This window comes from Dermacentor silvarum, chromosome 1 (assembly GCF_013339745.2).
Source record: "Dermacentor silvarum isolate Dsil-2018 chromosome 1, BIME_Dsil_1.4, whole genome shotgun sequence".
NCBI classification, from domain to species: domain Eukaryota; kingdom Metazoa; phylum Arthropoda; class Arachnida; order Ixodida; family Ixodidae; genus Dermacentor; species Dermacentor silvarum.
In genome coordinates, this window is record NC_051154.1 from 343,948,250 (window position 1) to 344,009,427 (window position 61,178).

The 61,178-nt window shown below is 48.7% G+C and overlaps 2 protein-coding genes across 2 annotated transcripts in view; both read right to left on the bottom strand.

Annotated features, from left to right (window-relative positions):
- Positions 1 to 20,897, bottom strand: part of LOC125943334 (uncharacterized) — a 32,243-nt gene extending 11,346 nt beyond the window's left edge. Inside the window, exons 1-5 of the mRNA XM_049662512.1 lie at positions 20,545 to 20,897; positions 19,546 to 19,744; positions 15,386 to 15,649; positions 9,016 to 9,261; positions 3,821 to 4,146 (exon numbers count right to left, since the gene is read on the bottom strand). Coding sequence (XP_049518469.1) covers positions 3,821 to 4,146; positions 9,016 to 9,261; positions 15,386 to 15,649; positions 19,546 to 19,744; positions 20,545 to 20,825 — 1,316 coding nt within the window. The 5' untranslated portion in view covers positions 20,826 to 20,897. The remainder of the gene's footprint in view (positions 1 to 3,820; positions 4,147 to 9,015; positions 9,262 to 15,385; positions 15,650 to 19,545; positions 19,745 to 20,544) is intronic.
- A 6,746-nt stretch (positions 20,898 to 27,643) lies between these two features.
- Positions 27,644 to 60,642, bottom strand: LOC125939640 (uncharacterized). The gene is made up of 13 exons (XM_037708799.2): positions 60,460 to 60,642; positions 55,618 to 55,754; positions 54,575 to 54,695; positions 51,092 to 51,256; positions 50,120 to 50,266; positions 43,229 to 43,350; positions 42,377 to 42,673; positions 40,662 to 40,774; positions 36,474 to 36,711; positions 35,573 to 35,914; positions 32,031 to 32,278; positions 31,043 to 31,344; positions 27,644 to 27,867 (listed from the first exon to the last, which is right to left on the bottom strand). The coding sequence occupies exons 1-12, from the start codon at positions 60,569 to 60,571 to the stop codon at positions 31,083 to 31,085; spliced, it is 2,304 nt and encodes a 767-aa protein (XP_037564727.2). The 5' UTR covers positions 60,572 to 60,642; the 3' UTR covers positions 27,644 to 27,867; positions 31,043 to 31,082.
- Positions 60,643 to 61,178: the final 536 nt, after the last annotated feature.

Below are 61,178 nucleotides of genomic sequence, written 5' to 3' on the forward strand. Positions count from 1 at the left end.
TAGTTGACTGGCTGAGGTTGAGAAATGAGGCAAGAAGAACCTCTGAAGCACGCGAGCGTCTTGAGCGTTGCATCCATCTCAATATCTTCCAACGAATTGCAGTATCAGGATGCAACTGCACACTGCCGCGCTGGGACAGCACCTTGCGTACTAAAAATTCACTGGAAGTGGTGCTTCGTGTGTCTGTCGACATGTGTGTCGTCGTTTTCGCACTTTTTACCCGAAGATGCAGAACCAACATGCCCAAATTTGCATCCTAACGTCAAAGTAATAGACCGGCAGTATGTAGACGTACAACGTACATTTCCAACGTACACTCCCATGTATGTCAACGAAGAACCTGCGATTTTTTCCTAGCTTTTCGCTATAAAGGTTGTCCCCACCACACTAACTTCCTATTTGCCGTTACCACGACACATCAGAGCCTCTCGATGTTCGTTGCAAGCTTTTCGAAACAAATCGCACATAAGTCGACGTCCGATAAAAATGTGCCGTTGTTGAATGCAGTTAAACCAAGTTTGTCAAGCGAGAGCGCGGTTTTGCTTGCTTTGGGAAAGGATACAGACGGTGCTCGGTGCCGTCAGAAACTACCGCATCTACAATTGCACCACAAGACAATACACAGACGCTACTTGGCGCGGCAGCAGCAGCGAGCGAATTGACCTTCATGCAGCGTCTCGCTTCAATGTGAACTAAGCATCGAAAGCATAGCGCATACGAAGCTACTAGCACTGGGCGCACTTTGTACACATCGCAGATCGCTTTGAAGATGAGGTCCGCGCCACCGCGCACTTTGTCCACAACGCAGATCGCTTTTAAGATATGGGCGCCCACGCGGCGTACGCAGCAACCGCCGGTATAGTGGCAGGCGAAGTCCCAGTTTGACCTTGGCTGAGCTTGAAGGTCAGATTCACGGAGCCAGTCGTTTTCAGGGTTTGTACCTGGAGTAGTGGAGCTATCGTTCTAACATCTGAAGCATCGGGCGTGCGTTCTCACTCGCAAAGACCATGCTCTGGAAGCTAAAGCTTGCGGTGCATCTAGGCACAAACCTCCTCGTACACAAAAATAAGTTTGTTTTGACGGTACTGTCGTCTCGCGAGTGCACGATCGCTAGCGAATCACGAACCATTTGTACGAGTGAATAAAATTGTGGTTTCGACCCCTTATCACATGACGGTAGCTCTAACTACCTATACGTACAGCAGAGCTTTAATGTGATGTTGTTATAAAATATATTTTAGGGATGAGTGCCTTAAATTGACAAACAACTATGACATTCCAGGAAAAGAATATTGTAATGAAGAAGAACGTCTGGACATGCGTTCGAGCACGATGATAGTACTACAAACTCTACAGTGAACAATATCAATATTTCTATTTAAACCACATAGCATCAGGGGACATAAAAAGTTGTCGCAGTTTCACCCGAAAGGCGAAGCACCGATTGCGATAGCAAATTAGTAGAGAGCTATACGGAGTAAGGATAGTAGTTTTATCAGCTGTATAAACTTGGACATGCAGCAGAACCACCAACGCGCAGAACTGTTGTCGACGCCGTCGGCGTTTGGCCCGCGTTCGCACCGAACGCGCGCGGCGTTTTTATATAAATACGTATTTGGTGCCGCAGCTAAACGTCGCCTCCCCTCCCTCCCTCCCGTCCCCCCACAGCCTTTCGCGCGACGGAAAAAGTTGCGTTTGCTCTCTATATATGGAAAGGAGGAACGAGACGCTTAATTCTGCAGCCCTTCAGGGAGCACGGCGCAGAACGCGCGTTTGCTCTCCGACGTGTGTTCGCTCCCCGTGAAAGCGCGCGTCCCTCCCGCCCTTTCACTCGCACATACAGCGTCCGGAGCGCGGCGACGATTTCATCGCCGTTGACGTCATACGGAACCTCACGGCGACGGCGACGGCAGAAATCTGCTTTGAAGTGTCCATATAATTGCTATCACAATAAAATTATCCGGGAATCGAGACTAAGGCTCTTATATTAACCTTTCTTATACTAACATTCCATTATTGCCTTTACCTCACGCCACCTTAGTGGAATTCGAGAATATCGGTGCTCGCAGAAGGCATGTCTACAAAGTTGGAATCATGCGATCAGTTTCGACATATGGCTAGCTCCCCGTAATCAGCGACACAGTACATCCGTGTTCAGCTGTGTCCCTTAGTGCGACGTTTTGTGGGCAAGCGAATGGTGGAGCACGAATGCATTTTCTTGAAAGTCTGGGGGGTGAATATGTGGAATGGCCGTTCGTTTCAGGATTCATACTATGTGGGCACACCTCGAGCGCGGACTGACTTTACTAACGAAGTTATTAACTATTACCACATGTTCGTTGATATTATTTAGTGAACCCTTTATGTATTGGAATTTAGGGGGGGGGGGGGGAGATCTTGAATGCGATTCTTGTACATTTCCTTGCTACCGCCATTGGAAGGAATTTTCGCTGCCAGATATAAAAAATATTGAGTGGGGTCGAACATTAGAAATTGCTCAAAGGAATCAATAGACCCCATGGGAGATTCATATTTCAGGATTTCATATTCAAAACGTTCGAATATTCCTCTATGGAGTAATACGGAAAAGCTGTTGCGCCTACGGGAAGAACTCTGCCGGGCCGCCTCAAATATCTGTTCATAAAATATTTTAAGTGGAAACACTGAACTAACAGAGAAAGGGAAATGTTTCTAATGTAATGCGGTTTCGTTTGCGCTCCAGTTACGATCGTATCAAACTGCTACAGGGACGATTTTGGGAAATGTAACTGAAACGCCAAAGTATTTCGCAGCACATTTTAAGGACGGATATATGGAAAGAGATGCTAATCTTGGCATTTCTGCAAAGCAAAAAAATGACTTCACTATCGCTCCGCTTCAATTTCGCTGCTACAGCAAGTGCCTTAAAATGAAGAAATAAAAAGGCAATAATTGAATGTTTTTTTTTTGCGATTAGCTGACAGGACTGCAATTTCTTATGTAGGTATAACGACCTTTTCGAGAAATCCACTTTGACCATTCAGCGATCTTTTTTTTTTTTAGTCATTCAAAATGTTAAACAGTCAACTCCGACTGATATCTACATCTAACGTAATGCGAATGTACGTAGGTGTTGTTGGAGTAAACTTATGGCGGTGCATAGTCTAACGAATAGTTACTAAATAATTACTATATAGATTAGAGTATAGCTAAAATAACACGTCATTATTTTTGTGCAAATATACTTTCCATGGCCAGAAATAATGGCTGAACAATTTGTTCATCTACGTACTGCTTCGTAGACGTTCGTTGTTGTGATACCCAGTGGGCCCAAGTTTGCGTCAAAGAGCTTCATTGAAGAGCGGCATATACTCAATGGTGCATACCCAGCCGGCGCAGTGGCACATTGGCTCAAATATTTAAATCAAATCAAATCAATTTTATTCTCCAGTTTACATGCTGGATGGTCATTTTGTGTTAAACGCTACATACGTAGCTTGACGTGACCCAAAAGACCAGACAAGGCAGTAGTACAGCAAACGGTGTGTGCACGTGTACAATAATTCACATTCCTCATGAGCGGAATAGCTACGAACGAAAAGACGGAAACATCATTTCCATCACGGCAAGTTACCAGCATTTGAAAAAAAAAAAAGTTCTCAGACAACGAATATTATACGCATATAGCAATACTAGCTATGCTATCCTCGGGATACGGCCCACGAAAACGGCCAGGTGCAGAGAACTGGGTCGTCAAGCATGGTTTGAAACCCTACACGGACGATAATTGACGGGCCAGATGAAAACACGGCAGTAGCCCCCATGGGCTCGTGTCTCTCACCCGCGGCACTCGACGAAGATGGCCTTGTCGAAGCACCTCTCGGCGGGCAGCTCGCTTCGCAGGCAGTTGTGGCGGCAGCTGTCCATCGACGCGAAGCGGTTGGGGCTGCTGTTGCAGAGCGGCGTCGCGTCGACGCCGCGGCCCCGGACTCCGCGCTGAGCTGCCGCCCAAGCAGCCACTTCCTGTTGCGCGTCCTGCGCGGCGGCAGTGGTGACCGCGACGCAGTCGCCCGTCTCCCGGTCGTAGAAGGCCTCGCGCCGCAGCCGCGGGCAGTAGGTGTAGCGGACTGCGCCACAACGGCCACTCTTCTGCAATGGCGGACGTGACTGCAGCGGAGGGAGAGTCATTTGTCACGACTACGGTCGAGAGGAACATTGGCTTCGTACTGTCGCGCTCAGTATAAGCTATATACAACGCAAATACGCGCGGCAAATCGGTTGCGGCTCGTACTGAGCGCGATAGTACGACACTTGTGTAAGGTTGCTCGCGCAGACAGATTGGCTCCGAAAAGAGCAGCGAACGCCAAAGTTGGCGCTAAAGGTCAAAGCCCCATTGACCTCCGGGCGAGTGAACAATTCACCTTAATGTACCTACGTAGCACGACAGAAGCCAGGCGAGGCTGCAGCAGGCTTAGGTCCAATGTAGGCGATGTAACCTCCTATAATTCTGAGTTCATGTGCTGGATGTTGACAATGAATACTGTTGCGAAACGTCGCTGACGGCAGAATCAGTTGTAGGTCACGCCCAGCGCCAGTGGGAAACTTCAGTTCATTTATACCCGCGGGCTTGCACAATGAATTTGGATCTCGCGGCTTTCGTATAGAGCCGTGGTAAACTGCATCATTCAGATGGAGTGCACAGTAACCCTTTCACCTTTTGTTTATTATGCTTCCTTCATTGTACTGACGATTAGCGACGTCGAAATTCTGGGTCGTGCCTATACGAAATCGGACAGCGCGAACGTCATCTCGGAATCGAAGCTCATTCGCTTTTTACTCTCCAAGGTGCCGCCTCTGCCGCAAGCAGCTGAAGATACTCTTATTTTTGTGATTTTCTGTTTGATTGGGTAATAAAGTAGAAGCTGGCGGCAATTTGTTTGCGTATTTTGCTGCAGAGGCCCCTAATATTGGCGGTGAAGGATTTGTTTTTGCTACAGCAAAATATGAAGTACACATACATTGCATCAATTTGAAGCTAGTGCATTAAAGTGTCTAATCCTACAAGCCCCATTAGCGACAGAACACAGCGAGACCATGTTTAGTGTTATTGGGGCTGCTCATAAGTTTGGTTGTGCGATTTAGGGCTGCATCGGAAATGCCCAGTATTTGCACTAAACATCGAGCCCGCGACCTAACCGCGATGGTGGCGTATATAGTGTGTTGAGCTTCTAGTCCAGAGGTGAAGATGATGATGATGAAATTTGCCACAAAATACGCCAACAATGGTGAACTTAAAATTAAAACCGTGATTCCTTTTTAAAATACGTCTTTTTCTCATCGATTACTAAACTTTATTGGTCATCGTCATTGAGTTAAGCTGCGCTGCGCGGTGAAAGGGTCAGTGATGACGCTACGTAACGCGTGAAACGGCAACCTGGAGTCAGGCGTGATTTAAAATGAATGTAACCATTCTCGGCCCTTCCTGTTACTCTCTTGACAACCTTATGTCATAAAAGAGAAAGTAGACAATTCATTGCGCGATTGATTGAGTGATTGATTGATTGATTGTAACGTCTCATAGAAATACAGTATATGAGTGACGTGCCGTAGTGGAGGGCTCCAGCTTAATTATCTTTCTGATTACATGTCCTGCTATAGCCCTATATTGGGCTGCAGTATATGTAAATAAATAAATAACTAGCTCGCAATTTTAACGGACATCAAAATTTTATTGTACGATCACTTTCTTGCATTCCCCAGCCAACGGAACACGGCCAGCGCTGCAGGGAATCGAGCCCACCGCGATGGTGGCTTAGTGTGTTGCGCATCTAAGCCCGAGGTGATGATGATGATGATTTAACGGTATCCCCTTTGAAACGCGGCGGTTACAAATAGTCACCTAAGCTGCTTGACTAAATGAGGTATGCTATACAAGTTTTTTATCTAGCATTTCTGTATACATTTCATCAACCTTTTTTTTTTTTTTTCTCGAAATCTACTTTGTACCGCTACCTATGACTGTGAGATCAAATCAGGTGTTACCAATATCTTCCCTGCTTTTTCTTCACCAATATTCTAAACATCTCTTGCTTATCTCAACTGCTGACCGGTTGATGCTTCCGTCCACTTTAAACCCAAGCGCTTCTGGAAAGTGTACCTTACCGACGGTTCTCACTGGGTGAATCCCATCGCATTCCATTAGGATGTGCTGAGTGGTCTCCGGATCTTTGCTGCAGCATACACATGCCTTATCTAGTTCCGAATATTTGCTCCGGTATGTTTTGGTGCTTAGGCAAGCGGCTCGAGCGTCAAATAGCAAGGCACTGCCGTTTGTGTTATCGTACAGATTTCCCCTTCTAATTTCTTTCTTCTCATTCTTGTAAATATCCATTGTCCTTTTTGTTTACATATTTTGCATCCAATTCCCGGTCTCTATTTCCCTCACTTTCTTTCTGGTGACTCCTGGTTGTCTATTTACAGTTTCGATTATCCTGTACTTGGTTGCCAACTTCCTTGACCTCTTCCTCCATTCTGTGTCCACGCTTTTCATGTGCAGATACTTGTGCACTTTAGCCGCCCATTTATTTTCATCCATGTTCCTGAGCCTTTCTTCAAAACTAATTTTGCTCTGCGCTTCTCTGACTTCAAAAGAGGCCCAAGCCATGTCACCCTGCACTGCCTCATTTGTGGTTTTACTGTGGGCTCCCAAAGCCAACTGGCCTACTGATCTTTGGTTAACTTCCAACCCTGACAAGGTATCCGATTTTAAGCATAGAATGGCATTTGTGAACGTTAGCGCTGGCACCGTTACTCCTTTCCAGATTCCACGGACCACCGCATACTTATTGTGCCCCCACAGTGCTCTGTGTTTCATTATTGCTGCATTCCGCTTCCCCTTTACTTTCAGATTATCTTGGTGGGTGCTTGAGTAGTTCCTTCCTTCGTTTATGTGTACGCCGAGGTACTTAAATTGCTCGACTCTGGGTAAACACGGGGAATGCGGGAGATGCAAATTCAAGACGATGAAGAAAACGATAACAAGTTGAGAGCAGGAGCCAACGTTTCGACAAGTGAACTTGTCCAAACGTTGGCTCCTGCTCTCACCTTGCTCTCGTTTTGCTCATCGTCTTGACTCTGGGTATGACTTGGTGTTGAATTGACAACACGTAATTACTCGTCTCTTCGTTAAAGATCATAATCCCTGATTTATCTGTGCTAAACGCAAGGCCTAGATTTGTCGCTGCGTTGCCACATATATTCGCAAATGCCTGCAAATCTCTTGTATTGTCCGCTAGTAGCACTATGTCGTCCGCATACATCTGTCCAGGGACCTTCTGTTGCACCATTTGTCCCTTACGCATGTAGGATAAACCAAACCCTAATTCGCTGTTTTCGAGTCGTCTTTATATGCCCTTAACATAAAGCGTGAACAACAATGGAGACAGAAGACATCCTTGCTTCAGTCCTTGGTGAATTCCCACCACTTCATTACGTTTTCGACCTTCCCACACAACTTCTACTCGGTTGTCTATATATGCATCTACCTCAGCAGCTCCACGAAATAGTCATCTATGCCTTCGTGTTTAAGAATATCCCATAACAAGTCCCTGTCTACGTTGTCATAGGCTCCTTTAGTATCTAGAAATGTTATCGATCTGAGCTACTGAAATCTCTGTGCACTGAGTTAGTACAAGCATATCCTCTAAGCGTCTGCTTAGCCTGAACCCACTCTGTAGTTCCCCCAATACATCGTTTTTCTCCACCCACTTCGACAGTTGTAATTTTATGGCTTACATTGCCATTGTATATATCACCGACGTTACTGTAACTGGCCTGTACGAGCTCGTCTTATCCTTATCTCCTTTGCCTCTGTAGATGAGGTTCATCGTGCTTTCGCGCCATCCAACCGAAATTTACGTCGTTCTAATCACTTGCTCTATTGCATTAGTCAGCAGTACGTGCCTTGCTTTTTGGACGGAAGTTTTTGATTAGCTGTACTGGGATTTCATCGGGTCCCACAGCGGTGTCATTGGGGACATTTTCTGCGGCCTTTTCCCAATAAAAGCTTTCTATGCTAAATTTTGATCTCTCAGGCTTCTCTGGCGGGATGAAATCCCGCTCGCGGCGGCCGCCTTTCGATGGGGGGAAAAACGCCCGTGTAGCGTCCATTGGATGTGCGTCAAAGAACCCCAGGTGGTCAAAATTAATCCCGAGCCTCCCACGTGCCTCATAATCATATCTTGCCTTTAACACGTCAAAGCCTAGAAATTAATTTTAATTTTTCTATCCGCAAACTCAGATTCCGCCATTGAACTCTAAGCCAGTGACGACCCGCAGTGGGTGCTCGTCAGCTTCGACGCGATCAAGACGTATGTAAATACTGTATGAACTGAGAGGAATGGTTTCGTCAATATATAATCTCACAAGGACTGAAACTTTGGCCAGTTTGTACGTGCGCGTGACTGCCTTATTAGCGCAAGGAAGACGACGCCACAAGCGAAAGCGACAGCAGGACAAGCGCTAACTTCACGCTAAACCGCTTGCCAAAAAAAAAAAATGCAGCATCACCTTTATACTGTGTATGCCTTTGTTGCAGGCTCAACAAGCTGTGGCGTGTTCTTTGCTTTCACGTTATGGATGTTTTGTTTTCTGAGGGCACGGTGGTGCGATAGATAATGTTTAACTGTTTGGTATTATCAGGGCGCACGAGTCATGATTTGTCTTTCTTTAAAAAAAAATGTGTATGTTTTGTGTGTTTCGTCGGTTAAATAAAAGTGCTTGCTCTTCGTCAGGAATGAATTTGTGTGAAATGAGCGCTTGTTCTGTTCCGTTTTTTTTTTTTTTTCTTGTGTAATCGTCTTCCTTGCCCTATTAAGGCAGTAAGGCATAGATGTCATCTCCCATCACGCGCTTCGCACCTCCGTGCTTTGAAGGCTTTGAACGCCGAGAGAGAGAGAGCGAGACCTTGCATTCACGTTCACTCGACGTGCCACGCGATTCGTGCAAGTCCTTCTCAGTGGCGGCAGGCTGACTCACCGCAGTGCTGAACTGGCGACGGGGCGTGCCAGTGGGCTGCCGGTGTGCCGAGTGCACCTTTCGGCGCAGCAGCTCGCCGCTACCCTTGATCGCGGCGCCACGGCTACGGCGCCAGGACTCGAGGGCTCGCCGCTCTGTGGTCGAGGAGGCCCGGGTGGGCCGCTGCCGGCGTCGCCGTCTCTGCACGGGGGCTGCCCTCGTCGAACGCGTCCTCACCGTCGTCGAGGCAGTCGCCTCGGTGTAAGGCTGCGCGGCGCCAGAGCGACAGCGAACAATCGTGTGTTGTCTAGCACCAACAAAAAGATTTACTGTCAGAAGCATCGCAAAAGCTCTCTGAAGCTCTACAAATTGTTTCATGTTCCTATGCAGGACATGTAGAACATACTCTGACCTATACACCAACCTGGCCCAGACGCAAGTACTTCAATACAAAATAAAGACGTTCGCACCACTATGCTATCTCCCAGGCATAGCGGAAAGTGGGGGAGCATGAGATTCTCCTCCTGCGCTCTTTCGGCACTTGATCCTTTTGCGGGAGCCCGGGAGTTGCTTCTATTAAGTCGTTATTGCATGTGCATATCTTCTGGATCAACGTCGAAGGCGACCATACGGGCCATAAAGACAACAGAACGTATAGCTTAAAGTATTGCGGCAATCTAGCGTTCGGCGCAATGGGCCTTGTTGCGAAATTTTGGGGCGTTTATACTATATAGAAAATGCCAACAAGCAGCCATAGCGAATGATGAGGAATCACTATCGCAAAGTGGTGGCCGTGGACGTTTCGAAATTATATGCCTGTAAGCATCTAGTAATTAACGGCACGCACTCGGCCTAACGGCAGTCAGCGATTCTGTATAACAAGGTTAGGTGTCAACTACGTTGATGTTTTTTAGCCAAAGGTCGTAACAATACATTTGGGTACAGGGCTAAGTGAGAACAGCTTCCAGCCACTAAAAGACAAGATAGCCGAATTGCTTCGTCCGCTATAGGCTGAATTCAATGATTCAGCCATTCTGCCTAAGGTTTCAAATGAAATATGACATTTTCAAAATTCCCAAAATTAAAAGTGCATATCGATAGAATGGTGAGTTGGTGGCCTTCGCGCCCCCAAATGCTCTGCAGACCTCCAACACTGCCTTTTATATTTATGAACACGGCAGCAGCAGCCTCTCTCGCAAAATCATTCAGCGCCGTCTCGTATTGCTTTCACGTATGCAGGCCTCCAAGAGCAGTGATGATGTGACATAAGACATAACATACGTTGTTCAGCAATCGATGTGTAAATACTTGTTCCTCGTGACACCCTTATGTATTGTTTCACACAACAATATTTGTCATCTTTGTGCGCCTTTTCTTCCTTTAATGCGCTGTGCCATGTACAGTCCTTTCAGGAGCGTTGCAATGTATAGTTTAATCGTTCCATTTCTCTCCTAATAGGCAAGTAGCGGGAAGAACACGTTGAAGAAACAAAACGCACGTAAAAATGACTATTGCTAAGAGGGAAGAATAAGAAGAACCGAACGGCTGAAGTTTTCGTCAGTCACTACCATATATATATATATATATATATATATATATAATTAAATAAGTTGAATTGAAACTCATAAATAACTGAGAAAAGGAAATAAGTAGACGAAAAGATCTACTTGCCACAGATGAGAGCCGAACCCACAGCCACGTTACGCGTTCGGTGCACTACCAGTTACGGCCATCCTGCCGTCCACTGTTTTGGGTATTCTTGCAGGTGTACAAGATTAGCTGTAGGCTTCATTGTCTGTTTTCTTTATACAATTGCTGTGTGACTGAATACGTCTGAGATCTCATCAGCAGTAACTGCTTGGGCCAATTCATGCCTCGCTGGCGCATCTATATCGCACTCGTGTACTGATGTTATTCATTTTACTGTGTACTCGCTTGAGCAGGCGCACCTCTGGCCCTGAAAATGTTTCGCTGCTGGGCAACCTTGGCCTCAAGCGCTGTACGACTGCTGGCGCACCATGTGTGTTTCTCATCTGACGACCAGCTACGGACAACTATTGTTGCGTCCCGAATCGGCAGTGCGCATTCTTTGGTTGTTTCCCCTGAAGGAGCCCCCTCCATCAGTGTCGCCCAGACGGCGACAGTGCCCAACCGCCACCTTCCGTGGTAGCGGTGACCAGCGCAAAGACCACTCTCCTGGCCCTGACAAGATGACCGTCACAGAGAGCAAGAAACCAACTCGACTACTTTCATGGAAACAGCGTGAACCCCAGGTTACCAGAGTGTCTCGTCCTTGCTTCGAAGGTTGGATATCAGAGGCGGACTTCTGTGAACAGAACGACTCCTCTGATTGGCCGCACCAAAGTCATCGAATTCCCTTGTGTAGGGAACTGGGGAATAGTAGTAGTAGTAAGTGGCTTTTAAAATATGAAAAGAAGATAAAAGTGCAGTACCGTAACTGTCTCTCGCTGGGAGGTCACCTCAACAGTACTGCACGGGGTGGGGGTAATGGGAATAAAAGAGGAAAGGGTTAGGGCGGTAAGGCCGTAAGAAGCCGAAGCTAACGGGGCTGAAGGCCGCGCGTAAGAGACGGCGGCGGAAAGGAACAGAGGTTCGATTATTGGATCCGCGGCCGTGGAATGATGGGGTTAGCCGTGTGGGCAGCGTGGTTCGGTGGCAATGTGACGGCCGCCACAGTTGATGCACTTGGGCGCCTTGCAGTCTGCAGTGCTGTGAGTGTCGCCGCAGCGAAGGCAGCGAGACTGTTCTGTGCAGGTGGCTGGAACGTGGCCGTACTTCCCGCAGTTAGTGCACTGGAGGGGGACGTCGTGGACGCACAGGTCGAGATTGCTTGAAGAGAGCAACCTTGGGGGTGGCGAACTGTCTGCGAACTTCAACACGAGATTGCGGCCGGTGCATGTGCAGGCGATAATGGGAGCTGAGCTTGCTATGTTCTGTACGACTGTGTCGCAATCAAAGGCGGGGTCGACGCCAATGACGACACCAGTGCACACACTTTTGGGTGCGGACTTGGCTTTAACATCAACGCCGCAGATTGAGGAGACAGCAAGGAGTTGCGTGGGATCAGCGTCTGGGAGGCAATCCACAGCGACTGCGTTGCCGCGCACGTTGGTGCGGACGCGCATGGCACCAGGCACTTTAGAAAGCTGGGCTGCATCCTTCGAGGCAGACATAAAATTTGCCGTTCTCGTTTTGGGCCTGTACAGTATTGTTTCAGGCAGGTTAGAAGCAGCGACGTTTTGTGGTCGTGGCTGAGAGGGCTCAAGTGGCTGATGACGGCGGAGCCGTTGTTTACGAGCTCGAGAGGTGGTCTGGGCGTAAGCGGACTGGGAGGAGGAATCCTCAGTGAGAGGGCGAATGGGCCCAACTGAGCAGCTGGGCTTGAGAGCTTGCCTGCTAGCAGACGACGCGGCGTTGGCATGGTCAGGAGGGGGGCAGTCAGCCGTGAGCGCACGCTGAGTGACGCGCGTGCACAAAGGCATTGTTTTCCTCGGTGTTCACAAGGGAGGCGGCGTAGTCAGTAGCAGACGACGCGGCGTTGTGATGACTGAGGCACGGAGGGGCGGAGTTTGGCGTGGGCGCGCACGGTGAGTGGCACGCATGCGCAGAGGCGTTTGCCGCCGCGATGTTTGCGGATGGGATGGCGTGGGCGGTAGCAGACGACGCGGCACAGAGTTGGCGTGGGGAGGGAGCAGGGGAAGCCCTCGCGAGCGTCGAGAGTGAGTCAGCCGCTGTCGCGGAGACAGCGCATTCTTCCGAATGGGCGAGTGATGCGGCGTGACCAGTAGCACACCATGCAAGTGGCGGCGTGGTGGCGAGGGGGAGAAGTAGGGCAGTCTGACAGTCGGGCTGAGAGTGAGCCGTGCTCGTGGGCGGTGGCGTCACTCTCCTCACAGGAGGCCGCTCCGGTTGTGTACCCTGGGAAGGGGGGGGGTGTTGGCGCTCTCGGCGTGGGTTTCAGGAAATTGCGACGACGCCATGTCGGAACCGTGGCTGGATGAGGTGGAGGTATCGTTGCTATCACTGAGGGATGACGACGCGCAGCTGTCAGCAGTAGGTGACAGCTGAGTGCTGGTATATCCATAGTGGAATGAGCCAGAAGAAATACTGGCGCTGCTTGGGGAGGATTCTGAGGTGGACTCGTGACTCTCGCCGCTGCATTCCTCGTTTCCGTCACAGTCAGTGGGCACAATGGGCACGACTTGTGGAGAGACTTGTTCGAGAGTGGCAGGGGTAGAGGGCTGAGTTGTGGCAGCGAGTTGACCCGCAGCATGGGGCGAAACTAGATGTGAGCTCACCACTGGGGGTTCTTCCTCGGTGACAGGGGGTGCATTGTCATCAGCAGGAGAGGGTTGCATTGAGGAACGTTGCCTTGCCGAAGACTGCTCCTTTGAAGTGGGTCGGAGGGGTCTTTTGGGAGGTGCACAGACACGGTCAGAGGTCGTGATTTGGTCTTTGATGCCTCTCTTAACGTTCCGAGAGGAGACGTGGGCTTGACGCGAACGAAGAATTCTTTCAGTCTCTTTCAAAAGTGCTTCGAGGTTGCGGGAGCGGTCGAGCCCGCTTGCGCAAGAGTCCGAGGATGCGCGCTCCTGGTTGGCATCCATGCTGGTAAGCACGGTAGAGGTGCGAGCTACATAGTAATGTAGTAAGAGTAAAGAGAAGCTAAGGTACCATTCCCTTGGGAGCCCTAAAAAGGGCCGCGCTAGCGAGCGCGGTCGTGGGAGTAGGAGAAGGGCGGGCGCGAGAGAGCAGAGAGCGACATGCTCCAGTTAGCGCACGAAGGAAAAAGTCGGGGAACTGGGGAAGACGGCTGCTTTATAAGCGGCCACCTTGGGTGTAGTGACGTGTGTCCTGACGTGTTCTGATGTGTGCTGAGATATGTAGTGAGTCAGGCAGTCAAAATGCTTCTACATGGAGTGGGCTAGCTTCCATATCTGGAGCCGCTGTAAATGTTGTTACGCCAACAAAAAAGCGTTTATTGATAAGCAAAGTAGAGTGAGTCGCGACGGCTTTGATCAGCTGAGTGCCGATCGAGATTCTGCTAGCTAGCCGCACGCAAGTAATGCTAGCGCATTACTTAAGCATTTAATACCTCACAGCACGAAACTACGGGGTTCAGTGCCTTATTTCTTCTATATGCTCGTCCGCCTCGTTACACGCTAGACACTATTTTCCCGTTTTCAAGCCATGCACGATTATCTTTGTATATCCGAGACCGTCTCTCTTGCTGAAGAGGCCCGATGACTTGCGTCTTTACGCACTCTTGTTTCCCGAAGACCGCTCGAAGGAACGCTACGACCGCCGACACCGACACGGGATATATGACCCCGTTGACTTAGTGTGGCTGTGGAAACCAACAAGAAAACGTGGTTTATGTGAAAAAGTTGTGGCCCACTATGTTGGACCCTATGTTATTACTGATCGCATCAGTGAATTGACCTACCGCATAGCACGCCTCACATCAAATGGCCAACGGTCAGCAAAGACTGAACTTTCGCATGTCGCCCGTTTAAAGCCCTTTAACTCGAGACAACCTGTTTGATTTGCCCGGCGGGCTTCGTGTGCGCGGAGGGCAATGTGACGCTGCGTTTTGGATTTACGCCTCAACAATATGTGGGGCATCCAAGAGGGGTGGAGGAAGAAGACGAAGTGGCGGGTCCGGCGAAGTTCTAGATGTTGCGGTTCTGTGGTACGAGCACACTCCACCGCTCTATTACGCCAACAAAAGGCGTTTATTGATAAGCCAAGTAGAGCGAGTCGCGACGGCCTTGATCGGCTGAGTGCCGATCGAGATTCAGCTAGCGAGCCGCACGTCGTCTTCTTCCTCCACCCCTCTTGGATGGCCCACATCCTGTTGAGGCGTAAACCCAGAACGCACGTAAGAGTGTCACAATATTGTAAAATAAACCCTTTTCTCTCGCTCCTACTCCCGGACGTACTCATCCCTGTAGCTGGAAGGATCCCCAGCTTAAACGCTACCATGAGTCCCAACACGCCACAGTTTCGGAGGCTGTGTAAACGCTTGGCCTTGTGCAATTTTTGGGATTTGCGCAGCCCTCAAATTTATCACTTCTTGGCCTCCCACCGTCGCAAGTAAACGGAACCGTGCGTATACATTTATTCAACTGTCGAATATGTCCGTTGCTGTTTTGCATTCTCTCGGGCAGCCGGTATCTTTGTGTTGCTAACATTTTGCACATGCAAACATGCAAAGCCAGACCCATTATAGTCAAGATCGGAAGGCGACCTGACACTGATTTAGGTTATTTATGCCATCACAAACATGCACTGATATGAGCAGGCAGCATACTTAGGGCTGATTTCCTTTTTCTTTTGCGGTAAGCTGTAAAGCTAGTTAAACATTCACCTCGCTGGTAATGTCTGCCGGTTCACTGCTTGCTTCCGCCTCGAACGACGACGACACCGGTGTCGACGGGAACGAGTGGTAGCGACTCCAGCCCTTGGTCGATGGTTTCGTTGGGGCGACGGCAACAGTCAGTGTCGTCGTTCTTGCCTTGGCAGCAGTGCCAAATGGGGTGGCCGGCGCATCCAAAGCTCTCACTGCCTTCCGCTCCGAGGAAGCCACGGGTGTGGTCGTCACGCTGGCTTGATAGGAAAGCCAGCGGTCCACCTGGGTTGCGCAAAAAATGAAAGAACGAACAAATGAACCACCTCTCTCCTATCGTTAACAAAGTTGACTGTGTACGTGATGTTCCCTTTTGTTTGATGGATACACAATTTGAGAGAGTCAGCGAGGTCATACATTTAGCCATATTCCAAATCCCCTGGCAATACGGCAACTGTTTTCATCCCGCAAAATGCGGCGCATCATGTGCTAGTTCCCGCAGTGGATAGTCATATTCGTAAAGCTAATGCGGCAGTGTGGCTGGGTTTAATCTTCCCGCTGAAAAATTACGAGCCACAATTTCCCCGGCTCCTTCAAACATGCCTTAATGCGTGCTTGACGCAAATTTAAAGCAGGTAGCGTTCGCCAAAAGTTATGAGAGCGTGATCTTTAGAAAATTGCAATAAACCCGACGAGGTGTCCGAGTGGCTATGGCGTCTTGATGCTATATAAGCCCGGAGGTCGCGGCAAATGCTGCGGCGGCCGAGTTTCGATTCAGGCGAAATGCAAGAACGCCAGTGTCCTTGAACTTCGGGGCATGGTCAAGAACCGCAGGTGATCTTTAAAGATAACCCGGTTTCTCCACTAGGGCGTCTCTGACTGCCCCAATGTTGCTTTGGTGCATTAAACCGAATGAACAAAACAATAGCGCGTCTGAGTAATTAAATTCGCTGACCAAGACTATTTAGAATTGCTGCGCACGCTCATTTTGAATAAAATGAAATAAGGACAGCACGATGATCAGTCTATACGTAGTCACTTACGAAACAGTGAAATGTTTGCACTTTGCAGTTTTAAAGCATGGCGTTTGCACATGCACCGATGACATTTCGCTGTTCTGCTTTAAAATTATTTCAATTGTGGAAGTAAAGTCGGCCGTTGCGCTTCCTGTGTCGTGTTGCAGGTTTTCAGCTTTTGAATCATTTCAAGGGCGCATCAATGACCTTGGCAGAAGACGCCAGAGTGAGTGCGCAGCTGTTCTGAGCGCGCTCTTTCGGTAAAGTTTCCTACAATAATCACTATGGAGGGATATCCGCCGCGATTAGTACATGGATTTGTCTAATCTTCGTGCGTGTGGTTTGAAACGTTCTTGTAACGTTAAATTTTACACTTTATATTTGTAAATAAATACGCACTCGGTTTTCTAAACACAGCAAGGCAATTAGTCTCGGAACGCACGCGTAATCATTGCAAATTGTGGCATTCACAACGCCAATATGTTGTTTGAAATGTTCAATTTGCGATGTAACGAAGCCGTTTGAAGGCACACGGACGAAGTGTATGCAAATCCATGCACTGCCCATGGTTCGCGTGCTCGTTTAACCGCCGTACTCGGAACTATATGCCGTAGACACTATATCGCCAAAGTTCTCTCCAGTAATTCCTGTAGCAAACTATGGCTCTTTCCGTCCGGCAGCTTCCGCTGCCGTACGTTCAGTTCGTGCTTCAGGTCAAGCATTCGCCACTATGTCCCGCTGACCCGGGCCGCTAGATCTTGGAAGCTGAGGTAACGGTGCAGCGCACTGTCTTTAAAGAGACGTCCTCTTCAATCGGTCTTTCGACTTCCCGTCGCAGGGCTTGCGATATTTCTATTTCACGATCCGAGTAATGTGCATTACCGGGGCAAGACCACTAATGAAGCTGCGATTAAACAAAGGGTCGACAACAGTGATATGCGAATCCACGGCACAAGGACCTGACAATCATGGGCGTGGAAGATCCTGACATATATAGGTGAGCATGCAGAACCATCAGTTGCAAAAACCTTGCCATTTCAGAGGCAACAACAGGTTAGCTATTTCAGAACGCCTGCGCAGTCCCCAAGAAAGTCCCGCAAATAAAACATTCCAGTAAAAAGGCCCTGCTTCCCCTATTTTGTAAATATCGCCGTTGTAGAGTAGACCGATCCCACCGGCCAGTTTCACGACGCCACCGCTGCCGCGGTGCATACTGATACTTGAAGCTAAACATTTCGACAGAATTACCTGTCTGGTTGGGAAAATTGATTAAGACTTAGAGATTAACTCCCCAGCATCGGTCAACCCAGCCGACCAGCGACGCCGAAGCCACCCCCTCCCCCACCCCACCCCACCACCTATTTTGTCTGTCTAGAACAGGTGCCCTGCCAAGTGTCTCCGCACCTTACGCTCTCTCCCCCTTCCTCTCCTTTGTTACGACGGACCTTTTAAAAGCGGCACACCGCCACCTCCGAAGAATACCCCCTGAAGAAGGAGCCGAATTGGTTCCGAAACGTCGGGCTAGTAAATTTCCTTATTTGGTTGGAGTCAATCTCTAAGTCTTAATGCTGATACTTGTAGTCATCCGGCCGCTCCAGCCGCCCGGAGTGTCTGTGCGTCCTGTTTGCCAACGATTTTTGTCAATTTTATGGTTCGTGTGGAGCCATCGTGCGATGGGAAGATTCACCTGCTGCGTTCCTGGGTGCTACAACAAAGTCACAAGGGCAAAAGGCTTCGGATTCTGTGTGTTTCCTAAAGAGCCAAAGCTTCGAGAGACGTGGACTCAACGGATTAATAGGCGGTAGTGGCAATACACAGCGCGAGAAGAAACACTGGGACGAATAGCGGCAGCATTTCGATGGGGGCGAAATGCGAGAACACCCGTTTACTTAGATTTAGGTGCACTTTAAAGAACCCCGGGTGGTCCAAATTATTCCGGAGTCCCCCACTTCGGCGCGCCTCATAATAAAATCGTGGTTTTGGCGCGTAAAACCCCATAATTAAAGTTAATTTATCTTTTTTTTCATTTGTGAGCCTCTTTTATATTTGGAATAATATGTATATTTACTGCTGTTTATGTTGAAATTGTTTGTAATCAAAACCAACTCCCCTCTGTAATGCCCTTGGGCCCTAGGGGTATTGTAAATAAATAAATAAATAAATTGAGCGTGATAAGACTGAAACACGTGGTTTTCTTTTTTATTTTCACCTGCCAGCCTGAAGTTCCCGGGAGGTCAACTCTGTCACCCGAACTTGAGCAAGAGCTCTCTGCCATCGCTAGCAGCGACAGCGATGATACTGTCGTAAACGGCTTAATCGACCAGTACGAATCACTGATGAAAGCATATCACGGCTGCTCATACTGGAGAGCGGCGCGTATTCACGTGCGCAAAAGATGGGACGCTCGCCTCACGCCATGCAGCCGGACTTTTGGAAGCAGCAAGCGTACCATTCGCTCGAATGCAAATAAAAAATTAGCGTAGCTTGCAGTGGAGGCGCAATGCTAAAGAGACAGCGGAGCTGATGGGCCCCTAGCTAGTCCACTATTTTGGACTAGGCTAAGCACTACCAAGTCATCCTCAACATTTTCAGGAACTTATTCGTTATTGATCGATTATTGATTAGCTATAGATTGGCTAACGCAAGGTATTAGTCACGTATTGCAAGGTATTGGTCACGCGATCATGCGGGATCCGCATCCGGACAATCGCGATCGGTGAATCGCGGCCTATTGATCGCGATCGCAAACTGACGTCTGCGCCCTCTAGCACAGTATTCTGAAAACGCTAAAAAGAAAAGGTGAATGCTGCTAAATGAAAATATTTTAAAAACCTTTTTATCAGCAATAGTAAGCCGTAAAATTGAAATATTGTCCAAATTTCACCATATTTTGGGAATCTGAATTTCTAGTCAAGGCATTGTGCAGTTATATTTGCCGACGATCAACCGACGATAATAGCTCGATCCGGATCGTTGGACCGTGTAGCAGCGACCATTGTTGGTCGCTATCAAGAAAGCCGATCCGGATCGGCCCGGATTGCGATCAGGAGTGTACGTGTCACACCTACCGCCTCCGTCGCTCACCGGGCGCTGCGCCGTGCGCAATAAAGGGTATCAAAATTAAGCGCCTTTTTTTCCTGTTTCCAAATCAGTATCATCACTCACCACGGTGGCCGCGATGCAGGCGACGATGAACAGTCCGAGCGCAGCCACCAGCACATTGTCGTGGTGCGCCCGCCACCACGACTTGAACCCCTGGCGGCCGCGGCGGCGACGGGAGGGGCCTCCTCTCGGCGCTTTCGCCCTGCGAACCGTGCGGCGGGTGGCTCCGAGTGACGTCGCTGAGCTTCCATACGCGCTGGAACTGCTGCACCAGGCGAAATCAGTGATCAGCTTCAGCTATAGTCTCCAAGCAGCGTGCCATGGTCTTTTGCACGAAAGAGATGCCCCAAACAAAGCACGTCCCTTGCTGTGTGAAGTCTGTTCTTTACTCGTCTTCACAGGTCACTCGATGATGCATCAATTATCTGCCCGTGTCGGCATCCGTCTCTGTTTGCTTCATGTAGCGCAAGCCAGCGAGCATTCGTACTGCCGCCGCGTCTGCAGTTCTTTAAAACACGCATCATATGTAGCCCTCACTTAACGATAAAAACTGCCTAGGGAAGAGGCGCGGGAACACACCCGGTTCAATTCAACCGGAAGTAGACAACACTTGCGTCACCGCTTAAAGGAGGCGGGACATAGCGAGGGCCGCACGGCGTAAAAGTTGAGGGGGAACGCCGTGGCTTGAGGGTAGAGCACGGGTAGAGTAATGTTTAACCGCTCGTACCTTTGTTATACTAGGAGAATGCCAGCAAACTTGAACAAGGAACAAATATCGAGAGGCAAACAGACAAAGCGACAGGAAAGTGGGCTAAGTTGTTAGCCCAGCCTGTCGCTTTGTCCATGTCTGCCTCTCGATATTTGTTCCTCGTTCAAGTTTGCTGGCATTCTAGTATAACCATGGGTGCCAACCTGCCCAACAAGCCACTCTCGCGTACTCGTGTTATTATAGCGCGCTGACACGAAACTCTTGTGAGAAAGCATTCCTTGAGAGAGATACCCTCTGGGTCTAATATGGGCGCGCGACAAAAACCGTTTCAGGGACGTTGCTGATGGGCATACCCGAGGGACGTGCTTCCTGTGGTGGATTCGGTGCCCGGCTCGCTCTCGATGCTCGTTGCGGTGCGACTCGTAGACTCGGCGGTAGACGGAGATGCCTCGCTGTCGTCGGCGCCTCCCGTCCGCTGCTGGTTGACTGGGACCGCGGGTGGGCCACGGGCCATCACGGGCGATGAGCGGCGCTCGCCCTTGGCCGGATCAGACCGTGATGCTCGTCCTCGGGCCGGGGACGCAGCGCGGGACTCGCTCTTCTCAACGCCACAGGTCTGGGAACGCCGCTTCATTGCGAAAAACGCGCCGTCTGCGGAGACAAACAGTGAGAGGACGAGAGAAGAAGGCTGCCGCTCTGTCCTCGACGAACGAGATCGCACGAATGCACGAGCGCCGAACGAGACACTTTGTCTTCAACGTCCGCCGGCACGCGATGAATTACCGCTTCATTGTCCTTCCCTCATTCACGGACAACAACGATGAGACACCACAATAGTCAGAATGATGCGAAATATAAGGTTTGACAGTTGAAACATAGATTTAAAAAGAGGGGGGGGGGGGGAATCCACCGTCTAAAAATTACGTGGTTTTACGTGCCAAAAGCACGACCTGATTATAAGGCACGCTGGCCGTAGTGGGGGACTGCGAATTAATTTTGACCGCTTCGAGCTCTTTATCATACACCCAATGCATTATGCGCGAACGTTTCTTTTCTTTTCTTTTTTTTTTTTTGCCTTTGACCTAATCTAATTGCGGCCGCCGCGACCGGGAGTCGACCCCGCGACCTCGTGCTCATCAGCGCATGCCGCTAAGCTACCACTCGCTTGAACTCCTTCGACGGTGTTCTAAACATACGAAGGTTTGACTTGTTTACGCGACGCAGCATGCGTGGCCAACTTCTGCTGAGCAGAAGGAACACTACCCCGGCTGCTACCAGGCGACTCGCAACGCTCGCGTCGTGAGAAGCCAGCGGCTTTATTTCTAATAAACATACCTGAAACCGCCTGCTTCTTGGCCAATCCCCTGTAGTGGGTATGAGCCAGTATTTGGAGACACGACTGTCGGCGTTGCGCCCGTGAAATATTAGGTGACGTTAGCTTCATCTTTACAGTCCGTTCTGCTCAGACCAATGCATACAAAGTTAAAAAATTTATAAAAAGAAAAAACATAAACGAGAAACGAAGACAGGGTAAAGTAGAAACATTTTTTGATAATTAGGAAACAGATTAGCTAGAGCGAGACTGAATTGAGAGACTGAGAGAGACTGAACATACTTGATACTTGAAGAGACTGAATTAATGGGATAATAATAAGTATACATAAACAGCAAATTTGGCGGTATTAAAATAACTTGGAATACACGATCAGCGATTTGGTGAGTTATCCAATTATTGATCCATAAGAATAATTGTGGTAGCCTCCTCCTGTCACATAGATATGCGCAAATTGCCATGCAGATGTTCCTGTGGTGTGATCACTTCGCTTCGTCATGTTTCGCTGCCAAACGCATTCTGAATTCACACTCCAAGGCTCCGCGCATGCGCCGTCGATAGTGTGACAGCACGGCGGTGGCGTCGACGGCGTCCGTATAATTGTATTATTTATTGGTAGTGCAACCACCATTACAGTAGTTCTAGCAGGGTGCGATAGAAAGTAAAAGAAAAAACTTCATAATGGCACAAAGAAACATGAAGAGATTACAAAATTTGCATAAAACAGGCTCATTATTACAAAATAACACTACTATAAAGACAACACGAAGACATAAAATTACGCTGAAAAAGTCACAGACCATGTTTCAGATATCTAAAAAAGATGAAAACACAGATAATGAATCTGCTTGGACAACGGTATTGCTATAGATTATTCCAGTCCCTCACTGTTCGCTAAAAAAAAGAATACTTAAAGCAGTCACTATTGGAGCGAAAAGGCGTTATTGTTAGGTCGTGTATCTGACGTGTAGAATAACCGGAGGAAAAATAAAGCATTTATTAATGTAAACTTTATACTTCCCTTTAATTAATTGATATAAAAATGTAGTCTTGATGAGCGGTTTCTTTCGGATAAAGGGGTTAGGTTAGCACATTTGAGAAGTTCAGTTACTGACCTGAATCTAAAATTGTTGTAAATGAACTCAATGGCTCTTCTTTGCACTTTCTCAATTTTCTGAATATTAGCTTTTGTATAGCTGACGATCTCACAATTTGGTGCCCGGGAGGTTCGGAGGCGGCCGTCGAGCAGGCGCTCCAGGAAGCCCTAGAGGTTACTCAGTCCTTCCATGACGGAACGGGACTTAAGCTCTCCCCGAATAAATCCGAACTTTTACTATACAGGCCATCCAGACAGGGGGTTCGAGGGCTGACTCCTCTAGACCAGATTCCTATTAATGTTTATATGAGGAATGGTCAGAGGATCCCCAGGGTCGACTCGATCAGAATCCTTGGGTTGCTGCTTGACTCCAGGGGCTGTAATGCCAAGACCATTGCTCACCTCACGTCCAAAACTGAAAGCATTCTTAGACTGATCATGAGAGTATCTAATAAGAAAGGAGGGATTCGTGAGGACAACCTGCTTAGAGCACATCACGCATTCCTCATGAGCCACGTCAATTATGTTGTTTCAGCCTTACACTGGACAAAAACGGAGAGGGACAAACTAGACACCCTGATGCGGAAAAGCATCAAGAAAGTGTTGGGCATCCCGATTACAGCAAGCGCTGAGAAACTCATGCAGCTGGGGGTCACAACACTACCCTCGAGCTGATTGAGGCACAAAGGTCTGCGCAGGTTCTGAGACTTTAGGGCTCTCGGGCCGGCCGACGTCTTCTGGAGGCAGCAGGTCTTCGACCTAGCTTCAGCCTGAGGGAGATTGTACAACTTGATGTTAAGGTCAGAGGTACATATGTCGTTGATCCATTTCCCAGAAATGTACATCCGCAGCACAATAAGGGAAGGCGAGTAGCGCGAGCTAAAGCGTCTTTAAAGAACACTTCAGGCATTGAATCCTTTGTAGATGCCGCCCAGTATGGTTGTGCGGATAAATTCACAGTCTCTGCGGTTCACGACAGCGGTGAACTTCTCTCCGCGGCTTCGGTAAGGACTAACATTGTCGATGTGGCTGAGCATGTTGCCATCGCAATCGCGATGCTTGATCCCAAACGATCGATTATATTTACACGGACTCCCGCATGGCGGTAAGGGCCTTCGCCTCGGACCTCGTAGCAACATAAGCGGCAGCGCTTCTAAAAAATAAATCAGATACAGACTCTGTCCACCACATTACTTGGTTCCCAGCCCACATGGGACTCTCCCATCATGGGAGACGACGTGTTGCCGGGTCGCCTGAACCCCAATGAGATTGCTCACCGTCGTGCGCAAGAACTCGCACGCCGCGACGGGGGTGGGACCTCTGCGAGTTTGGAGACTGTTGGCCATTGTGACCCTCTACTTACGTTCCATGAAATTACGGCATGCACATTACAAAGGAGAGCGGCGACGTTTTCCACCTCCCCATCCCAAATTGAGTAGATCACAGTCCCGTACGCTCAGGATGCTTCAGACGGGTTCGTACTGATTGAGAGGCTTCCTGAGTAGACTACACACAGAGATAGATCCTCATTGTCCGGATTGTGTGGAAGAATTCTGTACTTTAGCCCAAATGCTCTGGCAGTGCCCTGTGTTACACGACTTCAACAACAGCGAGGACTGGGAGAAGGCCATCACGAGCACTAAACAGGAAGACCACCAGTCCAAGGCTGTCCAGAGGGCCCGTGAGAGAGCAGAGAGCCATGGCCTCCTGGCTCCAACATGGGATTAGCCAACAGCTAGCCAGGGGCTTCTCTGGGGCTCCAATGGCTGGCTCCTCAGGACCTTAATAAAGTTTCTCGTCCGTCCGTCCGTCCGTCCGTGGCAACACTCAGTCGCACAGACCCGCGGTCAGTGTATGAATGACACAGTGAGGGAGCATGCATAAAATTAAATAAGGCTCACGGCGCTCACCTGGCGACGCATGTTAATGGCGGTGTGAGCGGCGATTCAGGTATAAGTCGAAATAAAAGACTCCGCGACAAGACACTGAATCATTAATATGGCGAACGTGTCGATAACGCGTTAGTTTCGTTGTATGTTGCTGAGTTTATAATTTTATAATGAACTTTGTGGTACCGCTACGCACGACTTCACGCCCATTTCAACATGTCCCCTGTGTATGCCCGTATGCACGCACCAATGTCATGTGTAAATTGCCTTTCTGCTCAAAGTAAATGAAATGTGGTGGTGCCGTTTGCTCGTGTCGGTGTGTCTGTTGGGTATGTATACAATTTTCGCGCCCCATCTATACCTTCGTACCAAAGCATAAACTCGGCCAACAAGTTATCCGCCATCTTGATGTGTGATGGCTCGAGTTAAGCACTGAGCCATGGGTGTCAAGGGTTGAAAGAACTGGCGAGTGTGCGTTGTAGAAATAGCGACTTACAATATGCTGGCGATGTTAGGGTGTCCAGAGCACCGCTGAAGAGGCGGGCTTTTTTCCGGGTGATATAGTCCGCGGCGAAGGTCGTATTATTGTGCGCTGTTCGTGTGTTCAACTTAAGTGTAGCTGTGTGCCCCGACCTCTTGAAGCGATAGCTTTCCTTAGCTCTTACCCCCGACTTTGCGGGTTGCATGTTTCTGGCCATTTGTGGGGAGGAGAGTCAACTTGTGCCACTAGGTATATGTGCTGGCCGCTGTCTGGCCTTGTATACAACTTGAGTGACTTGGTATGTGCATGTGATACTGGTTTGTGCCCATTCATGGCCGATCCCCCATAATGGACGTGCCATGCCAAGGTGACGCAAGGTGTATGGCGATTTAAATATATTAAATCTATAAAGCCCAATCTGCAACAGACCACTCCCCGTCGAGCGCGGCCGCTTGATGGATGGCCCTTGCAACGAAGCTGCAGATAGGACTCTAGGAATACTGGGGTTTGATACGGAGTTTCAGTTGGGGTGCTGTGATTGCAATAATATACACTATGGTCGGGGTATTAGCATTGCGGCTGGCAGTGAGATTGCCACTTCTTGTGTCCACTTACGTGCCCATCAGGTTTCGTGGTTCACGGATGGCATGCGCAATTCCTGCCATTTTTTTTTCTCACAATTTTGTCGTAAAATACCAGATTCCTTGCTTACGATTGTATTATTGACGCCAGTAAGTTCACGATTTTCATTTACTTCCTATTAAGGGCAGAACTGATCTCAACAGAATGCAAATATAATCTTCGAGCAATTTTCAGAACCTGACCTTTCGGACCTGCACAGTTATTCGGACCTGCAGGCAGCAGCGGCACAAGCAAAACGGCCGGTGAAATTATGGCCTCCGTTAATGAATATTTTACGAATAATTAACATGAACATTTCTGCTTTTCCGTGACGCCGATTATTTTTGCTCCAAATATAGAGCAGAGTGCCTTTTCACAGTATATCTAGAGCACAGATCAGCTAATATGTTTTTAATAAACAACGTATAGCTCGCGCAGAGCACAAAATGTATTCTTCACCAAATTGCATTTTTTTTTTTTTTTTTTTTTTGCTTCGACGGTATTCTTACATTTTAAGGTTGGTAGGTCTGCATGGAGATACGCAGCAGGTCACACAAGGAAGCTATCGCTGACATTGACGATCATCTTCGATGGTTTCTGCCATATTTTTTTGAACTACGCCATTCTGCTTAGCGGCAACGTGTAATCACGTTGAATCAATCAATGAAATTTTTATTGGGCCTTATCATTGGCTACATTCCTCTGAAGTCCTGAGGGCAGTGCTCCTCTGGTGAACTTTTTTGTGGCGCTTCTGGATCTACTCGACTAAAAGGCTGATAACTAGGGAGTTAGGCAGCAATGGTGCAATGTTACGGTATTAGGCCGAACGCGTTCTCTGTTGAGTGGCTGCTCTGTCCTGCAGAATGCTACAGGGATCACTAAAATATCTTACATTTCTCAAGCCGCACAGCTTGAAATTTCATTAGCTGTTCCTTTTAAGGTCAACGAGGAACCCAGTAACTTAGCGCGTATAGCGCGCATGTCGAATAAGGCAAGCAGCTCTAATACACGACACTGCGATAGCAGTGCGCTGGGCGTATTGGTACTCGGAGAGCGTTTTAGCGCCAGCAGAGAAGGACGAGACATCACGGTGTTCTCGGCATGTTTCGTACGCTACATTTACCTATATTTGCAGGAGAGAATGAACCGTCGTACTTGAGAAACCGTACGCCGCACGATATATCTACTTTCACTTGGAGGAGTTATTAGATATTCGCGCATCGCGCGTTGAATCCTGGGAAAAAAAGCACATGAATACGTCGCTTTGTTCGTGCACGGTAGATTTGAGCGCCGCTGGCTGCCAGGAGTTGCCACCGCTTTCTGCTCGCCGCATTTCATGCCTTTTATTATCGGAAACAAAGTGTTGCTTCACACTGGCTCCGGAGCATCGGTACGATTAGCTTTGCATTACAACCGCCCCGAGTGCCGCAACAGACAAGCAGATATGCAAACAGAGGTGGAATCCAGTGGAGTCGCACGGGGATACTAGAAATGACCAGTTATGTTATTTACTTTTTCCATCATCCCACTTGCTTATGAGGGCTTCTAAATTTGTCACCTCGTTATTTCCCCCCCCCCCCTTTTTTTTTCACTCTATACCTAAACTCATCATACTATAGAGCCTCGCGATTCCAGAATACTTCAGGCGCATTACTCGCGCTTCCACTGCGCGAGCGGCTTAGGGATTACCTAGCGACAAAGAACGAACTTTCGCAGGGGAGAATTTAGCGTCTCACGTTGTGGCGCCACATACACGGCACACAACTCCACCGGGATTTAAAGGATTCATAACGGGTCGTAAGTGTCTGCCATTAACCGAAAGAGATGAGAATGCCGCACGCACTTTCACAAAAATAACACACACACAGGTCAAACGCTGCAAAAAAGTTAAAAAGAGCTTTATTTCTTGCGAACAAAGCAGGATGGGTGGTCCGCTCACACGTCGACCGCAAAGCTAAGTTCAAGAAAAGAGAAAAAGAAAAAAAAAAAAAAACTCGCTGCAGGTAGTTACGAGCTGTGACGGACCGATCTCGAAGAGCAAAGGAAAACCACACTAGATTTAAAAAAAAAATTAAAAAAAAAACTCTGGCACCCGCTGTCCACTCAAAGAAAACAAAAAGCTAGCTTGCAGTTGAAGAGCGGAGCAGACGGTGGCCAGAGTGGTTGTTTGCTCGCGGAGAACTGAAATGAAAGCAACGTGGCTTTGACGCCCTCAAGCCGCTCTGGAAACTGCCTTCCTCGGACGGCCTCTTCAGCCTGCAAGCAAGGAAAGGAAGAGTCGAAGGACGCTTTTAAAATATGACGTCACAATCAACGGCGGCATGAATGCATAGTTAGGACCACGTTGCCATCAAACAATTGATGTTTACGAATTGATCTTTCACGGCATGGTTCAACTAATCTAGCAAGATTATATTTTGGAGGGCGCTGTGGTGCATAGGCACTGAAATGACGTATCCGTTACAGGTCGTTAGGTCGTAGAGGCGACGTGCAGTGTTCCTCAGCTCGGCTTAACCTTTCCTTTCTACAGCAACAGTGATCAAGCCACAAGTGTTAATCACGTTGGCTAAGTGTTAACGTTGCTAAATATGCGGAGAACGTTATTGGAGTGTCATGTAGAGACGTCTACAAGTTACAGCCATAGCTGTGTGGCCGAGACGTGTCCTGCAGTAACATTAAAATAAAATTAGGCGCGATTTTCTGTACGGTTTCTCAAATACGACGGCTCTATTCTCTCCTGCAAATGTAGGTAAATGTAGGGTATAAAACATGCATGCAAACCTAAATATCGATTTTAAGTCGACGGTGTGCTCGTCTTCCGTCTCGGCGTCCTGCTTGTCGGCCATGAAGCAGTGTTGGCAGCTTCTTTTCGACAGTGTCGCGGAGAAAGACACGACATTTATCGAAAAGTCTCTAAGTGATGATGACGATTACATTGTCGGAATATGTTTTTTTTTATTATTACAGAAGTCTTCGTCATTATTTTGTTTTAATTTACGATTTGCGGCGGCGGGTCAAGAATCGAAATGCAAAAAGCCAAAATAACCTCCGATGTTATATTACGGTATCAGATCTCAAAAATGCACTTTGCGTAGAAGGCTTTGCTGCATCCAGATTGGTCACTAATCAAGGGCGTATAATGTAAAGGTATTCCAAACTTTTCTATTCCATTACGGCATTCAGCCCTCCACGATTGGTTCAATTTTTTTTCGGGCCACCCCCACTTCGCTTGTCTGTCATACGACGTCAGCAAAACCGCCACGCTCCTTACTTGATATAACGTGCACACACTGATTATGCTTGATTAAACCGAACAAAAGAAAAAAAATAGTTATTTCCGATTCTAAGCCTTTTTCACCATCAGCCCTCCGCAGTTGGTCAGAAGTATTCGGGCTGCGCCCACTTCACCTCTCTGTCACGCGACGTCACAAAACCGCGAAAACTCACCATGTCAAAGTGGCGAGTTTAAGACGCATTTAAGATGCATTAATATGCCGAACAAAAACTTGTAGGACGCTTAATTAAGCTTCGCCTTTAAGAGTGGAACGCGATAGCATTCAAAGATTCCTGACTGCTTGTCACGCTTAGCGGCAACTGCAGCTGATGTACCCGTAATGTTTACCTGCAAAGGCTGGCGGCGAACGTTATGCACGAAGGCGAGCTTTCTGGTTCTCTTTTTGTCTTTCGCCCGCATGGCGGGCGCCATCGCTGTCGCGGATGCGCGGAGGCGAGCGCCATCTGGATGGCATGTTGCAAGGAACCGAGCGGGGCACTTGTTTGTGTTTTAGGTTTGTGTTTCAGTTTCCGCGTAACAGAATTATGTTTTCTCGTATATTCAAATTACAAACCGACGCTATTATGTCTCTGGGTTGTGTGTAAGTCGTATTTCTCGAATTTTATGACGCATTTTACTTTGAGAAATTCAATTAGTTCAGTAATACCTGTGCGCCACGCGGAGGGCCTCCGTGGTTCGGGATGATTTTTCTGTAACGGACGACGCCGCCGACACCAGGTTTTCTGCGACACGGGGCCCTTACGCTATCGCGTTAGAACTGATTTTTGTGGGGGAATAGCCCGATACTGCCCCGTTTTGAAATGAATTTACGACGTCTGCCCGCCGATCGCTCTGACATTGGCTACTCGGATGTACCGGGGAGAATGGACTTATTTGCGTATAATAAACATTTTTGTGTGACTGTATAACGTTGTGGAGCCCTTCGAGTACGCACACGACATCGCTCTGCCAACTTTTCTTCGCTGAGAATCCGTTTTAGCTGCATTTTTGCAATCCCGGTGCACGCCGCCGCGATTTTCTACCAGACACCGAAGCTAAGCAAGAAGAAGAGGGCCAGTCGCAAACGCTGGCACCACCCTCCTGATCAGGTCCTCTACTCTCCCTGCGCTAGCCCGGCCCCAATGAGAGCCTCTCCAGTTCTGCATGCTCCTCGCCTCTGGTCAGCCAACTAGAAAATCTAAGAAAAAACCTGTCAAGTAAAACAATGCCACATTCTTTGAACTCAAACAAAAGTGACTCCTATAAACGCGGAGAGCGCATCATTGGCCTGTTCAAACGACGCTGCGAGTCACCGCCCGATGTTCGCGTCGGCGGTTACGTAAACTTGACGTCAGGAGATCGGAATAAAACAGATTGGAATAGTTTTACGTTATAGGGCCCCAACTCTTCGGTATGTCTTTCTAAGAACAACAAAAGTAGGCGCGTATATCAGTTCTGTAATTAAATAGGCGCGAGGCATTGGAATTAACCAAAGCCCTTCGAGTAATTTTACTAGGGCAATTTACTAGCTATTGACGTCACAAAGATTTTAAAAAATGGTGTCACTCCTAACACCGCAAAGTTGTTCAAGTTTATAAAGGGTCGCTAAATGTATCGACTTTCTAGCTAAGCTACCTGCACTGTCATGAAACGCAGCCACCCGCCGTGGTTGCTCAGTGGCTATGGTGTTGGGCTGCTGAGCACGAGGTCGCGGGATCGAATCCCGGCCACGGCGGCCGCATTTCGATGATGGCGAAATGCGAAAACACCCGTGTACTTAGGTTTAGGTGCACGTTAAAGAACCCCAGGTGGTACAAATTTCCAGAGTCCCCCACTACGGCGTGCCTCATAATCAGATCGTGGTTTTGACACGTAAAACGCCGTAATTATTTTTTTAATGAAACGCGGCCGGATTTGACAGTGGAGTATAATTGGTAAACTAGAGCGCTGCGAAAACGAAGTACGCAATACGAGGGTATGCATACAGGATTGAGTTTCCACGCATTCTGCTCTAGTTTGCCATCGATGATGTACCAACTATCCCAACAATTCATGGTGCAATAGGTGCGTGTATACGTCGGCGTTGAATAACCTCTCTTCTAGAACTGTACAAACGGGACGAGATGTCCGTTTTCGGCAAGAGCAACGATCCCTTACAGACACGCAGTTCGGGGGCGGCGGTGCTGGGCGGCTCCCTTTAGGGCTGCGAGATCTGCCGCTTGAAGACGAGCGACAGCACTTCGCGGAACGAAGGGTACACGACGATCTCCTTGAGGCGCTCCAGTGCCCAGCGGCTCCCGGTGACCATGAGTTGGAGGAACCACTCGTCCATGCGGTCCCTCTTGAGGTCGCACTGGATGGTCTGCACGCCCGACCAGTCAGACATGATGACCGTGAAGACGTCCTCGTAGCGGCGGACGATCAGGAAGAACTCGTCGTCGTCCTTGTCGATGTAGATCCTGCGAACGCGCAACGCCAACGGCGACCGATCGTGACACTGCGCTACTAAGCGGCAAGTTATTTTTTTTTTCATTTGATTGACTACATTTACTGTTTGTTCCATTGCGCTCGTCACACTGGTTGTCCGCTAGCTCCACCCCTGCTGTTCCCTTGCTTGGCAACTCCATACGTATGTGGGCACATCGATGGGCGTTAATGCTGCCACTTGCTGTTGCTTGATTTGGCTGCATATGCAGCATATGATTATGCTGAATATGCAGTTGTGGTCATTTTGGTTAAATTTCTCACTGCGCCACCATGCACAGAATCACGAGCGCCTCCTTCGGTACTACTATAGGAGTTCAAGATCCTGAATTTCGGCGATGACGCAAGCGGTGACATAGTCGGTTAGCTATAGGCAGTGACGCCGGAATGTGATGGCGGGCTTTTGGGTAATTTATTAATACTTGTTTGGCAGTTGCCGAAGAGCGTAAACGACAGACACGAACGAGTTCCTTTCGTCCTGCGTGCTTCGTCTGCGGTGTTCATACGATGCGGTACGGTACGGGCGATATCGAGTTCGTCGTTACGCAAAATTACATGCGGCCGGAATCGGGACATCTCTGCCATAGTTTGCGCGGGCAATCGTTGCCTGCTGAGAGTTCACTCAGTTCAAAGAGAGACTGTTCAACTGTGGCGCGCGTACCTGACCAACTCAGTGGACAGGTTGGCCTCGGGAGCCCGACGCAGGTACGCGAGGTTTCCAGACATGGACAGGCGATTGAGCGTGATGAGCGCCAGGTGGCCGAGTCGGTAGCGGCGCCGGCACTCCTTCGAGATGACCTCGCCGTCGCTGCCCCCCTGGAAGATCTTGAGGCACCAGGCGCAGGCGAAGCGCAGGCACAGGATCACCAGCTTGTGCGGCTGCATGTCTCGGGTAAGAGAACGGGACACCTGCACCGTTCGTGGGGGTAGGCGCAAGCGAGGTATAGTATCACGAAGAAAATTGCACAGGGCAATTCAATTTAAAACTTTTCAGTGCTGCTCAACACAGCGCTGGCCTGAACGCGATACTCTAAGTTAATATGTGAGGACAAGCTAACTTTCGCCGAGACTACGGCCTCTCGCCACTCGGAGCAGGTCTCGCTGCGGCACCGCCGAAGGAGCGCGTATATAGAAACGCCTGCGCGCGGCTATCGGACAGCTCGGCACTGCAGTGTACTGCAGGGCCCAAGACATTGTGCGTCATTTGATTCACGAAAAGCTTGAAGCGCGTTTGATTCCACTTTATGAGCGCTACATCGATAGGTTTACTAATCAAGTAAGCATTTTGTGACATATATTGGACGGACGTATAGACAGCATAAAGAGCTGCTACTAGCAGCTACCACTGTAATATTTGGTAAATGGTGGCTACTCATTTCGTACCTGACTATCACAAGCGAAATAGCGTGTGTGCCAATGTTTGCATGCAGTAAATGAACATTTTGAAATCTTAGAAATGGTGTAGGATCGAGACACCTCAACAGTGTTTAGTGAAACGATGCGGATAGGATACTTGAGCAATCCACAAACGTGTTATGGAAAGAATATGCCATATGCTACATGCAAGAGCTGAATTCACAAATCTTTTCGTTCTAAGTACCCGACATCATGATGGATTGGTATCTGCTCTTACGATATGTGAATATGGGCCCAGGTTTCAAGAGACATCTAGTCTGTCCGTACTTGTTACATCGGTGTTCGGCACCGTAGCATGTCTAGGAGTAAGTGATATAATCCCGGCTCGCTACCCTAACATGCCTACCAGAACACAGACCGGATTTTAAAAGTACTTGTGCGCAGTTTGTAGAGCAATATAAAAAATAAGCACAACCTGAGCGGCTTTTCTCACTCGTTGTACGCTACGTACCATGCGAGCTACTGTACAAGTCTGTTCTTCAGCAGGCATCTGCTTCCTTATATATAGCACTTAGCTTCGTTCGTTCAAGCACTTTACACTGTGCCAAATACATGTACAGAGCTCAGCGATTGAAACGCGATACTCGCAGTACATGGCTGCCGGCACGTTTTGCGCCACCAGTGGGTACTGCGGACACCAAACTCATGCATTGTGGTATAAGATGAAAGCGAGAGCCTTTGTTACGCATTATGAGTGCATTTGGTCCCCCAGAGATCACCCAGTGCTCACTGGTGGCGCAAAAAGCGGCGGCCACCATGCGGTGCGATTATCACACATCGTTAAGAGAATAGGTCATTTTCCAGCTCAGTATTCGAAAGCAAGGGAGGCAAGAACTACCAAATTCATATTTTATTTGTATACTCCGAACACTTCTGCAACAGCCGCTTAACTTTAAGGCTATACATGCCCAATGAAAAAGTCTGTATTAGCCTAACTGCATTTCCTTTCTTAAATACACGTGCCTTTTCAATGAACCGTGGGGAGTTAGCGCTGACCAGAAGGCGCTGTGGCAGTTTAAGTGTGTGACTGAAATATGCCGTCCGGTAGGAACTGCACGAAAATGTCACGAAATTTTGAGCGCCCGCAGCATGTGCAGTGAAAATGGTTCCTCTGCTCACTAGGCTGTGTTACACTACTGCTTGGCTCCTTTTCATAGCGCTGGTTGCCCATACAATCAGCGCGATGGAAGTAGCCAAGCAACCAAGGTAATCACGCAAGGAGCAATTTTCAAGATGTCTGTTTGACGCCTGGAAAAGATGCAACGACCACCTAATCAAGAGGAGGTCTGCGCCTAGCGTGGCTTCCAAAGCGCCTATACTGCTTTTTATCAGCTCCTGCTTTGTAACGTCACGGCTCAAGGCACGTGCACTGACCTTCTATAGACCTCTCCCTTTCGTAAACAGTGTGACGTCACGGGCCGTGTTCAAAGCGAAGTGCGAGACGTGTGCAAAGAAGTGGTGGGCCTCGCGCCATGGCATCTGCTACGATGAATTTTTACGTGAATTCGCTGACAGAAGCTGCCTGTCAGCGGTACGTTGAGAAGCTCTTCGCCCATGGCACACGGAGTGCCCCGATTCTTTGCTCATAGACAGCTTCCTATGTACTGGCCGAGCCTGGGATTCAGTGACATGTGTTTACCTCGTGAACACGCCTGGACCATACACTATACGTGAGCAATAAAATCTCACCGACCGCTTAAGGCATACTGCCTTGGCATGGAGGGACATGTGCGGACATTTGGTTGAGCTCACTAAGCATTGAGACTGCAGACGATTCACATCTACGATCGCGATCAAGAAGCTCCATCACGATTGAGTGGGTCAGGAACAAGCGAAATCGCTATCGGAAATGCCCGTGTAGCAGCACAGTACCCGGATCTGGCTCGGCCGCGATCGAATGTGCCCGTGTGACATCAACCGATGCAGCAGGAGGTTTAAATGCTTGCTCGCTAGAGCATAGCAAACCGCTGTTCACCTAGTTCACACTGATCTAATAAAATATGTCGAGTAGAGAGCTGCTATGCCTGTCATGTGCTGTTTTCATAACGTAAACGCGAACGTGACCGCACTTGTCCCGGTGGTTGCCTGCTGTGTTGGCGCTCTAAATAACATCATCCGGCAACAAAGCAGCAGAACACGGCCAAGGCAGAAGCCGCTTAATTCGAGTTTTCGAGGAAATCGTAAGTTAACTCTATAGATTATGTCGGCGTCTGACGGGTGCCATTTGCTGAGGCGCATTGCCAGCACCCACGTTTGTCGCCGCTTCTCGTTTCTAAGGAAAGGGAAAAAGTTGATCCCACTGCTTTGTTTGTGTTTGAGTGTGCGTGCCGACTCGCCGGCATGACGAGCCGGCTCGACAGCCGTGCATTAAACACAGAAGAAGGTTTAGGTTAGTGGATCCAAGCCGCACGCAAGCGTTAGGGGACGCAAACTTCATTGTTGGCCCTTCGCGCTCATTTGTGTTTGCTTTTGGTTCTTTTGTACGCCAGGCGGCTTGCGTCCCCTAACCTAAAGCACTCTACAACAAATCAAACAATACCTGTGACACACGAAGCTGTCAGCGCATGTCAGCGCGCTTGCGGCGTGCTTTTTACCCACCAAACACTACCGCGTGTACACGAAGATCACGTGACCGACTCGTCGTGACGTAGACCGGGAGAGGTCCATTTAGGAGCTGTTGAGATAGAAGCGGTACGATGGGCTGTCTGATGCATACGATTGATACATGCATTACGTTGTCGGCAATTCTAAGAGACGCTCTACTGCTTCAGTTGCTGTCAGCCGCACCTTTACACATGCGTCGCGCATGATGTTCTTGTAGAGGCCAAACTCCTGGGCTTCCTTGACAAACAGGAACTCGCGGTTTGAGTCGATCCAGTCGTACATGAGCTTGAGCAGGTTGTTCAGCAGGCGGGCTTCTTTTTGTTCTTGGTCTCCTTGAGCATCGTCATTGGCGGGCGTTCGGCCGAGCAGAAGGGCGCCGAGACGCTGGGTGAAGCTGTTTCGCGACGCTGGCGCGGCGTCACACGTTGATTGGCTCGAGTTGCCCAGGATTCGCATGAGCACGTCCGGCACTACCCACGGGAAGCTCTGAATGCCTCCCTCCGACGCCTGCATATCGTACGTCACCTGCGCAAAACCACCCGCAGAGTTGTTTGCCGGTCTGTAGTGACGGGGAGCTTCCGTGGTACTGCTGGAGAAGGTGACATCATATAGGCCATGTTTGGACATTGGCCATATACCATGTTAAGCTCCATCACCCCTGCTATTGCCAGGAGACGCTAACTACCCCTTGCTACTGCAGCCGTGTGTGTGCTCAAAATCGTTTCTGCGGCTTTTATTCGAGTAAGAAATAGAAAGAAGCAAGGCATCGTACAGGAAGTTAGCAAATACCGACACGTGGTATCCAATACTCAAGAGTAAAATTATGGCCACGGGGAAAAAAATGCGAATTAGCCCGGGTAAGACAAAGGTGGTTGCTTTTAGATTTAACAAATACAACTCAACATAGAGACATTGTAAAAAGTCGTGGTCCTTTCTGCCAATATCTTCGAATTTAGCTATTCGCGCTTAATAATGACCACCGCGGTTCTTCCAAGCTGCTGAATGGTAACTTTTATCTGCTGCTCCTCTGTCTGTTTAAATATTCATAGATAGATAGATTGATTGATTCATTGATTTCACAAACCTGGTACCACGCCGAAGCTTTCAAGTTCTCCTGAAGCTCGCCGAGAGGCTGGGAGAAGAATTCGTCGCGCGTCTTGCGGACCACGTGCTCGACCTGGCTCTCGAGAACCATGGCCACGTCCGTTGGGTCATTCTTTTCCTTCACGTACTTGCTGAACTTGGACACGGCACCAGAGAGGGCTTCGCTCTCACTCTCGATCCGGTACGACTTCAGCAGCGCCCGGATTTTCATCGCGTACCTGCACGTACAATGACACGAGTAACGTATAGAGTCCCGCGACAACGCTGCCACTGCACCCAGACGAGATTCCTTCGCCACCACCATCAGCTTTCTCGATATACAGGGTGTCCCAGCTATTACGCAGCACGATTAAAAAAAAAAGAGGAACTTCGTTACGCGAAGCAAACCTAGTGCGTATTGTTTCCAGTACAGTGGAGTAGCCGCCAGTGATTTTTTCGTTACTGAGATTTAATTAGGTAATTGGAATTATCTAACTCGAGAAGTGCTGTCCTATTCATCAAAGTGTCAATGAGAAAGTTGTAGAGTAACATGAAAAACTCCCGATACAGCTTTCCGTTGCTCAATACGTGCTACATAAAAGTGATTTTCCGAGCTTGAAAGAAGCCCGCGAATACACGCAAAATGCCTTGAGCGGCCGCTCGAGGTACTTTGCGCGTATTCGCGGGATTCTTTCACACTCGGAAAAAAAAGGCATTAATGTCAACTGCAACAATCTCCTACGAGAGCGTAGAATAATTCATTTCGGCTTTCGACAGCGACCGGCTAGCGTAAGGTATGACCCTTTCAAGTCCGTCGTTCCTTTAAAAAATGTCGCAGTTTCACCCGAAAGGCAAAGCATCGATTGCGATAGCAAATTAGTAGGCAACTGCAAAGCATCGATTGCGATAGCAAATTAGGCAACTATGCGAACTAAGCATAGTAGTTTTATCGGCCGTATAAACTTGTAAACATTCGCTTACTAACTAAATTAACAAGCACGGTGTAACGCGTGTACAGGCAAACTTGAACACATCTCGCTCGATCAACGAGGAAACTCGCTGTCAAAACGCTGTTGCGAGGAGGCGCGGCAGCAGCAACGAGCGAATTGACCTTCGTGCAGTCTCTCGCTTCAACGCGAACTAAACGTCGAAAGCACAGCGCATACGAAGCTACCGGCGCTAGTTGCACTTTGTCGACATCGCTGAATTCGCTTTGACGATGAGGGCCGCGCGGACGCGCACTCTTTTTTTCACGTCGCAGATCGCTTTCAAGATACGGCGCCCGCGCGAGCGCCGCCAGAATACCCCCCCCCCCCCTCCCTTTCTCGCCCCCCCCCCCCCCCCCAAGTGCCTCGGGCGCGACAGAAGCGCGCTTCTGCCCCACCTTTCTCCCTCGCGCGCGCAAGATGGAGCCGTAATCGTCGGCTGACCCTCACAAGCTTTCACTCGCGCGTACAGCGTACGGCGCGCGGTGACGATGCTATCTTGTTTGGACTTCACAGAACCTCACAGCGACGTCCACGATCAGGGCAGTCATGCGCCTGAAGTGTCCGTACAATTCCTATCGTAATAAATTTTAAATTAAATTGTGGGGTTTTGCGTGCCAAAACGACAATCAGATTATGAGGCACGCCCTAATAGTGCGGGGATCAGGAATATTTTGCCCCCCTGGGGTTCTTTAACGTGCGCCAAAATCAAGTACACGGGTGTTTTCGCATTTCGCCCCATCGAAATTTGGCAGTCCTTCGTTTGGACTAACACGGCACCGAGACCTACGCTACTTGTGGCGGTGTGGGTATCGGTATCGGCGTTTTCGTCGAAGTGTGCCAGTTGCGGTGGTGACTTCAGGCGTCGTTTCAGTTCTTGAAAACACCTGCGGTGTTCCTCACTTGAAACAAACGTCCGATTTTCTGAGAAGAGTCAGAGGCGATGCGAGAGAAGTCCTCGGCAAAGTGCCTATATACAGTATGCACACAGGCCAAGGACTCTACGCACTGCCTTCTTGTCAACGGGCTGCGGGAACTTAGCGATGGCAAGCTGTCGCTTACGGGTCGGGACGTACTCCAGACTTGCCGATTGTCGTGGCCCAGGAACAGGAGCGTTTCGTACGCAAAGCGGCATTTTTCCGTGTAGAGTTTCCGCGGAGGCAACATCATGGCTATGAGACATTTTAGAAGAGAGCTACGGGTGAATTTTGTCTGCCTGTGGTTCATTAACCGCTGGCAAGAATCTCCTACAAGAGCGTAGAATAATTCACTTCCTCATAGTAATTACTTCGGTCATCTTACGTTGGCATTCGTTTAAACATGTTCTGGTGGAAATCCGCAAGGTGAATCAGGGGCGCTATAACGTAAAGTGATTCCAAACTGTTTTGATTCCAATTTCTGCAATCAGCCTCCACGATTGGTCACAACATTTTCGGGCCACTCCCAACTTCGCCTGTCTGTCACGCGACGTCACGAAAACCGCGATAGCTCTCCATCTGATATAACGTGTAGACACTCATTATGCATGATTAAACCACACAAAAGAAAAATAATTTCTGATTCGACGCCTTTTCACCATTAGCCCTCTGCTATTGGTCCAATGTTTTCTGGCTACGCCCACTTCGCCTGTCTGTCACGCGATGTCACAAAAGCGCGAAAACTCACCACGTCAAAGTGACGAGTACGCGAAAAAAAATGCATTAATATGCCGAACAAAACTGAAAATGTTTCTGAATATGCACAGACTGCCACGTTCCAAAAGAAATAGAAGATGGCTGCCCGCCGATCGCTCAGGCCCTCGCTATCTCGCACGTGCCGGTGAGCATAAATAGTTTTGCGCATGATAAACCTTTTTGCGTGGCAGTAAAACGTTATCGAGCCCTTTCGGCATGCATACGACATCGCTCTGCCAACTCTTCCTTGCTGAGGATCCGTTTTAGCGGCATTTTTATCCTTCCGTTGCACGCCGCCGCGATTTTCGACCAGCCACCGCAAGCTAAGTAAGGCGAAGCGGACCAATCGCAGAAGCCGGCACCACCCTCTTCATGCGGTTATCTATTTTCACTGTGCTGGCGTGGCCCCATCGAAACCCTCTCCACTAGAGCGTGCTCCTGGCCTCTTGTCAGCCAATTAGATAAGAAAAACCGCTGAGTGTAGACAATGTTATTGGTTTTGAAAGCGAACAAAGGTGACCTCCTATAAACGAGGAGAGTGTTTGATTGGGTTGTTCAGACAACGCTGCGGGTCACCGCCAGATGCTTGCGTCGGTGGTTACGTAAATTTGACGTCAGGAGTTTGGAATCAAAACAGTTTGGAATCATTTTACGGTATAGCGCCCCAGGTTTCACGAAAGATAAAGTTACCATCTGTTCTGGCCTGAGAGGATTGAATCCTGTACTACTTAAAATAAGCACCAAATATTGGGAAGCTGTTTCCCGAACTCAACACATTCAGCTTGGAAGTGTCAATTTCTAACTTAACCGCAGTATGCGGTCTAAATAGGTTGCTGTACATCACAGGCGGGCTGCGGGAACTTAGCGATGGCAGCTGTCGCTTACGGGTCGGGACGTACTCCAGACTCGAGCGGCGAAAGAGTCACACGAGAAATGGTACCGCGCGTTATGCACACGGGAATCTATTTTCTCGGCACCCTATCGTGAGGCGTTCGGTCGGACTCGGCCGCAGTTGACTTCGGTTATCTTACATTAGCCTTTGTTTAAAAATGTTCTGGTGGAAATCCGCAAGGTGAATCAGGTTTCCCGAAAGATAGTGGAGTCGCTGGCAGCCAACGAACGCGTCACGAAATCTCATCACAAGGACAATCAATCTTTGTTCGTGTGCTGCTACTCGCGAACTTATTCTCAGCAGCATAACACCACCCTAAAAAATCTGATTTGCGCTTTCTTTAGGGTTTATGTTCGACTACGAGGATACCTGTCATCGATATTTCCTGCATTGCCTTTCTTTAACGCTGCACGCCCGGTAGTTTCCTGTCATGAACTGCGTGCGGGTCTTTCATCCCTCGCTCCGCGTTCGTTCCTGGCAGTATAGAGCAGCGAGCACGGCACGATAAACTTCTCACAACGTTGTGGGACAAAATAAACTCGAAGGGTGTAAAATTGTTTTGAGATTGTAGCCACTGAGGTACATTAGCCTGTCCAGGTTTTAGTATAAGGAAAGCAAAGACATTCCACACGTCTTACCTTCGGTAGGCTGCCCTAGCTTCCGGCACGTAAGCTTCTCGGCCTTCCAGCAGCAGCCGTGGGTCTGGCAGGGTGTCCTCTACCACGTCCAGGCACTCAGTGCTCAGCTCGACCTGTTGAACATTAAAACCAGGCAATTAAATAAACATGTGTTCAAAGAAGTTGGTTGTGTACTTCCACACGAATGAACAGTGGCGAAAAAGGATTGGGCCCGGCAAGGAAAGGTACTCGACGGGAGCTTTAGAGAGCAGCTCTTAGGCGCCCGTTCCTTTGGCGAGCGTCGGCTGTCGGCAGCGGCGTCCCTCGTAACCGAGCGAACGATAACAGCGAAGAATGAAAGAAAGAACGCGGAGCGGGGGATGAAAGACCGCGATAGCGAAGAGCGCGAGGAGGAAAACGGAGGAGGAGGATATGGCGAAGGCGTGAGAAGACAAGCGTAGTGCCGCGCAAGACAAGCCCTGCGGCGAGGATAGCTACGAGGTGGCGCCAGAGTAGCGCGCGTCGTCTGTTGACCGATGACGGCAACGATACCATATATGGAAACAAAGCACTGCATGAGCGCAGGGCTCTCTGCGGCGGCTGCTGTGAATCCCGCCCACGCGTCACCCACGCACTGCCTGTTGCGCTCTCCCGATTAGTGAGGCAGTCGCGCCACACTTCGCGACCGTTTGCAACGTGCCGCACGAGACATTGTCCGCGCCAGCCAATTTATCGCGAAATGAAAACACGTATAGAGCTGCGCCCAAATTTCGCGTTAGGGAGCATCGTAATTGTCGTTGAATTTTTTTTGTCCTCTATTTTCGCGCCGCGGCTAATCCCTAATTTACATTCACACCTGTTATTAAAGCGATCGTATTTAAAGACGAAATGCAACGAAATTTCACTTTGGCTAACTTGGCAATAAATGACTAGTATATACTACTGAAGGAATCTTAAAGCTATAGAGCTGCTAATTGTCTACATTTCTTAGATTTAGGTCACGTTAAAGAACCCCAGGTGGTCGAAATTATTCCGGAGTCCCCCACTATATGGTGTGCCTCATAATCAGATCCTGGTTTTGACACCTAAAACCCCATAATTAATTTTGTAAGCAGTCTTTCAAGTGTACCTTAGGAGACGACGCATGTACCTGGTGATCAGCGGATATGACGAAAGTCTCAGTACACCGACTCCGAACTCTTTAAGCGCGTCGCGGGCAGGTGCGGATGATGCCTTATCTCGCAGATCATGCCGAGGAATTGTACATTGCGAGTAATGCTCTCACTTGCGGCGCGCAATAATGGCGGCGTCTTTTTTTTTAAGTTTCGATATTAAAGTCTACGTTTGCGAGCCTTTCGTGACGTGTCTACTCGCATTTCAAATCTAAAGTTTTGCTCAAAGGCTGCTTCAAAACGCTCTTTAAAACTAGGCTTTGTACGCAACCCGCAATGTCGTTGCAGTTTGCAATTAACCTCAACCTCAGTCACCAAATGTCGGTGCGGCCCGTGCAGTGTATGTTGGTTTGATGACTGAGCAGCTGCCAACAAGGCCATGAGGAGCGAACACTGCCCGCAAGCACGCCAGAGGATCAGGCTGAGCGCTATGTCGGTCATTTGTTTCCGCCAGCTACCTTAATACCCGCAAATCGATGGCTGGCACCTACAGGCGCAGCAGACGCAATAACTCTGTGAGCAAACTCTCCGTAAAGTGCCGAAACTAATCAGCCCGTATGGTACCTTCTTGCAGTTCCTGTACAGTTGGCCCAGGACCTTTCGCGAGCAGTACGTGTTCTTCGTGTCCTGCTTCTCCATGAAATCTGGGTACATGGGCGGCTTCTCGGCGTTCTGAAAGCCCTTGAGGTCGCCGCACTTTGCGAAGTCCAGGTTGACCGCGCACTTGCGGGCCAGGTCGCGGCAGCGGCGCGAATTGATGCCGGCGTCCAGCAAGTCCGCCCACACGAGGTGCGCGTTCGCAATGAGGCCGATCTTATCGCCCTTGATGTACTGGCAGAAGAAGTCGATCATGTCTTGCACCTGCCGGAAGGACATTCAGAATCAAAGAGGAGGCAGCCAAAGGAATCCCCTTTAGCCGTGCGGGCTTCCCTCACATTGATTTATATTTATTTTCACAACAAAGGGTTTTGAAGAAAGTATGAAAATGCAGGGAACTCACTGTCGTTCCGCACCCGGCAGCTGTTCAAGACCGCGTGAAAGGCGCACGTCATAGAGCTATAGCACCGGTGCTGCGCATGCGCACACCCGGAACGTACTATACGTGTAATAGGAAATGCACGGCTACGGCTTGGTTTATGTCGGAGGGCTGCTGCGCAACGCATACGTGTTCTCCACAGACAGTGCACCTCACAAGTACATATCCTCTGTGCAATTACATGTCTACTGTTTCCTGTACACGGGCATGGTGTGCGCGTCGCCTTGTGCATAAACACTGACTGGTCCATGAGATTTTCCCACTTACTCATCCGAAGGATGTAACTGAAGGCAACTGAACTTTTTTTCTCTCTCTCTCTTGGCATACTGAAGCTGTGGTCTACACTCACAGCATTTAATTTGACATCCAAAAATACTCGCCTCAATAGGTGTTTTCCGTTCACGTGGTGGATCGTTGTAATAGTTCATTGCGTTGCAGTTGGCTTTGAAGATGAGGTCCTCGTACCACAACACGGAGTACTCGTCGCCATCGAGGTCAGAGCCTACCAGAGTAAAAAAAATAATCAAAAAAGAAAAAAAAATGCGCAAGCAGCAATTAATTTGGACAGGAAAAAGTGGGTAAGAGACGGACGTTTTGAAACTGAAGAAATAGCCGCGTGCCTTGCTGATAACGTGGGCAACCGCTGCAAGATAAAAATGAAACATCTCAAGCGCACTAATCATTATTTAGCGCAGTGATAGCGGACTATTGCTGATAACGCAAAACTGAGGTTCTCTGAAGCGTGTGTTGCAGTGCTGCGCGCGTTACAGTTTCTCGCTCGTTGTAGTGCGTCTCAACATATGAGGCTCGAACCACACGATCAGTGCCGTTGCTTTGGAGGGCCCGCGAAGGTCCTCGCCACTCGGGCTGTCCGTTTCCAAATATCGATCTTGTATACCCTCCTCTTCACCTTATCGCTACTGGTATAACCATGTCACGAAGAGGCCAAACCAAGCGATTCACTGATCCGTGCATTTTTATCGTCCAGTGACTTTGCGACGGCCAGGAGTAAGTAGGTATGCAATTCGAAACGAACGATGGGACATGAAAGAATTGCGCTGCCTTGTAAAAGATAGCTAGAGGCAGGGGCGGATCGAGATTTTTTCTGAGGGGGGGAGTCAGCTTCTGTCAATGATGATGATAGTAGCCTTTATTTACCGAAAGTCAGTTTCTGCTCACGATAAACCCGACTCTTACACGGCTAGTGCAACACCTGTAGCGACGCCAGGTATTAGTTTCTCCGAACTTATAGGAAAAGGACTTTGCCCAACACAATCATGTGCTTGGCGGCTGTGCCTGGTATTTATCTAAATTTTAATACCCCTGACACACGGGCACTCTAGGTAAGGGGACATCTACTAGAAAGGCGTTCAAGCGCAGACACACGACAAAGGAGTATGTCCCTCCCGGCAAAGTTCATTTGCGGGAAAGAATATCGGGCATCTACTTTTCGGGCGGAAAGGTGTACTATCGCATACAGCGTGCATAACTCAATAGTAGAAAACCTGTTACATAACTACGGTGCCCCGTAAGTATTTTTTTTACCTTGAAAATGTTTTAATTTTTAGCGGTAATGCGATTTGCTGAACAGTGAAGATTTACTCTAGCTATACTCTCAAACGCCCGCACCACGTCGCCTGCGCCGCTGTGTTTAATTCTGACTATGCCCATTATAAGCCATCAAAAATTGGAAAAAATGTTTTTAGGTTCTACAATATCTAAATGTAATCTACATGCGGAGCTTCTCGTAGATGTTTTCTCTCCTGCTGCTTTAACACACAGCGCTTTTTTTTTTTTTTTTTTTTTGCGGCGTTCATTTGAGGAACCACCTAAAGAGTGCGCTGCTGTGTGTCATCGGCGCAACTCCTTTCTGCAAAGGGTCCTTCGGAGTAACAAAAGGGGTTTCCTGCAAAGGACTTGACTTTTGCCCATGTGTCAAGGTATAAGTCTACTTGGTTCATGTTCCCGAGTCTAACATGGGAACGTTTGTTTGATTTTCCATAGACTCAATGCCAAAAAAAGTCCACCTCAGACGCACTCTTCGGTTAAGACGAACATTCGGAGTGACCACCACCGCTACCAATCCTGGAGGCTAGCCTACTGGAGACCTGCGGCGCACATCGTCGGTGGACAGAGGCGAAAACAAGAGGAAATAAAACAAAAGAGTAAAAAAAAAAAAAGCGGAGAAACTCTCATCGCGAGTGCAGTTTCTCAGCGGTATATCATGTGACCTCGCGTCATCATACGGGTCCTGCAGGCTATGGCCTGTGAGGCGGCAGATGCCTGCTTGAACTCCCTAGAGAACTTTTTCCAGCAGCACGAAAGCACACAAGGTTTTTTTTAAGGTGACTAGGTGAGATGACGTCGCTTGTGGCTGGTCGCCGATTTGCACAGAAGTGACAAACATCCATCACCGACTGGATAAAACCAAGCAAGAGTACCACTTGAAAGCAGTTTTCAGCTAAATAAATTCTTTTTATGTCATTTTTTCGCCGTTGTAGGTCTACTTCTTTTACCGCTTTTAAGTAACATATTTGGATGCACCTGGTCATGTTGCCAATTATTTTTTTGGAGTGCACTTCTGTTAAGATGAACTTCCGATAAGACGAACAAATTTTCATGGTCCCTTCAAGTTCGTCTTAAGGGAGTCTACTGTGCTTTATAAAGAGCTATCACTCGAGCTATCGTTGAATCATTGGAATCGACGAGCACAGTAAAAATGTCACAGTTTCGCCGTAAGGGCGAAGCAATGAATGCGATAGCAACACAGCAATGTCATACGAAGTAAGGTGAGCGGCTTTGGTAGCAATATGAATTGTAGTAAACATGAGCTGATTAAGTAAGCAGGTGTGCTGCGGCGTAAGTAGACCGACATGAAGAGAGACTCGATGACCACGAGAAGGCGCGTGTGAAACGGTGGTGTTGATGAGAAGCGCTTCCCGTGGGCAGCGCGCGTGCGAAGGGACACACCTGTAGCGCTGCACTGCCGATCCGGGCAGCATTACATGTGTAGCGTGCGTTGGAAAATGTGGCCCGACTATTACTAGCTGAATGAACAAGCGTGGTGTGAGCGCGCACAAACAAACATGAATAGATCACACTGAATGACTGCAGACAACGACTGTCAAAACGCTGGCAGCAAGCCCATAAGCTACAGCGGGCGAAGGTACGTGCGGTCTATCGCTTCAACAGAAACTGAGCGGCGAAGGCACAGTGCATAAAGGTCAGAGCCGTGTGGAGATAAGAGACGGTGCGGCGAGCGACGAGCGCGGTTGTTGGCAGAGGAGAAGTGCCCCCCCCCCCCCCGCTCCCTCCGGCGCTGGCTTCCCGCTTCGTTGCTTGCGCGTGGGAGATTGAGTGCATTCGCTCTCCGTGATAGCGCGCGTCCCCGCAGGCTTCCGCTCGGGCATACGGCGCGCGGTGAAGATTTTATCTATACGGAACCTCACGGCGACGGCTACGGCGACGGCAGAAATCCGGTTGAAGTGTCCATATAATTGCTATCGCAATAAAAATTATTTAAGCAGGCAAATCTTTATGAAACGAGAAAGCGAACAAAAGACAGCACTGTCAATGCTGCTGACGTTTAGGGCATTTATCTGATTATAAATCAATCCAGTCAGTTTCCTTCCAGCTGGAAGGACAGTGGCTACTTTTAAATACGAATTACGTGAGCTGCTTGCTTCGCGACGATCCGAAGCGCAGAAGCAGACGGTAGCAGACGGCGAAAAAGCACCGCCCACAACACTCACTGCGCCTGCGCGACACTCGTTGCAGCCGCCGGCCGGCGGTGGCGCCGCCTAGCGCTCCGGTGTACGCGCTCCGCACGTCATCAACACGTGTTACTCCGAGGTGAAAGACGCAGATATTCCCTCTCCACTTCCTCTTAACTCCTCTCCAGCTATAAAAAGTGCATGCGCACTGGTTCCTGCGGAGGGCCCTCCTGGGCACGGACGGACGTTTCCACGTCGCTGCAAAACATGCCTGATTAAATCAAGCAGGCTAGGTGACTATTTTCACCACCCCATTTCTAAGGGAATGCCATTAAATCATCATCACCTGAAGTTTCCCCGGCGTGAGCGCCTGCAGACGGTGGCGTTCTTCCTCGGACTCGTGGTTCTGTGACGCGTTCCCCGCTTTTCACGGTCCCGCTTTCACTGTCTGTGTTCATGTTATCTGTATTCACGTTGCTGCTGTCGACGCCTCTCCTCTTTGTTGCCTTTTTTCTCGGGCGTGAACGCGCTACGCCGCACCCATGGCTTTTACAGGTAACGGTGAGAGGCAACCGATGACACCCCAAGAAGGAACTAAGTTAATCAGGCGCGAAGGCGCTCGCGCGGACATAGGCGTGCTTGACAAAAGGGACGTGCCCACATTCGCTCGATGCCGCCGACGGGACCAGTAAGGCACGGCCGGCGCCAGGAGCTCCAAGGTGTTCATGAGAAAAAATAACTACGGCAACTTCGCGACACCACACCCCTACGGAAAACAGCTAAGCTTGTGAACGAGATAGCTTCTACATGGCTGCTACCACTGGTACTTGCCAAAAACACTTTTGAAGAATGCTGGTGGTCACAATTTTTGCGACAGGGCCATCACCCTGTCAGCGAGGGGTGATGCAGAAATCTGAGGGGGGGGGGGGGGGGGGGCTCACGACATCCGGACATCCCCCCTGGATCCGCCCCTGGCTAGAGGCTCCATCCTGGACATTCCGCCATTTTCTTCCAGGCGTGACGTAGACGCGATGCTTACAAATGGCGCTGATGGCCCCGATTTTTTTTTTCAATTCAATTTATTTTGCGAGAGATGCATACAAAAACGGGTGACAAAAGCATCTGGGCCCTTAGCAATTTGCTAGTTCGGGCCCATGCAATAAGTACACAAAATCAAAGCACCCAGGCGCCAGTAACAAAACATGAATATAATGTTTGAACTTTTACATGCATAAAAGATGGGTTACATGAAAATAATAAAATAAAATGAAAGATAGATTACATGAAAATAACAGTCAACAGAAATAATCATAATCATATAAGTGACCAATAAGTAAAAAATCAAACCGGATCAGTGTTTTCCCTTTTTTTTTCCAACATCCGCAAAAGTACATACAATAGCAGGAGTAGAAAAATGCTAGCACAGTGTATTTCAAGTACAACATAGCACACTATTTTCATAGCACTAGAATTCGGCAAGAAATTGAAAATTGTTTTTAGCAATAATGTCCTTCAGTGAGCGAGAAAAATTCGGGCTTCTTTTATCTCTACTGGGAGAGCATTCCATATCTTTGTGCCTGTATAAGCTAACAGTCGCCTACTGTATAAGTTGTTAACAGCTGGTATGTTGAAATTATGGTTATCTTGACTTCTTGTGTGTCTCTTGGGGGGGGGGGGGGGGATAAAGATGGCGGAGGGAAGCGGGTTATTACTCGGTTAAGCGGGTTATTTGCTTTCGTAACGTGACGCAAATTTGACGTTTCGCCTAAAACTAACCTAGGCATTGAACCTAGCGTTCTTAATAAATCAATACAGTTTTCCTCCCCAGTAAAAATAAAGCAGCTAGCTCAAAGCGTACGATTATTCCATCAAAATCGTTTCTCGCTTCCGTCGTCTGCATGCGCACAAGCTGTCGTCTGCTTCATTAGCTAGGATGCGTGTCCTCGGGAAACGGAATGAGTCATTGTATATTGGAGCCCACGCGCTTGTTTTCTACCTTGAGACAACATACACGACCTACCAGTGATGATGAGCCCACGCTCTAGGCCGCGTTATCGCTATCTCGTGAAACGTTGCGCGCGGCACAGGTATCCGCTTGCACGACGCAAGCGCCGGCGCTGCCATCTCTTGTTCACTTCGCTGCTTACTCGCACCACGTGAGGAAACTTAAAGCCGCCGTCTTGCGTACATTTATTTTTATAAATTACAAAGCCGCCGTTGTCATAGCCTCTGATGACGCGAAAAGTCATTAATCTTGATTACGATACAAACGCAGCAGTGAAAAGTGCAAAAAGTTGCAGAAAGTTTGCTATGTTGAACCAATATTATTTCAAATAAACGTGATTTTAATAAAAATGATGGTCCAAAACACAAATGCCAACACCTCCCAAGAGCGATGCAAATGCTATGAGCACGCGTTATGAACAAAATATTTTTACGGCCACAAACGACGGGGAAAATGCGGCGGTGCGCATGCCTCTGCCGAAATTGCATATGTCCGCTCATTAGCATAATTCGCGCGGCATGTCGCACCAAAAATTATGGCTGAAGATCTCTGCAATGGCGGCCCAGCGCAACGTCACGCGTCAAATTGACGTTTACGAAACGGCCCTTCCTGTGACGCTCCTCACGGCATATTCCTTCAGCCAATCAACAAGCTGACGAGGCGGATATCTCGCCACCACATATTCGCGAAATTGCAGATGCATTGCACGGGATTCTGCACGCTACCGTCCACTTTGCTAAAGTCGCAATATAGGTGCCAAGGACCAGAAAAAAACTATTGATAAAATTTGCAGCTCCACGTCACGTTCCATAATCTTGATGAAAACGCAAAATTGCATTTTGCAAAACTTCCGTTTCCCGGCACAAATTTCAAAGCACGTGACCTCTCAACAGCCAATCAGATAGTCAACATGGCGGATAATGGCGGCCGTGCAGCCGCCATGCGTGTCGAGAATTGAGCCTTAGATGCACCAACTCATCCATATGGCAGCGTTATGCTAAAAACTGGGTTCGCACAATGGGACGAATTGTTGAATCAGTTCGCGGACAAGCGTGAACGTAAGTTGGCTTCGGCGACCACAGATAATACTCAGCGAATCGCATCGCTAGCAGTTCGTCTGTGGCGATGATGCACGAGACGTCATTTGGCGTAAAATCATGCTCGTCCGCGGACCGAATCAGCGATCCGTCGCTTCGTGTGAATCCAGTTTAATTTACCCAAAGCGCATGGCCAGGTCTACCGCGCCACGGCAAATATGTGCGTCGCAATGTGCCCCAGAACGAACCTTTTTCCATATTAGCAAAGCTATTGCTTTCCCGCGAGGCAGTTTGTCAAGCTAATTGCGGTGCATTTAGTTTTGCACTCAGCGCGTATACGAGATGAACCGGAAAATGTAGACGTGGCTCTCGTGATGACACCATAAGCAAGAAACAAGCCCCAGCTAGCACTTCGTCTTCATTTGAACCATGGCCGGTTTCGCCATTGGTTGGGCAAATGCGCAATGCAGAGAAGCGCACTTGCGAGTTAGGAAAATGATTCCACTGCGAGCGTACCGGCCATCTCGTCTGGATGCGGTCGGTCCCCCTTGGCCGGAAACACTATGCAGTCGCGCACGTGGTGCAGCTGTGGCACGTTCACCGCCGTCAGCTTGCGGATGTCGCCCGGGTGCATGCACGGGTTCTTGGTCACAATGACGTCACCTGCACACGTCACAGGTGTCCGCGGTGACATGAATGCAGAACACACAGAACTGAATAGCAACTTGTGTTTATGTGACCTTTATAGGTATTACTGTTGCTATAGCGGGTTTTTCACGTATTTAGAACCAACCATTAAATATAGAATGGTACAAGACGACCGGCGGATATTCTTAGAAGTATTCGTTTTAGGGCATCAGCTGTATTTGACGGCAGAACGTGCTCAGAAACACCAAATGAAGTTGTTTCCTTGCCATTACCTTTTACGTGGTTCTTTTTACGGGCTCCAAAAATGCCCGAGAGATATGAAAAATAAATGTGCTCTTGCGCGTCTGGATGGCAGCACTCTCAAGCGAGTTTCGAAAGAACGAAACCCGCATTGAGTTCAGCCTAATAAAAAGGCTGCCCGTAACAAAGCAGCCAGAAGTCAAAACTTACGTTACCCACAGCTCACAGGTCCATGGTAATGACTCCTGTCATGACCATGGACGTTTCTAGGCCCCCCAGTTAGCCGAGTACAAATCCCGCATCTTCTACTCCAGATATATCGCTAACTCAAGCCATAATAATTTCATCAAAGCGGAAGCCTTAACTATACTGAAGAAATAGACGTGTGAAGTACGCATTGACCTGCAGGCAAAATAGCACATACGTGACGTGGGCCGTTTGTAATATAATGTAATGAAGGAGCCAGCTAGTGAACGGTATACATCATGCTCCCAGAAGCGATAAAACAAGACGCGACGCAAGAATTTATTTCTTTGACTTATTATGACACTCTTGGGACAAAATAAAAGCGAGAACAATGCCGCTCGCGAGACAGTATACCTTCGAGGATAGTCGCGGGGTCGTTGACCTTGTATCGCAGCATGTCATTCGAGTACTGGACGAACACCTGCCCGTACTCCAGTGTGCCGGTTTCGTCCAGCACGCCGAACATGGTGCGGCCGGAGCTCGGTGGGATCAGGATGCGAGCCTTAGTCTTCAGTTCCTCTGCGAGCGGGCATTGTCGAGCGAAAAGCAACAGCGTGTCACTGGCAGAGCGGACACAGATGAAGTTCGCGTCGCTTCGACGAAGTCGTTCGGTAAGTCGCATGCAGTGAGTCACCTGTTCCAAGGCTATTGCGAAAGCGTAAGTTTGAATCTCGCGACGCCATGCGTTGCGTAGCGTCAGTACCTGCCCCCCTTACAGAACAACGCAAACAATAGCGACGCAAGTTGTATGCACAGTGCAAGACAGGGGCGAGACTAGTGGAGTGAAGCGATCGCGCGTTCACGCGCTTATTGATTCGCAACGCTTCTGTGCATCCCGGAGCGCGATATGGATGCTATACTTTTCATCGTGCGCTATTCATTGCTCCTTTTAATACTGCGCAGAGTGACGTTGTGAACTGGTGCACGCTGCACAGGCGCGATTATACAGGTAGCTCAAATGTGTCGCGGAAAGGCGATAACTGGCAGCGAAAGGTGGAGTCCAGCTTCCTCCTTCATAGAGCAAAGTTAAAATATAAGCAAAGTTAAGCCAATTTTAAGATATATGGATACTTGGTGCTCCATGGTCATAACGCGAAAGTATAAGCATAGCGAGAATCGAAAAAGACGCCCACGATTAAGTGCTAGCTGGTACTCTCTAGAATGTGAAAGTACATTTCTAGAATGTGAAAAAAAAAAAAGCCGTCTTGAAGTTCCCGCACCAGCCAGCCTTAACGCCACGGATTTTGACAATGTTTGCTCGCGCCTATTATTTTTTTTATCGATAAGCACGGACTGCGTTCTATTCTAAAGGCACCAAGAACTATATTTAAGCCACTTGTACTGCGCCACAAGGTAAGGTGCAAATACGAGAAAATAATTTTAAATTCAGTGAATTTACATTGACGCATCCCATCGCCCAGATTTCGGCGCGGAATCTAAAGAAATTCGATTTATTTCTTCTAGTTGAAAAAAGTATTGGCCACGATTTTAACAAAACACAGTGTTTTGAATAAATACTTTATAGGTAATTACTTTATATATGATTACTTTATAGGTGTAAACTAATTTTTGTTTATATTAGGTATCAGAAGAAGGGTGCAAATTAACACAGGTAGATAGATGAAGTATAAACAGTACGACGGCTCGTTCTGTCTACACACTAAGGAAAATTGCTCTCTTAGGGGTGTTTTGTTGTGTCTATAACTCATATCCTTACACCCATAGAAAAGGATGTTTGAGCGCACTAATACACTCATATGAATGAGTGATTTTTTAATTGGCCCTTTTCCAATCATTGCGGGTAGCACAGCGATATCATTTATTCTATCGCTACCCTATATTCTTTCGTATGTCCACCGAAGCAATCCCGAAGTCCATCACTCCACCACGACTCGAACTGCCAGTCGGAAGTGTTACCTCTCGACCAATCTGCCAACACTGGACCTAAAGAGTGCGCCGATGCATCTAGCTGCAATAATAGGCTGACGGTCATGCTCATCAGTTTATCTATTAACCAGCGCCAAAAACATGCACATGAAGTAGCACGATTACATCCATAGCCTACTGTGACCATACGACGACGAGCTTGCACAATGACTTGGCGCAAACCACTAAGAAATAAAGCCGTATGGCTTTTTACTTGATGGAAATGTTCAAGTGACCGAGCACCCTAAATTATGTAACGTGTATGTTTGGAACAAAACATCCTCCTAGGGCCCTGACATTATTGAAAGGGTGCAGTAAGACTATTCTGCTAACAAGTACACCCATTTTTCAAAACTCCAGTAAACGTAACGTTGCAAAAAGGGTGTTTCAACATCTAATATCCACCCTCGAAGCTTGGATTTTCCTTAGTGTGTAAGTTCATCTGTATATTCATGTGTGCCAATTTGCGCCCTTCTCTTTATTGACCCTTTTCGCGGCGCTCCCATGGGCGCTGCCATGTTTGATCACGTGGTGACCCGTCCATTGCTTGCCTCAGCTGCCTCGGTTGCCTCCACGTTTACAATGGAAGCACGTGACGCCGGTGCGGCGCACCAAACCTCCGTTTCGACACATATCGTAGACGGTGGCTTTGTGCACGACACGAACCTTTGACCACAGCCACGGAGGACATGTAAGTGCTTTCAGAGCTCATTACACCTTGTCCAAACGGCGCGAGCAGCGTATACGGTGGTGCTTGTATTAAAAGCGGGGTTAGAAATGTATTCCATGCTGTCCAAACTTTCCGCATATGAATTAAATCGGGACCAGTGTGCTCTTCGTTCTTTATTTGGATAACATTTTGAAGCAGCGGCTTGTCATGTTTCTGACTCAGTAAAGCTCCTTGGTGCGGCCACTATTTCATTGTTTATTTTCAGCCTAATCGCTCTCGGGTATGCCCTGCTGCGATAGATTTGTTCTTGCTGCGCACAAAGCTTGGAATGTAAATGTTCTGTACTTTGCGGTAGCTTGTAGCAAAGACGTATTATCGCTAGTCCCCCGCTTACTTTGTGGACCGTCACTAAACGTTCAGCTTGAAACATTCGTGTCTTGTCGGAGTATAGTCACCGTCACTCATGCTTCGGCACATTGATTCAAGTGTGCGCCCATTCACTTATTATTGATACGTTGGCGATAGGATGGGTGGGTGTAAGTTTGCGCGCGAGTAGGCGTGGATGTGTGTAGATAACGTGCGATAAGCTTACTATATATACCAGTAAGTGGCGCTACTTCATTTTGTAACGAGCGGTACTGCCTACGTTCTGGAGTTGAAGTCCTTTCTTTGGAGGTTAGCTATACAGCGCTGGCGGATGAATTTTCTTTTTGGTCCTCGAGGAAAGCCTTGCATCGCGGAAGGTGTCAACCCAGGCAGTCCTTATGTAGCAGCGGCGACACAGGTTGATTCCATTCCTTAATACGTGAATCACTATTTTTGCAGCGAACTACCGCTCCCGTCTTCCCTTTATAGTTGCACATTCTGCAGCATGAATTGGGCACATTGCATTAGCGAACACCCAGTTTGCATTTCTGACAGCTGATCACAGAGTAGCAGGGCAGAAGCAGTAATGGTTTCGTATTCGTGCGCATTCGCTGAGGCAGCTGGCGGATGGCGCGTCGGCGAAAGCGCCATCTCGTTCCTGTAATGCAAACTGCTCCGCGAAAAGGGTCAATAGCTAGCTTTTCACCAACTAGCATAATAAGAAGTGCATTTGTGTTTACCTTTAGTTTCCCTATAGTAAGACACTGCTGAGCATTAGCTTCGGTCGAGCGGATAGTTTCGCACGTCGTGAACTATTGCAATATGGCGCAGCTGAAGAAGCAGCCAGCTGCGGCAGCTGTCGATGGTGCACTCACTCAGGACCTTCTTGTTAACGGCGCGGACCAAAGCACGGAAGAAAGGCTCCACAGTGAGGTCGATGCCGACTCCCGCAAGCTCCTTGTATGGAAGGCGCATAGAACAGTACGTGCACAGGACCTGCACGGTTAAGTTCGACAGTTCGACCGATGTGGAATATTTACCAGGCCGCAAGATCGCGCGTTTATGTTTGCTGTCTTTCTACACTATAAATGAGAAAAGCTAAAAAGCAATTTTTCATAAAGCTTGAAACTATGGAAATTCTCTGAAAGTTTGACGGCGCCGCTCAGTGGAAGCCTTCAACAACGCCTGGTTACGTTCTAGTGAAAATATTTATGCAGAAGGTACACCTTCGAGCTCTCTGGATGCAGGCTAAAAGGTGCCCAAAATTACTCGCAAGTCCCGCACTACGGTCTGTCTCCATAGCCAGTTTCTTGCTTTTCAACGTTAAACGCATGTAGTCTGTGTCCACTGGCATATAGAAGCGCCATTGTGGTGCATGTATGGAGCGTAAGCAGTGGACACGCGCTGTTGTCCAAAGCAGAGGGGGAGTCAATGCTAGAGCGCAGTCAAGACATCTTTCCCCACACATAAATAGGCTGCGCCGTTTTCGTTATTCCAGAAAAAACGGCACTGCTACTTTTATCAGTCTCTTTAGCCCTGCTTTCACTGACGAAAACCTAAGTGTTGTATTGACAACTGCCTTAAACATTGTGCATAAGTTGGGTTCGTATTCAGAAATTCACATCAGTCACAACCCAACCTTGTTTCCACCGCCTACTCCCCATCTAGTGTTTCCACCTTTGACGACATCGACCCGTATTATTCACAAAGCTTTTCGTCCGTAAGTGTTCTTTGCCTTTGGTCGCCCGCCTTCCCTAATGATATATCCGGCATCCGGATTGGCAAGAATTCTAGCGTAAGAGAGTGTCGTAAATACGGATCACGTTCAATGCTGTACTCAATGTGCATCGATGAAACTGGAACGCACAACGAGCGCTTGAAATGCTAGCGCAATTAAGAAGGGGCAATGTCGTCGTACCTGTGCGGCTTCGTGAGGGTCTAGCATGCTGTCGATGAATGAGTCCAGGATGTGGTTCTGCAGTGTGAGGAACGTCTTCGTCTTGATGCCGCTCTGTTCCAGGATGGTGATCATGGGGCGGTTCAGGTACAGCACACCTGAGAGAGAACATCATAAGCACCCAAAGCTGTTGTCCACTTCCGTAACGGCCTGCGTTGTCCTCTCAATCGAGTTTTGAAACGGGAAAGACGCACTAGCGCTTCTAGGTTGCGCGGAATGTTTCAGCGCGTAATCCATGCGCCCACCATTGCTTATTCCGAATTTTGCTTCCTGTTGGCTCCATCCATGTGGAATATGTACAGCATTTGTTTGCATACATGTGTGTGTGTGTGTGTGTGTGTGTGTGTGTGTGTGTGTGTGTGTGTGTGTGTGTGTGTGTGTGTGTGTGTGTGTGTGTGTGTGTGTGTGTGTGTGTGTGTGTGTGTGTGTGTGCGTGTGCGTGTGCGTGTGCGTGTGCGTGTGTGTGTGTGTGTGTGTGTGTGCGCGCGTTTTAAAAAGAGCCTGTAGTCAGCTGCGGTTGCAGGCAACGTAGCCCGTATACTTTCGACAAAGACTGCACATTCTCTAGAATCTGCAACATGGACATTTCTTAGTATTGAAAAAAAAAGTCGCGGTTTCGCGCGAAAGGCGAAGCATCAATTCCGATAGCAAATTAGTAGACAGCTATACGGAGTAGGGATAGTAGTATCGGCTACATAAACTTGGACACATTCGCTTACTAACTGAATTAAAAAGCTTGGTGCGAGCGCGCACAAGCAAACATGAATAGAACACACTCGATGACCGCAGACAACCACTATCAAAACGCTGGCGCGAACGAGCGCGGCTGCCGCAGTGAGCGAAGGTTCGTGCGGTACCATGATAGGCTTTCGTTCGAATCTATCCACGCAAGATATCATGTGGCCGATCCAAAACGACATCTTATACCCCGGACCCGTAAGAGCCACCCATACCATATTGGGTCTGGATGTCAGTAAGGCTTTTGATAACCTGTCGCATGCCTCTATATTGACAGGTTTGTCCGAAATGGATGTGGTTGTACGGGCCTACAACTACATCGCCAGTTTTCTTAGCGACAGAACAGCGGAGATTCCTTTAGGGAGACTTATGAGCGCCCGTTTTGGCCTATGCACCAGAGGCATACCCCAGGGCGCTGTCCTCTCCCCCTTTCTCTTTAACGTGACTATGAGGAAGCTTCCACCGCTACTAAAAAAATCCCCCACATTAAGCACTCCGTATATGCGGGTGAAGTCAGCCTCTAGAGTCTGTAAAGGAGTACGTTTATCTAAGTCAATTACTCACAGGGGACCCTGATCACGAGAAAGAAATTTACAGAGGAATAAAATTGGATTGGAGTGCATACGGCAGGCATTGTCAAATCCTGACTGGGAGCTTACCACTGTCGTTGTACAATCATGTACAATCATTGTACAATCATTGTACAATCATTGCATTCATTGCATTGCATTGCATTGTACAAATGTACAATCATTGCATTCTACCGGTGCTAACATATGGGGCAGAAACTTGGAGGTTAACAAAGAAGCTCGAGAACAATTTAAGGACTGCACAAAGAGCGATGGAACGAAAAATCTTAGGACTAACGTTAAGAGAGAGGAAGAGAGCGGTGTGGATCAGAACAAACGGTGATAGCCGATATTCTAGTTGACATTAAGCGGAAGATATGGAGCTGGGCAGGCCATGTAATGCGTAGGATGGATAACCAGCGGACCATTAGGGTTACAGAATGGATACCAAGAGAAGGGAAGCACACTCGAGGTCGGCAGAAAACCAGATGGGAGGATGAAGTTAGGAAATTTGCAGGCGCAAGTTGGAATACGCTAGCGCAAGACAGGGGTAATTGGAGATCGCAGGGAGAGGCCTTCGTCCTGCAGTGGACATAAAATATAGGCTGATGATGATATGCGGGTGATGTTACCATCTGGATTAACAGTGGTTCGGATGGAGATATATGCTCCGCATTGTAGGAAGTGGCAGACACAGTGCAAACCTATGTCCAGCTTAACGGACTAACTTGCTCGGCGCAGAAATCTGAGCTACTGATTATCAGAGATAAGTCGAACAAGCCTCGTGACGACAGGACTGATGTCCACTAACAGTATGAACGGCAAGCCAGTTCAACCGGTCTTAACGGTTCGTGTGCTCGGCATGCTAGTCCAACACAACACGCAGACCACGGAGGCCATTGCCCGGCTAAAAAACAGCCCAGCAGATCATTGGCGTCATCAAAAGGATAGCCACAAAACGTAGAGGTATGAGGGAAGCTGACGTATGCAGGTTAACTCGGGCTTTTCTGATAAACCGCACCGTCTATGCCTTCCCGTACTACCATCTCCGCCTCTGCGACAAGACAAAAATTGAGTGTAATACGCATGGCAAACAAGGCAGCCCTAGGCCTTCCACGTTATATGCCATCACTGACAAAATGTTCAAACTAGGAGTCTACAACACGCTATAGACGAGCTTATAGAAGCACACAGAACATCGCAAAGGGAACGTCTGTCCAGATCGGAGACGGGTCGATACATCCTAGGACGGCTGGGAGTTGACCCCGTTGCAACCTCAGCGGGCCGAAAAAGGTTATCAGACGAGATAAGACGACACTTACTGGTGCGCCCCTTGCCCAAACACATGCTGGCCGGTAGACATGATCATAGACGCAAAGCAAGGGCTGAGGCACTTGACGAAAAACAAACATGACACAGAAGTGGTCTTAGGTGCGGCCAAACAGGACCCCCAAAATTACATCTATGCGGTGACTAGAGACGGTACCGTCCGAACTGCGGCATCCGTAAAATCACCCTCCACCCTAGAAGCAGAGGAGGCGGCCATAGCGCTAGCACTCACTCTCAAACCGAAAAAAAAAAATCCAAGTGATTCCAAGCATGCCGTCACAAATTACGCTAAGGGATACGTAGGCAAACATTCGAATAGTATCATGAACTATCTCCAAACCGACCGCACCACAGAACTAGTATGGGTCCCTGCTCACTCGGGAAATGCAAACCCAAAATCATATCTTATGGGGATGCTCTACCAAGCCCCCTCCGTAAAAACTACTGCCAGCTCCCTCGGAGGGAGCCTGGGAGGCCCTCTGAAGCCCGTTTTACATGGGGCGATTTTGCAGTGAGTTTTTCGCAGCTGCGATTTCCGCAGATGCGAAATTCGCAATCCCGTTTCACATGGATCTACGGCAGCTGCGTTTTTCGCATACTCGTTAAGCATTCTGACTGGCGATGACGTATGAGCGAGCCGCCTCCTATTGGTCGTCTGTTTCCACCGCTACAGTGGCTAACACCGCATCTGCGTTTTCGCAGGGAAGTTCAGCACGCCGAACATCGAAAAAACGCACGCACGAAGGGTCCGGCGGCCTATTTTCAGCAGCTGCGAATTCGCACGTGCGAATTCGCAGACAAAATCGCACCATGTGAAACGGGCTTTAATGTCAGAAGACAAGACCATCCAAGAAAACCTCCCGACCTGGGTGGGCTCTGCAGGTCGCCTCAACCGAGGCCACCTAGAGGCCAAGGCCTTCAGATCTACTGTCTGAAATTTTGAATAAAAGTTTTTCCCTCCTCCTCCTCGTACAGTCTATCGCTTCAATGGAAACAGAGCGGCGAAAGCACAGCGCATACAAGGTCAGAGCCGTCTGGAAATCGCTTTCAAGATACGGTGCAAGAGCCAGCCCTCGCCGCGTTGCAGATCGCTTTCAAGATAGCTCCGTGAGCGGCAGCTTCGTAAGCAGAACGCACCCCCCCCCCTCCTGTCTCCGTCGCCTCCTCCCCATTCCTCGCGCGTGAACGAAGACCATGCGCTTCAGGCCGTCTTCCTCTCTAGCGTGCGCGAGATTAAGCTGCGGTTGCCGGCTCACCCTCGCACGCTTTCACTCGCACACACAACGCACGGCGCGCGGCGACGATTTTATCGCCGTTTGACTTTATACGGAACATTACGGCGACGACCACGACGAACGCGACGGCAAAAATGCGTTTGGAGTGTCCATATAATTGATATCGCAATAAAATGGCCTCCAGTGAACACGTCATATTCGGCGTACAAGTAATCAGGCGTCGTTTATTGATAAAACGGCGAAAACACCCAGGCCACCATACAAGCTGACTCGATCAATTTACTGAAATGGTTAAATCTATAAGGAGCAATGCCAGTTCCCAAGGTATAGGTATCAAACACGCAGATGGCTGATAAGCAAAAAGTATAACATTTTACGTGGTCAAAGCAAGATCCGATTCTGAGGCACGTCGTAGAGGGGAGACACCGGGTCAAGTTTGACCACCTGAGGCTCTTTACCGTCCACGAGCAGTACACGAGCGTTTTTGCATTCCGCGCCCATCGGAATGTTGCCGCCGCCGCCGCCAGGATCGAAACGGCGACCTCGAGCTCTGCAGCGCAACGCCATAGCCACTGGGCTACCGCCGGCCGGGTACTAAAAAAAGCCGATGATGCAAATAAAATACATAGGTATATCTTCGCGCTTATAGAATAACTGTGCCAGACGCTTGCCGTTTATCTAGAGGTACGCCTATAAACTTGAAATGACCCAATACATATAAGAACCTGATTTATGCCTGTTACTATGCCACACCAACAAGGCCGAACGTCAACCCTTGCCGACAGATCAAGTGACTATGAGCGCGCACAGCGAAGTTGCAGTGTACCACATAATAATATTGCAATAACGTTTCATAAGTCTGTATCTGGCCGTGAGGCGAACGTAATCCCTGGCCTAACAGCTCAGCGACAAGACACGCTGGTACAACTCACGCGGCTTGCTGGTCTTCAGGATGTAGAGGTCTTCGTGCTCAGACTGGAACTTGCACATGCTCTGACGAAAGATGATCCGGCGTCCGGGCAGAGTCGGGTCAAGCAGAAGCATGCCCTTGCAGCCACCGTAACGAATCTGCACCGCGCATGGTTCCTCGCCGTCTTCCAGCTCAAGGGCACGGTGCACCTGCAGGTCCACTCGCTTATCATCAACGGAGGCGAGTGACGCCACTCGACGTGCTATGGCACGTTGCGCTGCTCGACGCCTACTTAAAGGGACACTAAAGAGAAACCGGAAGTTGGGCTTAAATGGTAGATTATCCTTTCACGATCACAGCCATACCATTCTTACTGCAAACAGATGTTTAATAAGCGAGAAAATAGCGAAAAACTGAAGAATAGGTGCTGACGCCCCTTCGAAATTCCCGCACTACGTGATGTGACGTCGGAGATTACAAACGCAGGCCGGTCGCGATTGGTCGAGAGCGATTTATCGCTGTTAATAAAATGCAAAATGAAATACGCCTTAAACGTACATAAACAGCATTTTCCAACTTTTTAAACCGTTTCAAGCGAGGAAGTACAAGTTTAGCACAAAATTATATAAATAAGAAAAAATGGCATGGCGAAACATGCGGCCGTGATAGTTTCGTAGTTTCGTTTTTGGTCAATGCATCGTCGCGCGCGCTTGTTCCGCTCTACGGTGTTTGGTTGCGTGT

What these genes read in the sequence shown, in the direction of transcription:
- LOC125939640 (XM_037708799.2), bottom strand. Translation starts at nt 60,571, where the DNA reads ATGCTTCTGCTTGACCCGACTCTGCCCGGACGCCGGATCATCTTTCGT. An exon ending in GCATCCAGACGAGATGGCCG is followed by an intron (nt 43,351 to 50,119) that starts GTACGCTCGCAG and finishes TTACTCTGGTAG; the next exon opens with GCTCTGACCTCGATGGCGAC. An exon ending in AACGGAAAACACCTATTGAG is followed by an intron (nt 42,674 to 43,228) that starts GCGAGTATTTTT and finishes TCCTTCCGGCAG; the next exon opens with GTGCAAGACATGATCGACTT.